The 72,089-nt window shown below is 41.3% G+C and overlaps 1 protein-coding gene, 2 long non-coding RNA genes, 1 other non-coding gene and 1 pseudogene across 4 annotated transcripts; 1 reads left to right on the plus strand and 4 right to left on the minus strand.

Moving 5' to 3' along the window:
- Positions 1-637: 637 nt before the first annotated feature.
- On the minus strand, positions 638-2,520 carry LOC121195365. Its single transcript, XR_005895460.1, has 3 exons — positions 2,460-2,520; positions 2,213-2,347; positions 638-677 (listed from the first exon to the last, which is right to left on the minus strand). It is a non-coding gene; the product is annotated as an uncharacterized LOC121195365 (long non-coding RNA).
- Positions 2,521-16,510: 13,990 nt separating this feature from the next.
- On the minus strand, positions 16,511-34,374 carry LOC121195760 (NLR family CARD domain-containing protein 3-like; the record flags this gene model as incomplete). Its single annotated transcript, XM_041059418.1, has 8 exons — positions 16,511-16,550; positions 26,349-26,856; positions 26,985-27,031; positions 28,358-28,531; positions 29,485-29,658; positions 31,970-33,743; positions 33,909-34,137; positions 34,300-34,374. Coding segments are annotated over 8 exons (3,021 nt in total), but the record flags the coding sequence as incomplete, so codon positions are not given.
- LOC121196425 lies at positions 18,541-18,704 on the minus strand. Its single transcript, XR_005895887.1, has one exon. It is a non-coding gene; the product is annotated as a U1 spliceosomal RNA (small nuclear RNA).
- LOC121196356 lies at positions 19,131-19,249 on the minus strand (annotated as a pseudogene).
- A 36,182-nt stretch (positions 34,375-70,556) lies between the features above and the next one.
- On the plus strand, positions 70,557-71,626 carry LOC121195366. Its single transcript, XR_005895461.1, has 3 exons — positions 70,557-70,613; positions 70,933-71,049; positions 71,589-71,626. It is a non-coding gene; the product is annotated as an uncharacterized LOC121195366 (long non-coding RNA).
- Positions 71,627-72,089: the final 463 nt, after the last annotated feature.

Below are 72,089 nucleotides of genomic sequence, written 5' to 3' on the forward strand. Positions count from 1 at the left end.
AGACCAGTTATACAGGACAGCTGTCTGATACATTTTAAACTCAGCTGCAGCTCACTTCTTTGCAGCAGAGGGAGGCTGTCCTTTGAAATTATTGAGGTCACGTTTTGACCTGTCACTCTTCATGGACACACAGCTGGGCTCAGGTATAGGGACGTCTTGTCTCTGATGGATCCTGGTGGACACAGAGATTAAGACCATCAGGAACATGGGGAAAGGGACAACATATCTATTATTCATACAGTGTTCTCATAGTAAAAAAGAAAACATGTAGTCAGTTGCAGCTCACTTCTTTGCAGCAGAGGGAGGCTGTCCTTTGAAATCAATGGAGTGACACTGTGACGTGTCACTCTTCATGGACACACAGCTGGGCTCAGGTCCATGTTCAGGTCCAGGTCCAGCAGAGTCTGGTGTGTGCTGCTGCTCTGGCCTTCAACACAACACACACAGAGCTTTGAGTGTGAATAATGATGGTGCAGTGATGTGAGTGCTGAGCTCTGACATGGAGAAGAGTCATTGACAGTTAGAGATCCTCATCTCACCTCTGAGCTTTGGTCTGGATCTCATGGTCCCCACACAGACTGCTTTTAGGGGGAGGGGCTCCCTCCTCTTTGTCCTCACACTGATTCATGATGCTGAATTCACATCCACATCAGCTCACACACACTTTCTACCTTCATCTGGAGAGAAAACACAAATCATTCACCTACACATCAACTGAAATCATCCTCTCCATCATTTGTCCTGTAGAAATATCAGCTGCTCCTCCACTGATTGGCTCTTCTTTCCTCTTTCATATCAGTGTCAGTTGAATGCGGTCAGACAGCAGTGTGAGTCAGAGGAAGCTGCCATCAGCTGCTGTACTTCCACTGTCAGTCCACTAGATGGGGTCATGAAGCTGCAGTGAAGTGCAGAGCAGCACACACAGGATCCAGGGACGAGCATTTCCATTCACTGACACACAGACAGACTGAGATCCACTGGTTTTATCTGACACTATCTAAAAATCCTGCTTTGTAATTTCACTTCAGTAAAAGTACACGAGTGTAATCAGTAAAATATACTTCAGCTGTCAAAAGTCAAAGTGCTGATCATGCAGAACAGACTCATTTGGTTTTTATTTCCAATCTTAATCTGAAAAGTAACTGTAGCTGTGAAATAAATGTAGTAAAACAGTGAAATATTTCCCTCTGAAAAGTTGTGAAGTAAAAGTATAAAGAAGCAGAAAATGGAAACACTGGAGTTTCAGTGCAGCACTGCAATAAAAGTACTGAGTTACTTTTCACTACAAAAGTATTAGATTCCATACAACTTGTACATGCTTTTCAAAATAAAAGACTGGCAATTTCAATAAAGCCTTTACAATAATATTAAAACTTTTTTTTATGTGTGTGTGTATGTGTGCCTGTACTACGAGGATTTGGCAGGATTTGGGTTTGGCACGGTAACGTCAGGTTTAACAACAACTCCAAGACAACCCCACAAAAACACAAATGTCAGAGAACTGATAAAAATGTTTTTATCTGCTTGGATCAAAAAGTGTAACAAAGCTTTTATTCAGTGAACATTCTGTATCTCCAACAGACTAAAACCTTTGGTCGTTTTTCATTCCATTTTGTTGCCTCTAGCAACTGGACTGAGTTACAAAAAACACAAAAGCTCTGTACCTTCCCTTTATCTACCTTCAATAACTCATTACAATCTATAATTTCCAATCAGTGCACCTGCTTCTAATTTGCTCGTGGGATCTCCTTGTTGTATGTTGTATACATTTGTGAACATGAACTTCATGTTTTTAATTGTTTATGTGAGTGTTCTTTATCGCAATTATTGTTTATTGTTTATCATATTTGCTGAATTATTGTATAACATGCCTCATGCTTCTGCCTCTTGGCCAGGTCGTCGTTGGAAATGAGAACTTGTTCTCAACTGACTTACCTGGTTAACTGAAGGTTAAATAAATAAATAAATATGAATGTCATGAATGTCCTCTTAAGTTTCAAAGTTGATATTTCAGTTTGAGATGACGATTGTTTCAAACCTCCTCCTGATTTAAACAAACTCCATCCAACTGTAAAACACTGGTAATAAACCAGTTTCTCCAGCTAAAATAACCAGAAGAACTAGAGACGTCACTGTCAACATTTTCCACAAACTAGAGAAAACCATGTCCCTTTAATGAAGATAAATCAAACTAATCAAGAGCTCCACTTACTCAATTTTTTCCCATGAACTTTCCCTCTGCAGCTCTCTCCTGTCAGTGTAGGAAAGACTCTTAGTTCTTCAGTTCAAGCTTCTTTTTCCTCTGGTTCTTGTGGGGGTGAACTGTAACTGACACCCAAAAAAAAGCCTGAAAAAAAACAAAACAAACAAAACACCATAAATCAATGGTCAGTAACCCCAGGTAACAACAGGGAGAGTTGTTGAGAGATGAGTAAAACATTAAAACTGCTGACATTTACCTTCAGATGGAGAAAATCATCTGCGCCACAAAGTTTGATCAAAATGAAAGTAAACTCCAAGGTTTTGCCCAGAGGTGTGTGTGTGTGTGTGTGTGTGTGTGTGTGTGTGTGTGGGTGTGCCGTCTCTTCATTATCCAAATATGCAGTGTGACTGGTTGGACTGGGTCTCAGTCAGACTGAAGTTCACATGCTGAAGTGTTATTAAGACATGAAACCTCCTCATGACTCCCAGTGTGAACACACACACACTCTGCTGCTGTTTGATGTTTTCATTATTATTGATTATTGATCAGTTGAATCAGCTGAGCTCCAATGGAACTAAATTCTCCATTTCAACAGTGATGTCTTCAACACAAACATTCAGGTTTCACATTAATGTGGATAAATATCAGTTTCCACCAGTTTCATATTTGTATCTTGAATGAAGGCAGATATGTGTGCAGATAGACCATAATGGTCTAACCCCTGTCATTGTGACTTCAGACGAGCTTCACAATGTAGAATAAGTATAAAACATCACAATTCTTGTTGCCAGTAAAACATGAACAGGAACTAAGTAGAAGCATGAGGAAACTCAGAGGAATGAAGGAAACACAGACTTAAATACACAAAGGAACTGTGTAACAAGTGAAACACATCAGGGCGGGCAGACAATCACAGAAGAAGGAAAAAGACATAAGGGCAGAACAAAGAATCACTCACGGGGAATGCAAAGTCAAGGGCTGCATTAAACAGCTGATTTCACCTGAGGATCACCTGATCACACAGCCTAAAACAAACACACACACCCCCGTACACACACATCTGAAAGTCAACATCTGTCTTTGGCTTTGATGAATAATTTTATTACAATCATTATTTCAATCACATCCAATCATAGTTTTCATCACTTCTCTCATCTGTGATACTGGTCAGTGTTTAGCATCAAAATCAAATATAGACCAACAGCTGTGGTCAGCTTGACTTGACATCAGAGGTTTGTTTGCCAACATGACTCTGTGGAATAAACTGTCAGCACAGAGATGACAACACTGATGTTTGTGATTCCTTTCAGACCTTCTGTGGCTTTCCAAAGAGAACCATCCTCCTGGATCACATCAAGGACATCATGGATGACGAGAACCTTCAGGACCATCTGGAGATCCACATCCAGAAGCCTGGTTACTGTGGAGGTGAGATAGAGAGCATCAAGTACATCTCTTGGGTAATGGCTCTGCAGGACTTTGTCTGTGAGGACATGGAGGAGAGAGACGACTGAGTTTAACCAACAGCAGCCAAACCTCCAACAGCTCCAACGTGTAAGGATGGTCCTCCTCTTCTGAGCTAATTTATGTCTCTCACTCTGTGACTGCAATTCGGAGCAGCTGTCAGAAAATTTTCCTCTGGACTAAATCATGAATCAGCCAAAATTTCATCAATTATTTTCATCTCAATGTAACAAAACATTTCTGAACAAAGATGGTAGATGGATTGGTGGTAGACAAAATGTCACCAGGAACGATGCACTGCATGCAGGCCTTTAATATCCAGACATATCAAGGAAAGCATCTCTTAAGCATTCTACCTCAGCTCACTGTTAACCTCTCATACGTCAGAGGATGTTTGGCTCCAAACCACATTGCAAGAAATACAAAAACCACAGAGAGAACGTGCCATGTCAAGCTACAGATAATGAAGCTAATCAGTGTGGCGAGCGAGAGGGAAGATGACATAGATATGATGATAGCGGATGGTGCAGGTCACCACAACACCCAACTAAGAGTAACGGGCAGAGACGTGGTTGCAAGGCAATAATCAATATGTGCTTTATTTCAAAATTGTATTAAAACATTATAAAACACCATTCATACACAGGGGACGTGAGGGAAAAGGGGGGTCTTATCAGGGCTGAGGCTTACCGGGAGGCCAGCTCGAGAAGGGGGGTGAGAGATCCCACATAATATACAAAAATGATCACCCCAGCCACACGTGACAGCCACACACACCCACGCACACGTAGTGAAAGGAACCCAGAACCAGGGGAGGCACATGACACAGGAAAGAGGGGGAAACCACCACCTGGCACCACGACCGCCACCACCTTCAGCTCTCAGCCACTGAAAAGGGGACAAGGAAATAAAATTAGTGGGGTCACTCCCAACACAGGAAAACAAATAACCAATATACAAATACTAACAAAAAAAACAATAAACCAATGCTTACAAATTAACCAAAGCAACTAAGAATATCAATAGCATAACATAAAATTGTTGTCACAGACAAAAGAAACAAACAGTCAGAAAACAAAATAAAACAATCCAACTGAATACCAGGGCTAATTGAATAACAGAATATGAAAATTACATAAGAAAAGAAAGAAAAAGAAAAAAACAACAAATAAATCAGCACAGAACCTAGTTAAACCGAATATTTAATAAACCAAATAACCTAATCTAATAGAAACAAAAGCTATAAAGAAAACAAAGTAATCAAAAGAATAACCCCAAACCCATACTAACTAAATACAACAGAGGAAATGGGGGCATTAAATAAGGAGCAACCCCACATTGCATTCATTCAATTTTTAAAAGTCCAGGCCCAAGGCAAACGAAACTGTCCATTCAATACTCGCGTAGGTAGGGGTGATTACGTTGTCCACCTGCGCAGCCCGACAGCAGCAACGCCAGAGCACCCGAGCGGCCAGCGGAACCACACCGGTGAAGCGCGGCAGAAACACCTTGTTGAGGCAAAACCAGGCAAAACAGGCAAATCAGGCAAAGCAGCAGTATTTCTTGCTCCGTGCTGGACAGAGCAGCCAGCAAATAGTCCTCTGTATTAACAAAAAGAAGGAAACAAAGTTAACCAAGCTACACATGAAAGGCACAAGCAGGTTAACTGCATCAAACGCACTGAGACGTACATACCTATCAGCTTCCTCAGGTGTGATCGCCTGAGGAAGAGAGAAGCGAGCGCGTGTCCACTCGGCAACAGTGGAGGCTAGCAGCAACCTGCAGCTAATTTGCAGCACTGGATATGAACCCACAAGCCACGCACGTTGGTGTAGGGCCTGCAGTTCGGCGTCTGCACCAGCAACGACAAGGCAGAAGGAAGCGGGCGACCAGGAAGTGAGCCCCGGAGCCAGGAGCAAGAGAGGGTCAAGATGGCCACAGCACCCTTTTATAGAGTGCCCTCATGTGGTGATATGCCAACCAAGACCAAGGTGAACAAAACGGCGCAAACTCGCACTGGGAGATGAAAGGTGAAACATCTCAGCCTGCTACAATCTACCCTGCCAAATGCATCGTCACCCCGACGATGGATAAGCCAAAGCCTAAGATACCACAGCTAGCTCCACGGCCTAAAGACGGCAGAAACAGCATTAGACACTGGCCCCGGAACATTTACAGCAACGTGACCAATGCCTCCGACTGATCTCGGGAGATGATGGACATTGGAGTGTTGACCAGCCATCGACCATGCCGTCCGGTGTACTGCCGTGTCACTGGTGCCAGGGTCAATGGCTGATGGAACAGCCAGCTGGGAAGGTACTGAGCCTGCTGCCACAGCAGCAGGGGTCACTGAAGGACCTGATGCAGTCTGGGCTGCATTTGTCCATAACGCTGGCAACAAAGAGGTGGTCTGAGTCGCTGCAGCTAATTGGCTAGGCGCTGCCACAGGACCAACAAGTCACCATCAAATGACAGGTTGTCCTCCAACTGTTGCTGGTCAGGAGGAGATGAACAGGGGGTGGCAGCATCACCTGGGGAACCAACTCCAACCAAGGCCTTCAACAGCGTCCAATGGACTCGTCTGGCTTTGGTGTGGTCACCTGTAGGTGCAATGGTGTACACAGAGCCTCCTTTTGGCGCTTTAAGAACTCTGTACACCACAGAGCTCCACAGATCCTGGATCTTATGGCGCCCTCTCACACTAAAATCTCGCAACAATACCAACTGGCCCACCTTCAGTGGAGCGCCTTGGACATGCTGGTCATGATTCCTCTTTCGGCATTCTGCTGTGACTCTCAACCTCTCTCGGGTGCCTTCAAACACTATCTGTAAATGAGCCTGATGCTCCTGAATCCACTCATGGACACCAACAGGGTCTGGGACTCGACTCAACAGAAAATCAACTGGGAGCCTTGGCTCTTGTCCAAACATTAGGAAGAATGGGGTCTCACCACTTACCTGATGGGGCGTAAGAATACAGCACCTGTGGCAGGCAAGAGTTCCAGTGCCGCTTCTGGGACACAGGGAGGGTACGCAGCAGGTTGTAAAGGGTACCATTAAACCGCTCACACTGACCATTGCCAGCTGGATGGTATGGAGTTGTGCTGGATTTCTCAATGCCATAAAGGCCACAAAGCTGCTGGATCAGGGAGCTCTCAAAGTTGCGGCCCTGGTCAGAATGTATACGGGCAGGGACCCCAAACTTTGAGAACCACTCCATCACTAACACCTGAGCCACAGTGGAGTCTCATTGGTCACGAGTAGGAACAGCCAGTGTATATTTACTGAAAACATAAGTAAGAACAAGGACATTTTCAATTCCATTTTGAGTGGGTTCCAACACGGTGTAGTTCATGGCCAGGATCTCAGAGAAGCCAGCAAATGCCCCATGAAACGGACAGCAGGTAGGTTGTCCTTAGCAACCTGGCACCTCTCACAACTTTGACACCAATGTGCCACATTGGAGGACATAGCTGGCCAGTAACACTGCTGTCGCAGCAGCTCCAGAGTTCGCTCAACACCCTGATGGCCATGCCTCTGATGGACCTCTGTCAAAACCTCTTGTTTTAGAGAAGCAGGCAACAACAACTGAAAAACAGACTCCATCCCTCTCTACCAAGCGGTCCCATTGCCGGAGCAATGCCAAAGCAGGCTGTGACAGCTGCTTTTGCTCCTCATAGTTCGGACGCCACTTCTGTTCCCAAAATGCCAAGATCTCCTGGATAACAGGATCATCTTGCTGGAACACACAGAGGTCAGAAGGCGTATGGTAGGGCAAGGCTATAACAGCCGCTTGTGTGGCTTCAGCATCAGCATTTTTATTACTCCTCCCTGAGCAATACTTGATCTCAAAATCAAATGAGGCAAGCTGTGCTGCCCAGCGCCGCTCGGCAGCACCAAGCTTAGCGGAGGACAGGTGGCTGAGTGGATTGTTGTCCGTGTAGACCAGACATTTATGGCCGAGCAGATACACCCTGAATTTTTAAGTCATGGCCCACTTATAACTCCAGCTTCATGGAGCTATAATTTGCCATGTTGCGCTCAGTGGGCCTCAAACCTCGGCTAGCATAATCGATGGGCCTCACCTTGCCACCCTGCTCCTGTGACAGCAAAGCTCCCAGGCCACCATAGCTTGCATCAACCTCCAAGATGAAAGGGAGGGAAAAATCAGCATAAGCAAGCACCAGTGCATCGGTTTTAAGCATCTCAAAGCTTTGGCGGCACTCCTCAGTCCAGTGCCCCCTGACAAGAGAGAAAAACAGCTTCACTGGATCTTTCCTCTGAGTGTGTGATAGATAATCTGACCGACCGTCTACAAGGTTTAGATGCTCAGAATAGTTGAGTCTTCCTGTTTAGGTGAAGATAAGACTCCAACGAGCTGAACAGGTTCAACTGTCTGTGGAAATTTCAGAGAAAAAGTGAGCACAGTGATGGATGAAAAAACAGAAGTGAATATTTCCACTAGACTCTGCTGAAGCTCTTTACCTCTGTTATGAAAGCCATTAGAACTGATCCTGCTGCTTCTCCTGCTGCTAAAGCTGCTGAAATACTGAAATATCACTACAATCAGTAGACCAACTGTTACCACTTATGTTTCTGTTGTCAAACTTTACTTTGACACTGTCTGCACTTTATTCACCCTGGTATTGTAAATATATGTATATATATTGTATGTTTCTTGTTGTGTCTTGTTTGAAATGTCTTTTTCACCTCATGCTGCTCAATGTGCCTTAAATTGCCCCCCGGGGACAAATAAAGTTCTCTGAATCTGAATCTGAAAACAACTGAACATGATTTAATTTTGCAGCTTAATATTTGGACATGGAAAATTCTAAATACACTATGTAAGACAAGATAGAAGGCAGAGTGGGTTAGCCCAGTAATAAAACCAAGCAAAGTACAGTAACAACGCTTCTGTTACCACATGAGCTACAAATGTGTATTTATGCTTATATGTTGTAATGAGTTTGCCTGTGTTGAGCAGTGTAACAGAAGGAAAAAGCTTTAGGAGGCTCTGGGCCTCCCTCACCCTGTGACAGTGTTCCATCCAAATACATGTCTCCTATTGTTCATTCTGCAATGTTTCTATCCAACTCTTCATAATTCAATATATTTAGACAGAATCAAATCATTCTGATATTACTTACAAACATTATGAGACTGTATGTTTGGACAATACTTTTCACATCTTCTGAAGTCAGTGATGTGTGCACTACAGCAAAAAAAGGATTTCAATGGAACAACGTCTACAGAGCCTCTTACAGCTCTTTCCTTCTTCTACACAGTCATTATGACAAGTTCACCACAGAAAGAGATAAAAATATGGACTCAATGTAGAAAAAGAAGCCAAAAATACATTTTAGAAATGAGCCTTCATTATTTTGGCTCATAAAAGGATTTAGTCAAATGAAATTAACTTAAAAAATACATAAAGTACAACTACTCCATCTATGAGGTGTTAACTTTATCACATCTGACACAGCAGCTGCTACTGTTAAAAATCCAAACTCTTTATAACTGTTGCAGGTTTTTAAGATATTTAATAGATGATTTATTTATTAATATGTTTTAATATTTAGCACTGCTGTTTCTTACACAACTACCAATGTATTATTAAAGCTGCTACAAATAAAGCTACTACTACTCCTACTGATAAATGAATGAATTGAGTTGTATTGTAACATGTTCACATCTGCTGAACACTAATATAACAGGTCTTTAGGAGGGTCTACCCCACCCTAACCAAAACCCTCTGACAATGTTCCATCTAAACTTGTGTTCCACTGGTTTCAGGCTCCAGAGCTCAGGAGATGTGAAAGTTTGGGTTGTAAATCACTCACATTAATTCAGACTGTGAGACTGACATAATCAGAGCCCTTTAAAACTGTGCACTCCTGACCTCTAGTGGCTGGAGACAGTGTGACATGCTCTCACGTTACACAATGCATGTTGTTAGACAATGCATGTCTAATGCATGTTTGGACTTATTCATCAGTTAATAAATGTACGTTATAATTTTAAACATTAACTTAAAGGAAAATTGAAAATTTATCAAAGAAAAAATTCTTTAGATAAACAAAAAATTAGGTCAGAAAAAAAATCATCCAAAAAAACTGTACCATTGTACTTTTGATTGGTGTTTACTGTTGTGTACTTTCTGTCATTATACTGACATATGAACCGTGGGAAGAACATGTTGGGATGGAATATTGTCTGTAGACCCTCCTAAAGCCTTTTACTTCTGTCATGGAAGTTATGCCAATTTGGTCTCAATGGACAGAATTATTATATTTAGAAATGTTTTAAATGGTTGAAACACTTAGCTAAATACTTTGGGACTTATGTACTAAGATGCACTAAATCTATATTCACAGTAAGGTTAATTTGTTTTTTCTGAGGTTTTTTTGACTGTAGAAAAAAATGAAAGTTTGAAGGAAGGAGTTGGAAAAAAGACTTACCAATACTTTTTTCTCTTTTAAAAAAGTGCTATTAAATACTACTGAGAGTTCAAACTTATCTAAATACTACAAACAGTTAAACTTATCTTACACACTAAAGAGAACAGAAACTTATCTATATACGAAAAAGAGTTGAAACTTACTACAACCATTTACTAGCATGCTTTTTTTTTTTTAGGAAAGTGTAGATAAAACTTTGAAAGGAGTTGGGGAAAAAACTACCGTTACTTTTAAATACTAAAAGAGTTACAACTTATCTAAATACTGAAGAGAGTAAAAACTGTGTGTGTGTGTGGTACTCTCTGGACTGTTTCGTGCTGGAGGCTCACATCTCTGGGTTGTATGGAGAGTCAGATATCCAGGACATGAAAAACTCCAGTGCATCAAAAGCAGAGGGACGGTGAGCACCAGGCTGGGGGACAGGCCAGAGGGACAAGTGCATGACGTCATCCTGCTGAACGTGGGCCACAGGCTGTGGGAGGACTCTGGACTGGATCATTTTACAGAGACAGAGAGTGGAGGAGAAGGAAGGTCAGACTGGATCAGCTACACCCTTTAGACTGCTGCAGTAGAGTGGGACAAATGTGTGTGGTGACCACTGAGCCAGGATAAAATGCTTCTGACCAACACAAAGACAGGAGGCAGGTGAAAACCAACACTTGTCTTTACATTTAGAGCACTGACCTCCTGCTGGACACTGGCCGGTATGGCCTGTGGAGCAGAGGTCTCACAGCGTCTTCTCGCCGAGGGCCCTGGAGCTGGTCTCCTGCTCCCTTGGTCTCCTCCTGCATACAGCAGCCTGTTACAGAAATGGACACAGAGAGAAAGTCAAGGACCAGGTCAAACTGGTTCACATAAAGTCCTCTCAGACTGCTGCTGTAACATCAGTGGATTCAACACGAAGCTCTGAGGAAACAGAGCAGAGGTGCTGTTACACGCAGCAAACGCCACGTATTTAACAAGTGTGGATGCTGCTCAGGACGACAAATACTGACTCGCTTGACTCACTCACCAGATGAGACAGAGTGAGGTTTACCACCTCGGCCAAACAATGACCTGCTACAGCCCACTCCACAAAGCCCCCATTCACAGCAACAGCCAAGGAAATCACACACGTAACACTCCAGCACACACCTCCACTCCACACTTCCACCATCCACAGCTTTCATCAACATACAACCACTCCCACTGGTCTCTGAACAGCAGCCACACATCAAACTTACTGATCACTTAGCATAAAGCACCGACCGAGGCCCAAACAAACGCATACTCAGCACAACTGTTCAGCATCATCCAGGCAGAGCATGAAGATCTGCAGGAGGACAAACAATCAGTGGGACGGCTGTCTGCAGGACAACCAGAGAAACTGAAGACAGGTGTTTCTGCTGCTCCCAGCAGAGGGACAGAGGCCCACATCAGGACTTTACAGGCAAAACCACATCTCAGCAACTTGGGGATATGATGTGACTGGCAGCCATGGCAACACTGGACAGGACCAAGTTAAACTGACAGGATGTCAATCCTGGAGGTGGGAGGCATTGCCAGTCTGTAACGTTTTACTATCTAATATCTCCACTGACTCCCTTCAAACTAAATGCAAATAAACTCTTTCATGTATAGTAATAAAGGAAAAATCACATTTTTTCCATGAATCCCTCACAGTTCACCTTCAGTAGTGACCATTTGTTCAGAATTCAAATCAAACTAGAAACAAATTTAAAATCAAAAGGAAAATAATGTACACCAGCAAAACAAGTCCATTGTCCACAACATCTTTGTCTTTTCTTGAGGGTCATAACAGTGTGATTGTATTTTGTATTTTTCAACTAATCATAAAACTATTTACAGTTTTATGCCACATGTGCTCGTGAGTGTTGGTTTCCCTTCAATCTTACATGAACATTTTATAATATGTAACCAGTGGAATCACTGAGGTTAATGACAAATTAGGCTCATCAAAACATTAGATATTAAAGCACTAAATCAAACTAAAGATAATCTTCATAATCATATTTCAAATCAGCACAAGCTCATAACAAATCTAACAGGATCCACATTTTTGCCCAGACAGTAAAAGAAAGGAGTCTCACCCTGTTGGTGCTGGTGCTCATCTGGCTCCTGGTGGACTCTCTCCTCCAGCAGCTGTGGTCACGGAGGTGAGAAGGCAGATCACACATCTGGAAGCATTAACACAGAGTTTAGGATGGAGCTCTGCTTAACTCAACACAACTATATTTGACTCAACACTCAACAATAAATGTGTTACTCCCTTCAACCTGCTGAGCTCACTGATGTTTCCCTTCATTAGAAAAACAGTTTTCTACTCTGTGTGGAAATGTCCCTTTTTTTCTCTTTCCTTTCCTAATTTATCTGCTTATTTCTTTATTCATTGCTGTAATATCACATTAAAACTTGACAGTACAGAAACAACAACAACATAAAAAGTCACTGGCCAATAAAATAATGAATGTAGGCTTCATCTACAGAAAAAAAATGTATCTTTAAAAGCAGCAATTTACTGAAGGTGAAGGATGAATGCAAACTAGTGGTGGGCGGATTGATCCAAATATCGATAGTATCGATACCAAGTTGGTATTGGTATTGGATTGATACTAGCCTGGTGAGGTCGATTCTACTTTACACTCCGCTCTTGTTTGCAATGCTGCGGTTTCAGCAAAGAGGAAACAGCCAGGTCGCCGGACTTGCCGCTCCTGTGTCAGCGCAGAGCAGGCACACTTTGCTCCCCCTCCCCCCTCTTGTGTTTAGATGTTGCGATGTCACGTGAGTCACGTGACGTAACTTAGACGCGCAAAGCAAACAAGCAAGTAGCAAGAATTTTAATTAAATTTTTGTATTATACTTTCTCAACAGTACTTGTTTTGATTTATTTACTGGTTTGCGTGCACTTTTTATTTAAGATTTTTCTGAAAAAATTTGATAATAAAGTATTTTCTATTTAATTATATACTGTCCTAATTCTGTCCTGGGTTTTAACTATTTAATAATAAAAAAGGAAACATCACACAAACAACACTAAAGATCATGAAAATTAATTGAGGTTTGAGCAATTCAATGACGCATCCACCTTATTTATTGAAAAGTATTGGTATCGGTATCAGTATCGGCAATACTGGCTCATATTTACTTGGTATCGGATCGATACCAAAATATGCAGTATCACACACCACTAATGCAAACCAGGGCAGTTGCTAGGAATTCTGGGCCCCCTGAAAGAATATCGGTGTGGGCCCCTCTACCCCATTCATTGCCACCTTCAATTTTCTTGTTTTTCAGTGTTCTTGACGGTTCCTGGTGTAATACACTCAATTTGTTTCCTTTTTTACGACGAACGACTTCACAAGTCAGAGTATCATTATGTAAATTATGTATTATTAGTTGTCTTATTCTCATTTCACTGATGAGCAACATCAAATGTTGTGTAGACTGTTTGGATGGGGATCTTAGGTGGCTGCAAACACCTCAGTGTGTCGGTCAGGACACGTGCAGGTCGGTGGAAAATGAGGAACGGGGTCCAGAATGAAGTTTGACTCTTTATATAAAGTTGTGAGTGATTACAGGATTGTGTGTGGTTTCTGTAATACAAACAGTAACAAAATACAATTAGAAATGAAATATAAATCACATAAAATATATACTGAGCCAATTATGTGAATCCAATAAGAGTAACTGAAATACAGCTCAATATTACGTACAACTCAAATTATAATGATCACCCAACGGATCAATCAAACGGCAAATGCAACGTAAACAACAGTGCTTAGCTACGCAGTGAGCTAGCATAAACGTTTAGCGGCAGCTAACTACCTGCCGCTAATTAGTAGCTAATTCTTTATAACCTAACGATTGCTACTGCCCAAAAACGACTGGCATGTTATTACTAACGAAAGATACACGTGTCATAACAACAAAAACTCACTGCTTTAAGACGCACACTGCGGAGTCACTCAACTGTTTTTCTCCGATTGATAGACACGTCTGCGGTGCATTCAAGGACCGCGGCAGTGTGGGAATTTACATGTGCGATCATTAACAGCACTCTTAAGGGAACAGTACTAACAGAGACGACCTTTTGTACATCAAACAACATGCATTTTTTTAAATATAATTTTCAGATCAATATCATCATAAAGACAGAATGCATTCTATTCCTGCAAATACATTTTCAGTTAACCACTCAACAAATAGGTAGTGGGTATTTTATTGTATTTAACAATCAAGCACTGATATGCAAAAAAACAAAGTGTCCTGGCTCAAGATAGTCCACAGGTAAATATGGAGCATTTAACTTAAATGTCTCAGTTTAAGTTTAAATTGGCTTGTTTGTTCAATGTAAGTCTCATCAGAAAGCCCAACGCCGGGCCTTTTTGTAAGCAAATTCGCTGATGAGGTCTTTGAAGTCCAACTGTCGGCTTAGCTGACTTTCAATTGAAAGTCTAGCAAGGCTATTTAGCCTCTCCTGGCTTGTTGTGGATCTGAGATAGTTCTTAACTAGTTTCAGTTTGCTAAACGCCCTTTCTCCACCTGCAACAGTCACAGGTAACGTACAGAAGATTCGGATGGCAACACATACTTCACCAAAAATGCTCTGAAGCTGAAGTTTCCAAATGGAATTCAGCAGTTCAAGGGGAGAGTGGCAGTCTGAAAATGTGGCACTATAAACAGACCTCAAATGTTGCACTTCACTTTCAAAATTAGCACTAAGATCCTGTTTGTATTTGCTTGTTAATGAATGGCAAACTGAGTGAATCTGATAATCTTTTAAATCCTTGATTTTCAGTATTGCAGCAAATTCCTCACAGATATTTGCAATGGATTGAAAGCGGGTGTCCAAGGCACAGATGATGTTATCTAAAGCCACATAGAAAACAGTGTTGCGAAACAGATTTGATTCCATCTCCTGTTAGTTTCCCTCTTCTTCTGACCTCTGACTCTCATCTGCAAAACGTTTTCTCTTTTGCTTGTGGCTGACTGGAAATCCAATGGGAACATCCATAGCTCATCCAAAGTCATCCCATGAGTCGCGAAAGACCTGCATTTCTTCCTTCAGTGCCTCTATATTGGCTGCTTCTACATCTAGTGTAATTTTTCCTGACTGCAGAATTATGTTTCTGTTTTCAATGGACTGCAGTATTTTTTTCCAAACAGTCAGGAGAACAATGGCTTTAAAAGATGTAAAATAACTCCTGAGACCAGTGACCTCTGATTTGACTTCATTAGTCAAGCTGCATCTAGCAAGGATGCTATCCAGGGCCTCAAGGAGTGATGGTAAGTGATTTGCCACTGGTTTAACAGCCGCTATGCGGGCACTCCAACGGGTATCAGACATGCGGTGAAGGGAGCAGCCAGTCTTTTCTTTGAGAATGGCCCATCTCTCTGGGCTGGCACTGAAGATATTGTACAAGCGATTCAAACACCCGAAAAATGTTGAAACATCTGCAGCATGTACTCCAACAAGATTTAGAGTATGTGAGGCACATGGTGAATATGTAGCAACTGGATTTATTTTCCTTATTTCAGCCTGGACCCCTTTAACTTTTCCTGACATGCTCGAGCCATTGTCAAAGCCCTGGCCTCTGCAATCTGCAATGTCAAGGTGCTCCTCTAATGTCTTCAGTATCATCTCTGATATTTCATGGCCAGTCTTGCCACGTAGAGCTACAAGCTCTACAGTGCCAAGGAAGTTACCATTCCGTACATCACCAAGCGTTTCTGTGCTCCCTCTGAATGGCAAAGTTCTTGAGGCCAGAAAAAGAGTAACATCTAATATTCTCTCAAGAATAGCTTTGTTTCTGTCAACTTCAAGTTGGATTTCTTGTTGCAGATGGCTGTCTATCCCTTTTGCTTCCATCAAAGAATATCTCAGATTTTTCCACTTGAGGTAGCAGGTTTTGTGCACCTTGCAACCTTCATGGTCAGGGAATTTGTTGTACATTTTCCGCCATTTGAGATCTGATATTTTGTACCCTTCTTTGGTGTTAAGTGCACTGGCTGATGGTTTTTTTTAAGCCATCACAGGAAAATAACATGCATGGCACACAGTATATTGCCCTTGCACTTTCACTGTACATTAACCAGTCTCTCTTCTGTTTTTCCCGTCCGTTTGTTGACTTTGTATACTCTAAATACTCTGGAAATTTCCTTCCATCTGAATCCTTTGGCATTATCAAGGTCAGATCTCTCTGAGTGGCTGTGGCTAGCTTTATGACAATTATCTCACGATCATGGTCTGTGAGCTTCTCTGGCCATAATCCTGGGTCACATTGTAAATATTCTTTCTCCTTGTTCTCTCTTTCTTGTCTTTCTGCACTTCCTGTGCTCTGACTTTCTTCAGCAACAGCTTTGATCTGCTTCACAATTCCCTTCACTATCTGAAGTAGCCTTGCTTTGGGAACTTGGGCCTGGCTCTGTCAACAGCAACAGTGACATAAATTGAGTTATTAAAAAATGTAGCCTATATTTTGCTATTATATAATTGAAATAGCCAAGGTGTTGATTAATGTCTTAGTCACCGCCAGTGGTACAGCTGTTCACTAATAAACCAAAACAGCCAACCAGTGTCTACATCACTCACTCACCATCAAAGGCATCATTGGACTGCTGTGAGTGAGCATCTGCTGTGGGGTCAAACTCAGATGAAGCAGCCACTGCTGATTCTGGAGCAGCAGAGCATAAAGGTTTATTGTTCCATTATATATATTGTAAACATTAAATGTTATGTTTCATGGAAAAACTAATGCAGAACTAACCTATTCTTGGACAAAATCTACATGGGCTTCTTAGTACCATAGCTCTAGGTGGACAGCTTCACTTTCTCAGGCAAAAAATATTTTTAAACAATTCAAAAGTCAGTGTAAACTGTCCAGAATTCTTTATAGTCTTTTTTACTTTGTTGTTGTCAGCTATTATGGTGTCTTTTATTTTATATTGTTATGAAAACAAACAACAACAACAAATCTTTGAATATTTAACTTCTTGGTATTTAGGCAATTCAAATGTCCCACTAATAACACATTTTACAAGACCACATTGAACACATCATGATAACGTAACTGACCTTCGTCAGATGCTCATAATTACTGAGTAGAACGTGAATGCGTCATAATACAATTCAATGCAGCCTCTGAGTGGGCGCATACTGGAGCACTGTCCGACAGTGATATGTGTGAAACACACAGTCACTGACTGTAGCCCCTGAATTAGTAACGTTCAGTTATAGCTACTCTAGGAACCGTTACTCTACAATGAACTGGCGACTTTTTAAAATTGTTTTAAATGAACTGGTGACTTGTCCAGAGTGTAACGCGGCCAGATGACAGTTAACGCAGGCTCCATCCTGCGCCCCGTCAAACGTAATGTTACAGACAGAAATGAATGAACAAGTAGCCTAATTGTTTCAGCCGCCCTTCACAGAAAAAAAGTTTTTAATGTCCTGGGCCCCTGCTCTGCTGCTCCTACTCCTGGCCTCCTTCTCAAGTCTTTTTTGATGTCCGGACGGTTTTTTCGGGGCCTTCCTAACCCTGCTGGAGTTCGCTCGCGCTCCGCTCACTTGAGGAAGAACGAACAGCGTTGTGGACCAAACATTTTTTAAAAAGGGGCCAAGGGGGTTATTGAAATTATTAAAATTACAATATTGTATGATTGTGGCTTTGTTTTAATTCGGAGTCATTCGTAAGAATATATATTAGTTCAGTGTATGCATAATCATTTTGTCATAGAGGCTACTGGGGGCTGTGTGTGGGCCCTAGCGGGCTGTGGGCCCTTATAATTGTCATCACCTTTCCCCCCTATACGACGGCGCTGTTGTGGACCAAACATTTTTTAAAAAGGGGCCAAGGGGGTTATTGAAATTATTAAAATTACAATATTGTATGATTGTGGCTTTGTTTTAATTCGGAGTCATTCGTAAGAATATATATTAGTTCAGTGTATGCATAATCATTTTGTCATAGAGGCTACTGGGGGCTGTGTGTGGGCCCTAGCGGGCTGTGGGCCCTTATAATTGTCATCACCTTTCCCCCCTATACGACGGCGCTGCTGATATACTGTCCTAACTCCTCATCTGTCATAACACCTATAACGTTGATGTCACACCTATCACTAGAAACGTTTCTTTTTTTTTCCCCATGTCACTTTAGGGGCTCTGTAGTGAAGTGAGACAGCTGATTCTCAGGAAATGTAAATGATTTCTGTAATCACAGTGAAAGCTTTCATACATTATTACTGTCCACATGATACCAGATGTGTGTGTGTTTGTTGTGACACAGATAACTGTGTCACAACAAAAGTTGACATATAACTCCAAATCAACAAAGCCACCTCACAAGATGGAGAGTCTTCAACAGGTTAGCACATGGGCATTCCTGACACATTGTGTTTTCTTCTACACACACATATCAGGGGAGAGCGCGAACGCAGTCCCCCACTACCAGAAATTATGCAGTCGAGATTCACACATTTGGGGAATTCGCAGGGGTCAGCACAGCCGGAGTGCAATGGCTGAGCCTCACCCTGGGTGAACCACCTTGTTGATCATGGTATCTCCCCTGCCAGGTAAGTATGAGCTGCAGCTGGAAGAGAGCGGGTGGTGGTCACCAGGCACAGCGCTCTGGCTGACGGTGCCTACAATGCATAATCCCACATTTCAGCGCCTTGAGCATCAGCTCCCCTTTGTCTGTTACATTTATGGCTGAAAAGACACAAACACTGCTGCAAATAGGCTGCGGCGTGCGGCAAACGCCTAGTTGAGCTGTCTCTTGGGAAAGAAAGCAAAGGCCCATGTGGGACACTTTTCTTGTCTCAAAGATGCCAGCATCCCCACCAACGCCAGAGAGCTTCTGCAGAGCAACACTGCTGTTTTGTGAACAGACTGCAAAAGCTGACATATAACTCCAAATCAACAAAGCCACCTCACAAGATGGAGATGAACCACACTAGTTTAGGGACGATGTTTTTTTGTTTATTCTGAATCAAAAATGGAGATAAAAGGCTTATAGCACCTTGTATTCCCAGGTGGTGTCCCATCCAAGTTCTAACCAGACCCTACTCTACTTATCTTCCGAGATCAGGTGAGATCGGGCGTGCCCAGGGTGGTATGGCATTAAGCAACACCAACCCATATAACAAGTCTCTTTATACATGCTAAAACGCCACTAACAAATCCAATGTTTAATAGAGACAATAATCATCTGGATTTCTCTACAAATCCAAGCACAAGAAGCAATCAAAAATCACCTTATCCACCTGACGAGAATTCTCTGACTATCCATCATCTGATAAAGGCTGTTACTGAGTCTGATCACTTATAGGTCCATTCCTGTCCAACATTGAGTAAGATGTAAGATGTAAGATGGAAATATTTCAAACAGCTACTTTTTGTGTGTGTGCCCAAACACTTTTGGGCTGAACATCATGTTCTTGTGTGCTTAAATATCACATCAAGTTAACAAACAAATCATCTGAACAAAACATTTCATTAAATGAACTAAACACTGACATGAACTACTAACATGTATTGACTTACTGAAAACCTTGGAGGTGATCTGGACTTTCCTGTAGTTTCCTCTTGTCCTTGTAACAGCAGTAGCTCCTCCCTTCCTTGTCAATAATTGTGCAGAAATATCTGAGTGCTTCTTTCTTCCTAAATCATGAGCAAGTCCTGTCCAGTCCAACTGTTTCTGCTCCTGTTTGACTTCTGAACTTGTCTCTGGCTGTGTGTCCACTTACTGCAGCCTGTGACATCAGACTGTAGAATGTTGATACATCAAAGGCATCAAAGGACAAACACACACTCACACACACACACACACACATACTGGTACTTATGTCTTTGTGAGGACACTCTCTGGCATCATGCATTCCCTCGCACTAACTCTCTCTCTCTTAGCATCTCAGACCTATGTCAGTACCTGTGCCTCTGTCAAAGACCTGTACACATATAAAGTCATGTATTCATGTAGTCATCTGTGAATGTGTGTTTGATGAGTGCAAAGTGAAAATGCAGCATGAACCTTGTTTTTGTAAAAGCTTCTCTTGTTTCCTTTGCTTCTTACAACTGTATATTTTTCAACTACTTTCAACAGTAGTTTTCAACATCAGTTCTAAAATCTGCAGACTAACACAGAGGCCACAGAGTTTTCTCCGAAAATAAAGTTGCTGTGAGCATCTTTTGTATTTTCAGAGAAGCTCACCAGGGAGTCCAGAACTGTACCAAGGCATCTGAAGTTTTCCTCAGCTTCAGCATGTTGGCTATCAAGTGAAACTGGCTCTGTGTTCAGATCTTGTTTTGTACTGATAAATAATTATTTATTGATTTATTGATTGTCTTTTCAGATCTCACCAATCACTGAACACATTTGTTTTTATTGTGACATTTATTCCTAATTGCAGCTTTGAACTGATGATCCATCACCTCAGAGGATGCTTTTTTTCTGATTTGTTGTTGTTGTTCCAGATGGTTGAACACTGACACCAACAGTCCCTACAAAGATCCCATTATTCTGTGTTGACTGGCTGTGGATCATCTTTCTTCCTCCTTTAACTCTTCTATGAACAGACACTGCAGCTGGTGTCTCTGTTCACAGCAGAGTGAACTCCTGTAAAGGAGAATAAGTGAAGTGGAAAGAGAAGATGGAGAGTCACTTCTCTCTCTGCCAGGATATTTAGGATTGTTTCCATTAATGATGAGATCCAGTTCTCTCTGTGGAGTAAAGGCCCAGTGACAGAGACCAACACACTTTAAACTGGATCTGAACCAGAAAGTGATGCTCTGCTCTACAGTCGCTTGGCTCTCAGTCAGAGGCAACGTGTTATTAAAACCAGGTAAATGAGGGAAACTTTCACAGGTTTTACATGATGAAACAATGAAAACCACTGGGATGGAGTCAGCAGAAATAGGCGGAGGAGCTCTTTATTCAGGACAGAGACCAACAGCAGAGGAAAGTAGAGCTCCAAGAGTCATTAGCATCAGAGAACAAGTATCACAGAGTGTCTGCAACTTTACTGTGAATCATCCACTGCTGGAGGTCACAGCTCAGAGTGGAGAGAGAGCTGTGTAATGTGCTGTCAGATTCAGAGCTTAAATCAATACACATCTTTTCTCAACTGTATCCTGATACTGGATGGATGGAAAGTCACGTTGGCACTTTCAGACTTTCTACTTGTTTTGTAACTGACAAGAGTCTGTGGAAAATCATGATGCAAAGAGGAAGAACCATAATAACTCTACAAACCCTCTGATCATCCCAACAGCAAATTCACTAATGGACCAGGGTTCACACATTTACAGTGTGAACCATGTGTGAATGCATTACACCATCACACTGAAGCTCCACTCTGGCAGGTGAAAAGTAGCAGCTGACCTGCAGCATGTGGACAGAAGGAGGAATATATCTGTCTACACCCTGCAACAGTAGAGTCAGTGGAGAACTGGACTTGGGATCTGGGAAAAAAGGATAGGATGGAAATAAGAGATGATAAAGAGATGACTGTACAACTGTGATTTCATCAATTTGAGGTAACACTGAAAAAATGGGACCATATGAGAAAAATAAAGAGTGTAAACAGTGATAATTGTTTTGTACTGTAGAGAGAACAGCAGTCGTCTCTGCCTCTTTCCATGGTGCTGACTGAGAGCTTGTTAATGCTTCACTTCACAGTCCACATTGTTTGGAGTTGAGGAAAATCTACAGCAACAGGATTAAAAATAAAGTAGCAACTCTCATAAACATTCAAATGATTATTTTTTAAACTAATTGTCTTCATCCTGTGTTGCAAATAATAATATGTGTGAACTTCATTATAGAGGCTAATGGGCTCATTATTGGCTAATTGCAGCAGGTTACTGCCATCAGCCTGGAGGCCACTTTATGCTACTTCCAACAGGATTTCAGCAGATACATTAACATGAATGTTGTACACACTGTGTACAGTTCAGCTGCTGCTGTCCTTGGTGCTGAATTCACCAACCCAGCTGAATGGTCCTGAGTGAACAGTGAACACATGAATATCTCTTTGACCAAAAGCAGCTTCAGTTCCTGCAGACAGTCCCTATGAGGAGTAGTAGTTAGTTGAGTGGAGAAGCACTTTTATTTGTGGAGCATCTATCAAATCAGTCCAGAGTGAGTCCTCAGGGTCTAAAAGATCTCACAGCTTCTTCTCTCAGTCAACACAGCCTCAGATTCATCAACATCAGCTTGACACACTGACATCCAAAGGTTTGCTGGAGGACAGAAACACTGTGGGCTGGAAATGAATTATGAAACAAGGCTCTTAGAGGTCAGGAGCTTTGAACTCAGCAGTGGACATGAGTGGACTGAACTCTGTAAAATGAATCTGAATTTTTCTCTCTAATGAGAAAATGCAATGTGGAGGACATGTTCTGACAGAGGAGGTTTCTCAGGTTAAAGTCTGTTTCTAGACTTTGAAGAAACCTAAAAATATAAAGATAACACATGGGGCACGGGCATTATGTATTTAAAATCTTTTAAAATGTTCTTGTTTATAATCCTATAGAAAGATTAAAATCACCCTTTAAAAATAAAAGTTGTTACAGATACAAATTTAAATATATTTTTTTCCTAAAAAATATGGTTTAAAAGGGGACCACAGACACAATCGAAGCTTCACTTACTGCAGACTGTGGCAGTGAATGTAGACTTTGCAGGGGAGCAGTAGTAGTGGGTGTTCAGCGGTAGTCAGTGGTAGACTTCAAAGTCTTTTCTATACTTTGTAAAGTCTGCTGCAGTCAGCGGTGCAGCGTAATGGGCTCCCCTGCAGTAGTAGTGGCCGGTCTGCAGTAGTGGAGCACAGGGGAGCTGCAAAGTCTTTTCTATACTTTGTAAAGTTTACTGCAGCTGTGGGTGAGATCTGATCCTCAAAGACCACAGGTCTTATTTATAAACAGCTTGGCGTCTCTGTCATGTCACCATGATGTCATCAGTTGACCTGCCTTTGATGTTAAAAGTATTAAAATTATGGAGCTTCATCTAAGCTCTCTATATTACACACAATAAAAAACTATGGTAACATTTTAGAATAATGATCATTCATATGACATGCATAAGCTATTACTAGATATTAGTAGCTAGTTAACTAATCATGAACAATACACTTATATACATTTGTAAATGATTTTAAAAACATTTATAACTAAAGCTGTGCAACATTTATATATGATTTAGACATTATTAATAATGCTGTGCCAACATTGTTTGTACATGTTTTATTTATCATCAACTAATTTTTAATATGATCAATCTTATTAGTAAATTATTGGTGAAATAGTGTAGATGTGTTAAAAAACCTACTGTACCATTATTTGTTTATTCATGTTTAACAGATGATTTGTTAGGTATTCAATAAAAAATCTTAATCAAATCAATCCACACAGTCTCTCCACAGCTTCAGCTTCATTTTATGCTGACATGAATTGCATTTAACCTTCCTTTGTAGTATATTTTTCTTTTGCAGCCATTTAATCGGTTTGTGGTGTTTCTTGGTAGTTTTTTCCCTTCTGTCAGCTCTCTCAATTTACTGGCCAAACCAGGCATTTTAACATTTCACAAAAATTAAACCTCCAAGTTCACTGCCTACATTTGAATGCATATCCTGTATTTATGAATGAATGGATGGGCCCGCCAGAAAACTTCAATGTCCCACAAGGCAGTTCGACATGTTTATATGTCTGTGTGTTTAGAGAGCTGTTAGCAACGTTGCCAGGTGTATGACAATTACCATATTTTGTGGAATAATTGTGCCCTTTGTACTATATACGATCGGTGATGTCAAAAGTCCCATAATGCACTTTAACCCTGTAAAACCTGACACATCAAAAAATTACCAGAAATTTCAAATTTTTGGAACTGAGATGTTTATTAAACCTTTTAATAAAATAAAATAAAAAAAATTGCCCTTTCATTTTGTTTCTGAGATTGGGCGATTATGGCAACTTTTTGCTCATGACAATGTTAACTTTAGATATTAAACCAAATTTTGCCCATAACATTTAGACAATATAGAACATTTTTCACACTGCTTTGTTGTCATACCATCTTACAATATCGTGGTTCACTCTGATGGCAGAAAAAGTCACATCTACAGCTCAGAGGAACGATGCAACAAATTTACAACACCTAAACATCACACTGTCTAAATAGTTTCTAACATGCATATTTTCTTTCTTTGATAGTATATTTTACATTAGTGCTTTAGAAATGTTCATTGTGTCCCTGAACGCAACACCGCTTTTAGGCAGCACAGGCAGCGACAGCAGAGATTACTCATTTCTGCTGTTGTTTATGACTCATATACACTTTCCCTCAATATTTTAACATTTCCCATCTGGCAACGCGGTCCGTTAGACATTCTGAGGCTGGAACAAGAGCTAAGCGTTCCAAGCGACCTTCGACTATTGAAGACGGGGAAGGAGCTGGCAGCAGCAGGGCAGGTAACGTTAAGCTGTTACAGTAACGTTACAAGTCCACAGTTCTACATTCATGTTTGCTGGTTAACTTATTTGTTTACTTATTTTACCAATCTGCTAAACTGTCTAATCTGCTAAATCAAGCAAGCACTAACACTAATCGGTTTTTAGCTAGTTAGCTCTCTTAGCTATATCGGCTAGTCTAGCTAACTTTATCAACAGGTCAGTGTGGTTTGGATAGTTTTGCTAATCCCACATGGTGAATGCAGATGCAAGGGGATAAGCTATCGTAACATGAAACACTGAAGAACTTGTGCTTGTTATTAAGCATAGTAGTAATTGTTTTAGCTGGTGTGATAACTAGAGACGGGAATCAGTTCAGGTTGAGAATCGGTAGTAAACCGCTCTGGCGAGCTAGCTACTACATTTTCTATCAATAACCCCGTTTTCATGGACAACTTTTTTTAAAATTAGAACGATTAAAATTGTTTTGAAAAAAGATGTCCATGTAAACGCAGTTATATGAATTGAGAAACTGCAACCTGTTGACCTATAAGGTCAGCAAGCATCCTCCTGTCTGATTCTAACTGGCTGATTTATGGAGGTTTTTCTCACATAAATCAGGAATCAATAAGGGAGTCATTAAAGAATCAGATCAATAAGCAGAACTGATAATAGCTTTGATATCCATAACATTTTACCAATTCCCATCCCAAGTTATAACACAATGTTATAGTAACAATCACTTTTGGTTAACTAGCTGCCACTGGTCCTTTCTGTGTGGTTTCAGGTAACCTAACGCCACCGTCTCCCACAGCTGTGCACACAGGCCAAGGAAAAAGATGATGCACAATCCCCCCCAAAAAATAGAGGAGTTGACCAAAGTGAAGGAGGCCCTGTTGGCAGAGCAAACTATTTTTAATCTGTATTAACAGTTTTGAATGTGAGGGCTGTTGAAAAGCACTTCATTGTTATTGCTATATGTTGTTTCATAGCACATTGGTTGCTGTGCTTATTTTAATAAAATGTTTTATACTCTTATACTCTGTACTCCTAATTCTAAGTCACTGTTTGATGTCACAAAGAAGGATGGATCCCAAAGTTGTCTACAACATTTATTACATGTGATGAGAACCTCTACAAATCTTTAGCAAACATTATTAGATATTTGTTAATGATGAATATGGTTCACTTTAGATTAAGGGACATAAGAACATCTGCAAATGATTTATAGATGTTTTATGAATGTCTAACAAATCATTTGTTTCAACATGAAAGGACAAGTTAGTAACTGCTTCGTATCTGTATTTATTAAAGCCAGATCATTCACAAGAGGTGAGTAAAAGGTCCACAAATGATTAATAAACATTAACAGACATTTGTAAATAATGAAAAGTCTTCACTTTAGATTAGGGGACATAATAACATCTGCAAATGATTTATAGATTTTTTTTATGAATGCCTAACAAATCATCTGTTAAACATGAATTAACAAATGGTGGTACAGTGGGTTTTTTAATACATCTACACTATTTCACCAATAATTTACTAATAAGGTTGATCATATTGAAAATTAGTTGATGAATAAATCATGTTCAAACAATGTTGACACCACATTTTTAATAATATCTAAATCATATATAAATGTTGCACAACTTTGGTTGTACAGATGTACAGACTGAACTATCTGTTCAACAGTGAGAGAGTTTCTCTAACAGGAGGAGACTCTCTCTGCTACACTCTACACAGAGACACTGAGGAATCAGACCACCAGAGGTCAAACCCAAACCCAGGATACAGAGGTTCAGTGAATGTGGTGTTGAAGGTGTAGAGGTGGATCAGTGAGTCAGAGGAGACTCTGTAGAAGGACAGAGAGCCAGCAGGACAGTCCACATACACTGCTACTCTGTGAGAGACAGAGGAAGATGATGAAGAGGAGGAAGAGGAGGAGACAGGTGTTGCTCTGTTATTGTGCCAAACAGAGTAACCACCATTAGAGCAGTAAAGGCACCAGGACTTATCGTTCCATCCAAACAAACAGTTTTCTCTGCCTCCTTTCCTACTGATTCCCCTGTAACTCACTGATATATAAACTCCTCCTCTCCACTCGACCTCCCAGTAACAGCGACCAGTCAGACCATTACTACACAGCAGCTGAGGCCACTGGTCAAATCTGTCTGGATGATCAGGATATGACTGATCCTCCTCCACATGTGTCACCTTCCTGTTGTTGTCAGACAGTTTGATCTTTCTGTTTACTGTGTTTGTGTCGATGGTGAGTTCACAGAAATCTGATGGAGAGAAGAAGACACAACACAGCTGCAGTTATTGATCTATCACCTGATCATTGATTGACACTTTGAAGATGGTTGAATGTGAGCTGCTTTGTTTTCAGGAATCAAATGAAAACCACACTTACACTTCCTCAGACCTGGTCTCAACCATTGGACTCCACCAGGCTCCACCCTGAAAGGAGGAGTGGGGTCAGACCAGCACATTCTCTTTCAGCATGCAAACATGGACATTACATGGCTCTCATACACACATGGTTTGATTATTCTGTTCATTCAGCAAAGAGACAAAGGACCTGGAGTCCTTATCTTGGAATTATACAGAGCAGGGAGGTGACATGGAGGAAAGATTTCATCATTTGTCTTCTCCATTTGATATCACTTTTGGTGTCAGACACAACAAAAGATCTCAGAATGACATGATCAGGATCTCAGAGAGGTTCAGATGATTATTGATCATGGATATTTTAGAAGACAGAGACATGATCAGAGACCTGATTTCATTTCCTCTTTGGTTTGAGACACTGGCAGACGAATGTCTCTGAGATGGTCTTATTATTGTTGGGATGTTATTATTAGTGTGTCAGCACTGAACAGGTATCTAAAGTCTTTGGGGTTGTTGTGGTGAAAGCACTCTGAGTGCTCAAAGTGGCTCTGTTGGTTCAGGTGCAGTTCAACCAGCTCCAGATCAAATGTTTCCACGCTGGCTTTGTGCTGATGCAGCATGAAATCCAGTCTGAGAAAGTCCTGCTCAGGTCACAGAAAACAGCTGACCACACCTGATTTAATGATTGTCACATATTTTCTCTTAAATATGACACAGTGAGTCATGATGAGATACTGAAGTCAGAATTAAAGAAAACCCCTCTTTGTGTTGTTGTTGAATTCAAAGCACTTCTGTAGAGATCTGTCATCAGCTGTGACACACTAAATGTTTCCAGCTCTTCCTCCTCTATCACACACTGTCTGTGGCTGCAGCAGGCCTCTCCATACCTGAGGGTGTCCAGTCTCCAGTGTGGATCCTCCAGTCCAGCAGACAGCAGCTTCACTCCTGAATCTCCTGGATGATTGTAGCTCAGGTCCAGCTCTCTCAGATGGGAGGGGTTGGAGCTCAGAGCTGAGGCCAGAGAAGCACAGCCTTCCTCTGTGATCAGACATCCTGACAGCCTGCAGACACACACAACATCACACAGGAACCCTCTGTCAACACCTGCTGGTCTGTTCTGTTGTTCTTTTTTGTTCATATTTTTGTTTTTGGTTCTGATCCATTTTGGTCCAGGTTCAATAATTTTAAGGCAAATTCCTTAAACATCATCTGTAGGATTAAAAAAATCAACAACTGAAACAAAAACAAGAGAAATTATGAATAATTGAGTCTAGAAAGTTCTGCTGAACTTTAATAAAATTTACTTTGAACAATCCTACACAAGTTGGCTGTTTATCCACTGATGTAAATCAGATATGAGCAAATCATCAGGTAAACAGGTTGATGGATCCTGACCTGAGAGTCTCCAGGGTACAGTGTGGACTCTTCAGTCCAGCAGACAGAAGCTTCACCCCTGAACCTTGCAGGTCATTGTTACTCAGGTCCAGGTGTCTCAGACTAGAGGACTGGGAGCTGAGAGCTGAGGACAGAGCTTCACAGCTTCTCTCTGAGAGGTTACAGCTGCTCAGTCTGAAGAGGAAACAATGAAGAAAAAGTCAAATAACATCTGTGTTGAAAGGACAATCAAAGGAACAAAACTCTCAGTTTGCTCTGCAGCTCACAGCAAACTAACAGACCTGCATTTGAAAACTGGGCCAAACATGGACATGTTTTGTTCTTCAGGCTCTCAGTACATTCACTTTAAAATATAATAATGGATACTACAGTCAATGACTGCAAAGGATTTTACACTAAATATTAAATCTGATGAGTTCGTTTCACTTCATGTGTATTTGTCCAGTTACTTTTGAACCACTAAAAGGGCTGAATCTCCCACACAGTTCTTTCTATACTGATGTCAACCTGCTCAAATTAAAGCTGAGACCTGGCTCTTTAATGTAGGATCCATTATTTTAATTCAGATTCAATGTGATGAAGCTCAGAGTCTGAAGAACAATAACTGTCCAAATAGTTCAGCTCTTGACTGTAGCTGTGTTAATGTTGGTACCTGATTTTACTTAGTTTGAATCCTCTGATAAAATAGTTTATTAGTTGTAAGTACAGGGCAGCTGTGTCTCAGCAGGTAGAGAGGTCTGTCCATTAATCACAGCTCTCCCTCCTGTCAACATCAAGTGTCCTTAGGCTAAAAACCTCAACCTCAAACCAGCCCTGGTGGCCAGACCAGTACCTTGTATGGTAGCTGGCTGCCATCAGTGTGTGTGAATGTAAAGAGCTGTGGGTCTCGTTTAAACCACTTTATAACAAAGCATAGATGAGCTTGTGTATCTCAGTCAGAGTTTATATATGTGAATCTGGATAAAAACAAAATAGACAGAAAAACTCAAAGAATGTAGAAACTGTGAAAATCATGAGATATGGGCCGCTCTAAAGTCAGCATTGATGGATTCAAGAAATATCATTGCAATCATTTCAAACAAACTGGAACATGCAGTCATTTCAAACAAACTGGAACTTGATCTGACCTGAGAGTCTCCAGGGTACAGTGTGGACTCTTCAGTCCAGCAGACAGAAGCTTCACCCCTGAACCTTGCAGGTCATTGTTACTCAGGTCCAGGTGTCTCAGACTAGAGGACTGGGAGCTGAGAACTGAGGACAGAGCTTCACAGCTTCTCTCTGAGAGGTTACAGCTGCTCAGTCTGAAGAGGAAACAATGAAGAAAAAGTCAAATAACATTTGCGTTGAAAGGACAAGCAAAGGAACAAAACTCTCAGTTTGCTCTGCAGCTCACACCATCTACTAGTTAAGCTGCTATAGCAGGGGTGGGCAAACTGTTCCACAAAGGGCCGGTGTGGCTGCAGGTTTTTGTTCCAACCAAGCAGCAGCACACCAGACTTGACTCATTTAATCAACTGATCTCAGTCTTCAGACAGTTGATTGGTCACACTGTGTGCTCTTCATTGGTTGGAACAAAAACCTGCAGCCACACCGGCCCTTTGTGGAGCAGTTTGCCCACCCCTGTGCTATAGGCTTAGACTGCCAGGGGACTTCCCATCATGCACAGAGCTCTCTCTCTATCTGTACTCATTCATAATTACTAATTAAACTTCTTCCCGTTCCTGTAGTTTTGTTCTTTCTCTCCTCTCTTCTGCTGTTGCTCTCTGCAGGTTCATCTGCTCTCGGAGTTGTAGAGTCTGGATCTGCAGCTGTCTTAGCAATTTCAAGAGTGTTGCATCCCTCTGAAAGACTTTTTACAACTTTTGACTTTTCAGAGTCAGTTAAAGCTCTTTTGTAGTCCATTTTGCCCGAGGAAAAGAAGCAGCCTAATAAGTATGCACACCTTGATATAAGGTGTTGATCTGCTTAGGCCACACCCTCCCTCATTACACAAATACACATCAGCTGATATGCTTGAATCCAGTAATAATTCAAGTTTATATAGCTTGGAGTTGGAACATAAGTATAAAAATGATGATTTGGTCAAAAAACTTACTTCCCTAATAATTGTGCACACAGTGTAGTTCTTCTGTTGTTGTTGCTTGTATTGACCCCTTCCTGTATATATTGTATTTCTTTTCCAAATTTATTTTTCCTTTATAGAGTGTATTTATTGTCTCCTTCTGACTGCTGCTACAAACGAATTTCCCCATGGGGATTAATAAAGTATCTCTATCTCTATCTATTGCTATTGGTTCTATTACTAATCATGCTATTGTTCTCTTATTACTTTTAATATTGCTGTCTTCATGAAACCTGCATTGTCCTATGTTCTCTTTCCTCCCCTCCCATCCTTCTTTCTCTCTCTCTCTCTCTCGACCCAACCTGTTCCTTTAATCCCAATGACATGTTCCAATCTTTGTAATAGAATATTGTGATCAATAGTGTCAAATGTAGCACTGAGATCAAGTAGATCTTACACTAAATATTAAATCTGATGAGTTTGTTTCACTTCATGTGTATCTGTCCAGTTACTTTTGAACCACTAAAAGGGCTGAATCTCCCACACAGTTCTTTCTATACTGATGTCAACCTGCTCAAATTAAAGCTGAGACCTGGCTCTTTAATGTAGGATCCATTATTTTAATTCAGATTCAATGTGCTGAAGCTCAGAGTCTGAAGAACAATAACTGTCCAAATACTTCAGGTCTTGACTGTAGCTGTGTTAATGTTGGTACCTGATTTTACTTAGTTTGAATCCTCTGATAAAATAGTTTATTAGTTGTAAGTACAGGGCAGCTGTGTCTCAGCAGGTAGAGAGGTCTGTCCATTAATCACTGCTCTCCCTCCCGTCAACATCAAGTGTCCTTAGGCTAAAAACCTCAACCTCAAACCAGCCCTGGTGGCCAGACCATCACCTTGTATGGTAGCTGGCTGCCATCAGTGTGTGTGAATGTAAAGAGCTGTGGGTCTCGTTTAAACCACTTTATAACAAAGCATAGATGAGCTTGTGTATCTCAGTCAGAGTTCATATATGTGAATCTGGATAAAAACAAAATAGACAGAAAAACTCAAAGAATGTAGAAACTGTGAAAATCATGAGATATGGGCCGCTCTAAAGTCAGCATTGATGGATTCAAGAAATATCATTGCAATCATTTCAAACAAACTGGAACATGCAGTCATTTCAAACAAACTGGAACTTGATCTGACCTGAGAGTCTCCAGGGTACAGTGTGGACTCTTCAGTCCAGCAGACAGAAGCTTCACCCCTGAACCTTGCAGGTCATTGTTACTAAGGTCCAGGTGTCTCAGACTAGAGGACTGGGAGCTGAGAACTGAGGACAGAGCTTCACAGCTTTCTATACTGATGTCAACCTGCTCAAATTAAAGCTGAGACTTGGCTCTTTAATGTAGGATCCATTATTTTAATTCAGATTCAGTGTGATGAAGCTCAGAGCTCAGAGATGATGATAAGGAATTAAAGAAGAGAGGAATTTATTTTCCGTCCTGCTGAATAAAATAGCAGAGTCTTTATATAATGATGAATAAATCCAACTATCTATACACTTACAGAGCTTTGTTAGAGGCTTTGACAACTGGCAGCAGCTTCAGAAGAGCCTCCTCTGAAGCAGAGTATTTCTTCAGGTCAAACACGTCCAGATCTTTTTCTGATGACAGTAAGATGAAGACCAGAGCTGACCATTGAGCAGGAGACAGTTTTTCTGTGGAGAGACGTCCTGAACTCAGGGACTGTTGGATCTGCTCCACTAGAGAACGATCATTCAGTTCATTCAGACAGTGGAACAGGTTGATGCTTTGCTCTGCAGAGGGAGTCTCTTCAATCTTCTTCTTGATGTACTGGACTGTTTGCTGATTGGTCTGTGAGCCACTTCCTGTCTGTGTCAGCAGACCTTGTAGGAGAGTCTGATTGGTGTGCAGTGAAAGACCCAGGAGGAAGCGGAGGAACAAGTCCAGGTGTCCATTTGGACTCTGTAAGGCCTTGTCCACAGCCGTCCACAACAGTTCGGACTTTTTGGAGGCTGATTGTTCTTCTGACAGCAGATTGACTCCAGACTTTATGAAGGTCTGATGGACATGAAGAGCAGCCAGAAACTCTTGAAGACTCAGATGGACGAAGCAGAACACCTTGTCCTGGTACAGTCCTCTCTCCTCTTTAAAGACCTGTGTGAACACTCCTGAGTACACTGAGGCTGCTCTGATATCGATGCCACACTCTGTCAGGTCTGATTCATAGAAGATCAGGTTTCCTTTCTGCAGCTGCTCAAAAGCCAGTTTTCCCAGAGACTCAATCATCTTCCTGGTCTCTGGACTCCAGTGTGGATCTGTCTCAGCTCCTCCGTCATACTTAACGTTCTTCAGTTTGGACTGAACCACCAGGAAGTGGATGTACATCTCAGTCAGGGTCTTGGGCAGCCCTCCTCCCTCTCTGGTTTTCAACACATCCTCCAGAACTGTAGCAGTGATCCAGCAGAAGACCGGGATGTGGCACATGATGTGGAGGCTTCGTGAAGTCTTGATGTGGGAAATGATCCTTCTGGCCTGTTCCTCCTCTCTGAACCTCTTCCTGAAGTACTCTTCCTTCTGTGGGTCAGTGAACCCTCTGACCTCTGTCACCATGTCAACACACTGAGGAGGGATCTGATTGGCTGCTGCAGGTCGTGTGGTTATCCAGAGTCGAGCAGAGGGAAGCAGTTTCCCCCTGATGAGGTTTGTCAGCAGCACATCCACTGAGGTGGACTCTGTAACATCAGTCAGGATCTCAGTGTTGTGGAAGTCCAGAGGAAGTCGACACTCATCCAGACCATCAAAGATGAACAGAACCTGGAGCTCTTCAAACCTGCAGAGTCCTGCTTCTTTGGTTTCAGTAAAGAAGTGATGAACAAGTTCCACCAAGCTGAACTTTTTCTCTTTCAGCACATTCAGCTCTCTGAACGTGAATGGAAATGTGAAGTGTATGTCCTGGTTGGCTTTGTCTTCAGCCCAGTCCAGAGTCAACTTCTGTGTTAAGACTGTTTTCCCAATGCCAGTCACTCCCTTTGTCATGACTGTTCTGATTGGTCCATCTCTTCCAGGTGAGGCTTTAAAGATGTCTTCTTGTCTGATGCTTGTTTCTGGTCTGGCTGGTTTCCTGGATGCTGTTTCAATCTGTCTGACCTCATGTTCATCATTGACCTCTCCAGTCCCTCCCTCTGTGATGTAGAGCTCTGTGTAGATCTGATTCAGAAGGGTTGGGTTTCCTGCTTTAGAGATCCCCTCAAACACACACTGGAACTTCTTCTTCAGAGCAGATTTAAGTTTACGTTTACAAACTGGAGCAACATGTCCTGAATGAACAAACAAGAAACAACATCAATGACAGATTTATGAAGAAAGCATGACATGTTCATCCCCCTAAAGAACACACATGAACATATGTCTCTCCATGTCTTGAGACGTTAGTAAATGTCCCATTTGTCCATCATGTTGAATCTTTAGAGAAATCCTCTTACTGCTGTGCAGACAGTCAGCCAGCTCCTCCTGCTTCATTCTCCTCAGGAAGTTCACTGTGATCTTCACAAAAGCCTCTCTGCTGCTCCTCCTCTGCTCTTCGTCCTCACCATCCAACACCTCCTCATCCTCCCTCTGACTCTCTGAGCATTCTGGGTAATCCGGACTCACAACCTTCTGGATCTTCTTCAACTCCTTCTTCACAAAAGTGACAATGTTCTCCTCCAGCAGCTGGAACAGAAAACTATATGAATGACACAATCAAAGTAAAACCATGGAGCCAAACATCAGATCCATGTTGGACACACTGACAATCCACTGCTCTAAAAAGTGCAGCATGGAGATTATTGTCAACACAGCAGATGTCAAAGTAGTTGTTGTCCATGTACAGACCATAAATATGGAGTCCAGGTGTGTTTGATGCTGCTGGGCAGACTGAGCACTGGGAACCTCTGAGCTCTCCTGGTCCACTCTGTGGAGGAATCATGAAGAATTAGCTCACATTATTTTTGCAGCATCTGTGAGCGTTTTATGCTTTGTACACAAACAACAGCTGCTTTTATGTTCTGTGGTGACTGTCCTGATTAAAGCAAACACTACTGTGCTGTGACATTTTCAATGAGAGGAAACAAGCAATCAGTTCTGTACCTCATGACCTAGAGTCATCACAACAAGTCCACCTTTTAAATGACGAGTTTTAAGGACTCACACTGGGTTTGACAGAAGTCTCACCTCTGCTACAGGACACTAACACAAACACTGGAACTGGATAGGTGCTGAGTTACAGGGAGTTTTAGTTCTGATCTGAATGACACATATAAGAACATAAGAAGTGCTTTTCTTGAAAAGAGAAACATCAACTTTGCCACTAAAGCCTGTGTTTCAGCCTGATCATGTTCATATACTGTGTCATTCATGAAGCCTGGAGACAAAACACAATCATTTCATCTTTCATAGAAGATCAGTTATACAGGACAGCTGTCTGATACATTTTAAACTCAGCTGCAGCTCACTTCTTTGCAGCAGAGGGAGGCTGTCCTTTGAAATCAATGAGGCGACCCTTTGACCTGTCACTCTTCATGGACACACAGCTGGGCTCAGGTCCATGTTCAGGTCCAGGTCCAGCAGAGTTTGGTGTGTGCTGCTGCTCTGGCCTTCAACACAACACACACAGAGCTTTGAGTGTGAATAATGATGGTGCAGTGATGTGAGTGCTGAGCTCTGACATGGAGAAGAGTCATGGACAGTTAGAGATCCTCATCTCACCTCTGAGCTTTGGTCTGGATCTCATGGTCCCCACACAGACTGCTTTTAGGGGGAGGGGCTCCCTCCTCTCTGTCCTCACACTGATTCATGATGCTGAATTCACATCCACATCAGCTCACACACACTTTCTACCTTCATCTGGAGAGAAACACAAATCATTCATCTACATATCAACTGAAATCATCCTCTCCATCATTTGTCCTGTAGAAATATCAGCTGCTCCTCCACTGATTGGCTCTTCTTCAGTCTTTCATATCTTTCTCACACGATTCAGAGACGACCATTTCCATTCACTGACACACACATGGACTGAGATACACTGATTTTATCTGACAATCTGTTTGTCTGCAGTGTTTCTGTAGAAAATGACTTGATGAAACAAGCTGCAGGTGATTATTCCACACAAAACAACTGAGACTCAGTTCATTTCTCCTCAATATTATTCCAGGGGCCCTTTTAGTTGGGGCCCCTGACACTTTCCTGCCTTTTCTAATAGTAAAGTCTGAACTATATGAAGCAGCAACAACAAATCCAAACCAAACCAAACAGCAGAGACACAGATAGACATCAATAAAAACAGTAAATATGTCCTGACAGACAGTTTTTCTGTTTGTACTGTGACCAGCCACAGAGATATAATCACCTATCAGAGCCACTGAGATGCTTTATTGTGAGAGTATTTATGGATTTGGGTCTTTATCATCTAATTCATCAGGTAGAGTTTGTCCTGATAGGACCAGGAGGCCTCTGACTCTGTGGATGGAGTGTTAACTGTCTCTCTGAAAATCACATAGAGCCTGAAAAACCCTGTCAGCCCCTCTGAGCTCAGTCCCGTAGAGTTCATCTAATGACAGAGAAAGTCAGAGCTGTTCTCCAGCCGCTGTCCGGCCGAGCTCAGACCGCATTTAGCGGCTCAGACTGCGGGAGAGCAGCGGCTCAGGTCCGCCTCCTCCACAGGCTGATTCAGGCAGGAAAAGCTGCCTTCAGTCAGCAGTAAGTGGAGCCACAGACTAACAAAGGCTCCGTGTTCAGCTACTGACCATCAGCTCACTCTGCTTCTACTCTGACTCCACCGCTTCTACTGCAAATATCCACACAACATGGCGGATAATGAACACGGACCTCTTCCTGCCTCACCTCGACTTTAGATTGACAACTCCATACAACTAAACACCACAACGTAGTATAAAAAAACACTACAACATCCAAATCCGTACATCAGATAATCCAGGTAACTACAGGAAGTGTTGACGAGTGAAACATTAAAAGTGCGGACATTTACCTTCAGACAGAGAAAATCATCTGCGCCTCAAACTTCGGTGAAAGTGAAAGTAAACTTTCAGTAACCGTCGTGTCATGGTGCGCTCCTGTCTATGCGTCATTGGAGCAACACAGTCACGTGTCAACGTCCGCTGACCAGGAGCGACTCCAAACCACCAACTCCCTCTTGTGGTGAAACTACAACATTACAATGCCTGTACTATTTATATTGGGCCACACTACTTAGTTATAAATAAATGGATAGCTGAGAAAACTAAACTATTAATAAGCAGTAAATATGAAGACAAGGGTTCCACTCTGCTACAGATACATGTTGGATTAATATTCTATACAGACTGTAATGTAAATAATTACCAATCATGACAGCTTCTTGCTTCTGTGCTCTGTTTCCTATCATAACTGTAATCTGCTGAGCACACAGTATCCACTAACTGTTCTGTAATCTGAATGCTGTTCCTCTAACATTGTTCACTGCCAACCCTGTTTGTATCATGTTTTATATGCTGCATGTCATGACTTTGTTAATCCAGCACCACTGTAGTAGACACAGGAGTGGAGGTTAGAGTGTGACACAACATCCAGTTCAGTTTTCCCTGACTGATTTTACCACGTTGTCACACACATCACAGTAATGTTTGAGTCTGCTGAAGAGCTAATGAATGAGGAAAATCCTCTCACAATCAACTTTAGAGCCAGGACAGTGTGGGACAAGATGCCACGCCTCCCCCAGTTTTACAACTCTTGGTCTAATGTCACTGTTGATGAGCAGCTATACTGTATGGTGTGTATACATACAGCTGCCACTTCCTCATATGCTTGGAACTTACAAGTCATGTCATGTCATCATCTGCCTGGGTCCAGGCCCAGGTTGCTGGGTCGACTGCTACAATGGCCGCTCGGAGTGGGGTTCAAACCCACCACCCTGAGAGATTGAGTCTCGTGCTCTACCACTGAGCTAACCAGCTGAACTTACAAGTCTACACAGGGAAACCTGATGGAGGAGCCCCTGAGAAAAATCAAGAGTTGTTCTGAAAAACCTTGTTTCATTTGTAAATATGTTGAATGTTTTCCACTGATATCTTGGTTGTAATTGATTTTCTTTTTTTTATTACATTTTATTAAAAAACAAACAACAGCGAGAAGCACTTTAATTCATAAATGTGATCTAACAAAGGTAAAGGGTAAATATTAACCATATATGCTGTTTATATTGCTTGTAATTGAGATGAAATAAACATCTGTTGAGTATTTTAACATGAAATTGTTTGATTGTGTTGAATTAAAAACCCAAAAATGCAGCGGGTCCACAAGACCCACGAACACTGGCTGTGTAACACCACACAAGGGTTAATTGAAGGAACTATGACAACTTGTGTCCTCTGTCCTACACTGACACTGACACAGTCCTCATCTGCTTTGACATCAGCAGAAAAGAGACATGAGACAGTGCTCTTAAGAAGGTGAGTGTTAGGAAGCAGTGATGTGTCGATGGTGTAGAAACGGCTCTTAGAGCAGGATCTTTGACGTGAACGATAGGAGCCGACTCCTGCCTGGAAGCCAGAGCTGCCAGGAGATGGGGATTTGTTTTTGTACTTAAAATGTATTTTTTATTGCACTCTGTTCCATGTTGAGTATAATAAGCCATAAAAAATAATAAACTTTTGATATAATGCATGTATTGTACATTAGTAATTAATTTTACACATAATAGTTATTTTAGTAATAAATTAATTTAAGCAACAACAACAACAAAAAAAAAACTAAGGTGCCATTTGGGAGCCGAAAGAGTCGGCTCTTTTTAATGAGCTGTGCCATAAGAACTGTCTCTCTTAAAAGACCCGTAATTCCCATTACTGTCCATGTCCAAATATTAAGCTGCAAAATTCAATCATGTTCAGTTGTTTGACAACAGAAACATAAAAATGTGTAAGTGGTAACAGTTGGTCTAATGATTGTAGTGATATTTCAGTATTTCAGCAGCAGAAGAAGCAGCAGGATCAGTTCTAATGGCTTCATAACAGAGATAAAGAGCTTCAGCAGAGTCTAGTGGAAATATTCACTTCTGTTTTTTCATCCATCACTGTGCTCACTTTTTCTCTGAAGTTTCCACAGACAGTTGAACCTGTTCAGCTCGTTGGAGTCTTATCTTCACCTAAACAGGGAGACTCAACTATTCTGAGCATCTAAACCTCGTAGACGGTCGGTCAGATTATCTATCACACACTCAGAGGAAAGATCCAGTGAAGCTGTTTAATTCTCTCTTGTCTCTCTTCTCAGATACACCATCACACACCAGCCTGATTCAGCATCACATGGATGTGGGGGATGCTCAGTATATTAACCACGTTCCTACTGGCTGCTGGTAGGAAAGAGTCAACAGATGGAAGAGTAGAAAGACTACATGTTAGAACATGGGATAGCTGAACCAGTGCTCTGCTGCGTCTGTCCATATTATTATATTTAGATTTATAGATAGATAGACATCAGCTGGCTGCAGTGTCATGTACTAATAACCTCTTCATTTGTTTTCATTTCCAGGTACAGAAAGGTCCCATTTTCTTCTTCTGTATCTTGAACAGGTGAGGAATCCCCTGAAGATGAGTTCATGCAGCTCCCACTCTGTCTGTGAGAAGCAGTGTTGGAGCTGGCCTGAGGATGAATGAATGAATGAACGAACTCGCTCAGCTCCAACACTGCTTCTCACAGACAGAGTGGGAGCTCCTCAAACACGAGGACCTGGCTGAACACACAGAAGCTGTACTGAACTACATCAGGTTCTCTGTGGAACATGTGACAACAAAAAGACTCATCCAGGACTTCTCCAATCAGAAAGCCAGGATGAACAGCCACATCCGGTCACTCCTCAGAGTCCCTGACTCCGCCTTCAGGTCAGGTGATAGGTACATGGTACAGCGCTGCTAGAGCTGACCTGAAGAGGGGGATTGATGCACCACACCTTACTCTTTTACTCTTCATTCTCTAAGTCTTTTTCTTCCAAGTATTCAAGTCTTCTGCTGAGAAGAAATTCACAAAGTCAATCAAATACAGGAGATCAGAGAAGTTGAATCCAGAAAGCTTTATTCCTCAAAGACAGAGTTCAGAAGAGTGAGTTTCTCCTGCAGAAAAAACTGATGTTTACCATCTGTGCATCACTTATTATATTGTAAATTGTAGGTCTGTTTCAGACCAAGGGGCATGACTGACCTTGCCCCTTTTTCCATTTCATTCAGAGTGTAATAGTATCTGTGACTTTACTGTAAACATTACATACAAACATTACGGCACATAACTTCATGCGCCACTCAAGAAAGCCTTTGTTGCTTTGAATATCATAGAAGTTTTCCTGAAAGAAAAAAAGAACAAATACTGTATGTTGCTTATTTGCAAAAGAGGGAGTTAAACCTACATATCATTTTTGGAGTATGGGTCTTTCAAAGATGGGAAAAGTGAAACAATCCCAAGGGCATGGAACTCTTTTGTTGCTTTACTAACAGCTCTCCTGCAAGTGGGATTTTTTTTATGTACATATTTTTTTATAAAAGGATATAGGATTAAGTTGAAGCCTCTTACCCTTCTTTTCCATGCATGTGAGCGACAATAATATTAACCAGTAACCGTGTGGTGGAACATTTCAAACTTCCAGTCTCTTCATACTCTTTAATCACAGTCATCTCTGCTGGTTTTGAAGTAAGAATTTGCTCCACATTCTAAAAAAGAAAACATTATAAACATATTTACAACTACACTTAGATCTATGTTGTAAGCAAATACATTCATCTAATACCTGTACATATTACTAGAATTATGTCTAATAAATAATGATTAAAATCTAGTTGTATATAAGTTGGAAAACAATTACATTTTCTGCAAGCACACTGTCCATCAAAGGCTGGCATCCAGAATCACTTGTGTCTCTGCTTAAAGTGCTTGAGACTGACAGTGTATCTGTCAGACTTGGAGAGGAGGAGCCTTCACACCTTTGCTGCAGGACACTTAGATCTGAAGATCACACACACACAAGTATAAGGCAAATAAAATCTAAAGTCCAACACATTAAAACTATATCACATACCTGGCTGGATATCACCTGTCTCAAGACAAAACATTACCATTACCTATAACTCTGCTTACCACAAGTAGTGAGGGTCACATATTCTGTCAGGTCTGAACGATCAGCCAGGTTCATAGATGCTTCAGTAGATGGGAGGTCTGAGATGCAGACAACACATACAGCTTAATATGAACTGATTAAATACTGTACTTTGGAATTCTTATCATCCACTTCTCACAATCACATATTTTTGTCTGTGTCAAGATACAAATCTCTCAAAATATAAGTGCAGCAAAATATGAATTTTTAAACACATCCTCATCCACCTCTGCTCCCTGTTGATCTGTGACTTTCAGTGTTGTAGTCTCTGGGATAAGAAACTTCTGCTGGACTATACCATAACAACTCCACGTTACAACATGTTTACATCTTTATTCATTTAATACTAAACATCTGACTGACCTGCACTGAGAAAATCTGAGAAGCAAGCCTCTTCCAGTTTAATGTCCTTCTTCTTCCCTCCATGTTGTACTTTGATCAACATGTTGGTTTGACATAAAGGAAGAAAATGTCATATGTCTGAGAATAACATGTTCAAGTTAAAGTTTATCCCAACTACACACTGTTAAAATACACGTTTCTCACCGCTGTTCAAACCAGCAAGGCTACAGTTTATAAGCTCAACTGTTAGCATGCTAGCCAAAACTGACTTTTCAGCTGCGTCTGCGCCGTTGAGCCGGAAATTATTCTCTTAAAACACCGACATGCGGTTGCATTGTTGGATGGTTATTTCCAAAACAGTATTAATTACCTTCAAGATGCGCGTCGTCATTAATTTGTGAAGCTTATCAAACAGTTTGTCATTACCATCATACAGACACATCACACGCCACAGACAGTATGGCCGACATTAACGTTTGAGTGAAAGCTAACAGCTCCACAATGGCAGCTAAGGACAGTTAGCTAACTAATGCTGCGGGAGCTACTTGCTCTAAATAATGGAGTAAAAGCAATGGGGTTACGTTCAACATCAAGTTCGCAGTCATTAGCGGTACTATGTAAGTAGATAAAGTGAGAACAATGACAAAATATCACGCATTTAAAGTACTTTCTGATAAAAACCATGCTCTTACCAGCCTTGTGACGACGTTCCTTGTGCTGCTCATGCCGCGATAAAATACGTCGTGAACTCCAGGGACAGAGTTAAAACCAGATCCTGAACACCAGGGAATAAACTCCAAAATTCAACTCGGCCTGGGTGTACACCTTAACACAAACTGTAGTCAGAGTTATAAAATAAACTCCAGAAATGTAACTCTTTCACACTTTTTTTTTTTTTGCCTGACTCCAGATTTTAGTACTTTGTGAATTTGCTGTGTGTTAGTACATGTAGTTGTGTACAGTTCAGCTGCTGCTGCCCTTCGTGCTGAATTCACCAACCCAGCTGAATGGTCCTGAGTGCTTATTGTTGTAATTCATTTGGTATTTTTGAGAAGATTGAATATCATTAGTATGAGTTATGTTTTGGTTAATGTTAGGCTTTCAGTTATGATGGTTAAGGTTAGGTTAAGGGGCAAGGGAATGCATTATGGCAACATGTATCCTCACAACTATATTAAGACGAGAATGTGTGTGTGTGTGTGTGTGTGTGTGAGAGAGAGAGAGAGAGAGAGTGTTTGTCCTTTGATGCCTTTGATGTATCAACATTCTACAGCCTGATGTCAGAGGCTGCAGTAAGTGGACACACAGCCAGAGACAAGTTCAGAAGTCAAACAGGAGCAGAAACAGTTGGACTGGACAGGACTTGCTCATGATTTAGGAAGAAAGAAGCACTCAGATATTTCTGCACAATTATTGACAAGGAAGGGAGGAGCTACTGCTGTTACAAGGACAAGAGGAAACCACAGGAAAGTCCAGATCACCTCCAAGGTTTTCAGTAAGTCAAAACCTTTTTTAGTTGATGTCAGTGTTTCAGTTCAGTGGGATGTGTTTGTTAAATTGGCATGATGTCTAATCACACAAGAACTTCAGCCCAAAGGTTTCAGTACATGTTCAGTTTATTTATGCTAATTGTATCTGTGAGATTTTCCTATTGTCAACTTAGGTTTCCATTTTTGGTTCAAAACATTATGGTTTGTGTTAAAGGAAAGGTGCCTATTTTTTAAGTTTGTCTTTTAAATTTCAAATGTTCAAAAACATTCACATGCTTTAATGTAAATTGAAATCATTTGTGGTTGTTGCTTTGGATCCTCCTAAATGATGGAGCATAAAATCCACAGTCCATGTCCTGTGTAAAAGGGACTTCAAAGTTCAAAAGAAGCAAACATGAGGCTTCAGCAGTCTGACTTATATAGTTGAAACAGGCGTCCTCCAAGTCTTTTTATCATTTATGTTGAAGATCAACCACCAGTGCTTTGCATGTGGAACAGTAGTTTGCCTCCAGCCACAGATCCAGACTCTGCAGCTCTGGAGGTGGAAGTAACTGCAGAGACGAGAAAGCACAACACCATGGGAGAGAGAAGAAGCCAAGTTAGTAACATACATTAATGGGATATGAATGTGTACAGATGGAGAGGGAGAGGAGGAGAGAGGAAATCAGTGCATCATGTGAAGTCTTCCAGCAGTGTAGACCTATAGCAGCATAACTAGTGGCTCATTCAGGAAAGCCTTACTCAGCTCTGACTATAAGGTTCATCAAAAGGGAAAGTTTGAAGCCTCCTCTTAAACATGGAGAGGGCGTCTGCCTCCAAGACCCAAACTAGTAGATGGTTCCACAGTAGAGGAGCCTGATATCTGAGGGCTCTGTCTCCCATTCTCTCTATTGGAGACTTTAGGAACCACAAGTAAACCTGCATTCTGGGAACACAATGTTCCAGGGTAGTAGGGGATGGCTGCACTGCTGCTGTGACCCGGCTTGGTAACACAGCCGGCCATTGCCAACTCTTAACATTCTCCTCTCCTTAGCTGTGTCTTCAGTAGCTAAACTTGTGTATCTATGCTGAAGATTAGAGAGAAAGCTCTGTTCTAAAACGTCTCTCTGTTTTCAGCTCTCAGGACTTTTGCAGCTTCTACCTCAGTCTCTACAGTTTGGAGTTTAGTCTCACTCCTGTGCTCTTGTTTGTACTTTGGGATATCAGCCTTATGTCACTGTTTACTGATCAGTTACAGCCATATCAGAGCTGTGTTATGTTACTGATAATGCAAACCAAACTTTTCCTGCTTAACTGGGGAAAAGTTGTAGGAATATTGATTGTAGTTATCAGTGCTTGCCTCGGTCCTCGTTAGCCTATCACCACATGAGGGCACTCTATAAAAGGGTGCTGTGGCCATCTTGACCCTCTCTTGCTCCTGGCTCCGAGGCCCACTTCCTGGTCGCCCGCTTCCCTCCGCCTTGTCGTCGCTGGCACAGACGCCGAACTGCCGATCCTCCACCGACGTGCGCGGCTCGTGGGTTCATTCCCAGTGCTGCAAATTAGCCGCAGGTTGCTGCTAGCCTCCACTGTTGCTGAGTGGACACGCTCAGCTTCTCTCTCCCTCAGGTGATCACACGTAGCCTGATCGAGAATTATTTGCCAGCTGCTTTGTCCTGCACGGAGAAGAAATACTGCTGCTTTGCCTTGTTCTACCTTACCGGGGTGTTTCTGCCGCGATTCTGCCGGTCGCTCCGGTGTTGCTGCTGTCGGGCTGCGCAGGTGGCCAACGCAATCACCCCCTACCTACACGAGTATTGAATGGGCAGTTTCGTTTGCCTTGGGCCTGGACTTTTAAAAACTGAATGAATGCACGGTGGGGTTGCTCTTTATTTAATGCCCCCATTTCCTTTGTTGCATTTAGTTAAAATGGGTTTTGGGTTATTGTTTTGATTATTTTCTTTTTTGTGCCTCCTCTAGTCCTGGGTTCCTTTGACTACGTGTGCGTGGGTGTGTGTGGCTGTCACGTGTGGCTGGGGTGATAATTTTTGTATTTTATTTGGGATCCCTCACCCATCTCCTCGAGCTGGCTCCCTGGTAAGCCTCAGCCCTGATAGGGTCTCCCCCCTTTCCCCTCACGTCCCCTGTGTGTGAATGGTGTTTTATAGTATTTTAATACTCTGTGTGTGAATGGTGTTTTATAATGTTTAAAGACATACTGAAGTTATTTTGAAATAAAGTATATTGATTATTGCTCTGGAACTACGTCTCTGCCCGTTGTAAAATGAACCTGGGTACCTTGGAGTTGGTACAGTTGACTAAAACTATTTCCTAGGGTGAAATTCCCAAGGTGGTGTTGTCTGGCTTCATAGGTTGCTCTTAGTTGGGTGTTGTAGTGATCAACACCATCCGCTATCTGCTATCACCCCTATAATTATATATTTCATCGCCCTCACTCGCCACATTAAGAAGACACTGATCTTGGGAAGAGTTTTGTTTTCATATTAAGTCACATATAATCCATATTAAATACAGAGTCCAAACCTCACTGCATCACTAAACAATAACCTAAAGACAAACTTCTGTCCATGTGAAGGTGAGACTGTGAGCTCATTACCTGAGTTTGAATTAAAGATGGAAAGAGGAGAAGCATCACCTCAGTGAAAAAGTCAAGAGTAGAATCCAGATAAGACACAGAGAGATGCAGCTCTTCTCCACCAGCTTCAACAGGGTGTGAAATTTATACACAGCACAAACACATTTCATTTCAGTTCCATAGACAATCAGCAGTGGGTGAAATGTTTATACATTTAGCTCCATATAGAAAACACAATATTCATTGCTTCTCACAGACAAACTGTTTTAAGTGCTGTGAACAGGAAACAGTTTGGTGTGTTGGTAAAATCTTCTTATTTCCAATGTGTGAATCACTTTCATCATCTCTCAAGATTTGGCCCAAAAACAAAGAAGCAGAGTTTAAGACTCAGGAGAAATAATCTCCCAGTCCAATGCAAACTAACCAGCACACACTGTTTCCACTTCTACAATCATCTACTTATTATTGTGCTTTAAAGTTTCAGCCTTCTTACATTTACCTATCATTGAGTCCACTTGTGTCTTATACTGAACACTAGGTTCAAATCTCCTTTTGGCTTTGAGCCTTGATTTTTAGTTCATTTCCAGTTCAATACAATTATGTCCTGTAGTAAATCTCCAGAATGAGTCGTAGGACTTAAAGCTGGATCAGCTGTTGCATGAAGCGTTTCAGGCTGTGTTCATGTTCACCCTCTTTGGTTAAGGGACAGTAAAACAATCAGTGATTTCCTCACTGTGGAGGAAATTTAGGCTGCTGAGAATTCTTCCTGCCTTGAAAACCTTAGTCCTGAAACTGGAATCTGTTGATGAAATATGTTGATGTGTTTGAAGTGGCATGTGATGCATTTGGATGAGTGTTCATTTGCTGTGTTTTGAGTGTAGGAGGAAAACTGTTGATGAGTGTGAGGACAGAATAAGTTTGGAAGTTTAACTCTGCCACTTTAGACTCTCAGCTCTGATTCTTGTTTTCTGCTCCATGCAGCTCATCTACAGGACTGTATTAAATCCTAGTTGTTGAAGGATCTTAATTATTAAGCAGTGAAACTATTTCATATGAGGAAATGGTGCATTCATTCTTTGAAATCTTTTCTTTCTTCTGTTTCTTTGTCTTTTGATGATGGTCACTAAGCTCCAAATCTTGTAGCTGTTCAGAATTCAGCCCCCTATATTTTCCATGATGGTGTGTGTGTGTGTGTGTGTGTGATGGGAAAAGAAGGATGAAGGAAAAGTTCTCACTGCAGCAGCTGTAGAATTTTATTATTGACCACAATTACACCACAAGAGCCAGTTTGACTCTGTCATTTCCAGGCTCTGTGTTTCCAGTTCACTATTAAACACAATGATGTACTTTATTTCTTCATGATGACTCTTGAGAGTTTTTGAAGAGAGAGGAGAAAATTTCTTCTGTAATTTTTCCCTTTTTTTTCTCACAAAACTCGTTTTAAAGATTTTCATGATTCGAAGAAAAACACATTTTCTTGGTGGTCGGAGAAAATGATGAACTGTTCCATCATTTATCCAGAAGTTTCTATAGTAATGTGATCATTATTCAGTGACTGTGACAGGAGGAGTTCAGTGAATTGATGTGACTCGTCTGTGCTCTTTCACTGCTCATTTTAATGAAGTATATATTCCCTCTCTGTATTATGATATTGGATTGTAACTCAGCTTTACCACAACACTGTCATTGTACACCTGTATGTTTTGTTCACCGTGTTGATCCATCTGTCTTCCTGTATTCATTCTCTCACTCCCTCGCTCACTACAACCACATACACTAAATACACTAAACTGTAGTAAAGTGTGGAAAAGCAAATCCATTATGTGTGAAACATAATGTGGCTGGATGATGTTCAGAGGAAACACATTTTCTGAATGAATGAGGTAATGAAGTTTATTAACAGCAGTGGAGGTGGGAGACTGGGGTTTGTATCCAGAGTCCACTCTGTGGTTAGGTTTGGTATTTACAGCTATTTAACAATACACACAAGCTAACTTGCATACGGCCTAATACAAATGTCACACACACACATTTCATCAGAGAGAGCAGCTCTCAGAAATAAGTCCAGCAGTGGAGACAGTCCAACAGGCTCCACATGTTTCTGTGCTGAGAGGAGACTGTACTGAAGCTGTCAGCTGTACCATCAGCCTCTGTGTCACACACTGCTACTGTACATGAAGACTGCTGTCAGCTCGGCTCAGCTCCACTCATCACTAACTTCATTTAGAGCAAACAGAGCTCTGCTGTAACAGGAAGCAGCAGAAAGTCAGAGGCTTCGCCGTGAGGAGCGCAGACCTCTCTGTCATGTCAGGTGTTTTCAGGAAGGGACGTCACTTCACATACCTTCACAACTCGAGTCAGCATCAGACGGACACACGCACAATAAACATCCACGGTAGCTGGAATTTCCCTCTCAGCTCCGGTGTTTCCTAGTGGAAAACGCCAGGACATGAAATGAAAAGAGTGAAACGATCCTTTGCCTTGAAATCCAAAGAGGAAAGCGACGGCGGGGATCCACACGGTGTGTATCCAGAAGTAAAGCATGGTGTCCTTTAATCAGCTGCAAAAGCTCCGCGCTCTTCCCGACGAAGCTCCGTGTCCAGCGGTTCATTTCCAGAAGAGAAAGCGCTGCAGATGAAGCCGAGCGGAGGAAGAAATCCCAGTGTGAACGCTGCTGATGAACACAAGAGCTGGAGACTCTGTCGCTGCTTCTTCTGCTGCTTTCACACGGACATTAGCGACCCCTACCGGAACTGTTATCCAGAGAGGAAGAGACTGTGTCTGTGTGTGAGTCCTCTGTCTCTGCAGCGTTTCATGGTTCAGGACTGACAGCAGGACTAATCTGGACAAGTCCAACTCATTTCATTCAGCACCACAACCATGATTTGTCACATGGAGAGAAGTGAAGCCAGTGAAGAGGAGGGGAATGGGAGGAGGAAGCAACACAAAGTGTTTGCTGGTCTCTGATGGGATCTTAGCCAGCAGTTTGTCTCTGTGTTATTCTGTCTCTGCACCGTTAAACATTCATACTCAGGTGGACAGTCACAGTGGACACTGTCTAATGTCCAGAGGAAAAAAAAAAAGTTCTTTTATCACATATTAAAGCTGTGTGATGTTCACTGACACTGACCATGTGTAGTTTAAACACATGCGTGCAAGTTTATTTTCCTTAAGACAGAAGATGAGCTGATTAATGCAGGAAACAACATGAGTCAGACTCAAGTATCTGACTTTATAATTCTAAATGAGCTGACGACAAAAGGTGAAGACGACAGCTCATATGGAAAATTGGCACATTAAGAAAACATATATTATTTGTGTGAATATTATATTATTATATTATATCTGTCTTTTCAGTCTAAAATCCTTCTAGTGTATCTACAGGAGCTGATTAGTCCCATATATACAGTGGTGTTCCAGTATATGTCAGAGGTCAAAGTGAAGACAGTCTAGTTGGTCTCATTGGATAAAGCCAGTTATCTGTGTGCAAACAAGCGTGACAGCAGATTTATTCCACTTAGTTCTGTCAGAGCCACTCAAGCTGTTTCTTTACTTTTTATTCTTCCCTCCAGCTGCAGTGAGAACATCTACAGAAGAAACATTATTATTATTATTTACTGTCCAACACAGTAAAGTGTAAATGATGGACATTTACTCAACACAACTTTTTATTTCCACTGTCACAGGATAGAAAGAACAAAGAACTTCACTAAGAGCCTTGTTTCATAATTCATTTCCAGCCCACAGTGTTTCTGTCCTCCAGCAAACCTTTGGATGTCAGTGTGTCAAGCTGATGTTGGTGAATCTGAGGCTGTGTTGACTGAGAGAAGAAGCTGTGAGATCTTTTAGACCCTGAGGACTCACTCTGGACTGATTTGATAGATGCTCCACAAATAAAAGTGCTTCTCCACTCAACTAACTACTACTCCTCATAGGGACTGTCTGCAGGAACTGAAGCTGCTTTTGGTCAAAGAGATATTCATGTGTTCACTGTTCACTCAGGACCATTCAGCTGGGTTGGTGAATTCAGCACCAAGGACAGCAGCAGCTGAACTGTACACAACTACTAACATATAGATGGAGTGTGTACAACATTCATGTTAATGTATCTGCTGAAATCCTGTTGGAAGTAGCATAAAGTGTCCTCCAGGCTGATGGCAGTAACCTGCTGCAATTAGCCAATAATGAGCCCATTAGCCTCTATAATGAAGTTCACATATTATTATTTGCAACACAGGATGAAGACAATTAGTTTAAAAAAGAATCATTTGAATGTTTATGAGAGTTGCGACTTTATTTTTAATCCTGTTGCTGTAGATTTTCCTCAACTCCAAACAATGTGGACTGTGAAGTGAAGCATTAACAAGCTCTCAGTCAGCACCATGGAAAGAGGCAGAGACGACTGCAGTTCTCTCTACAGTACAAAACAATTCTCACTGTTTACACTCTTTATTTTTCTCATATGGTTCCATTTTTTTCAGTGTTACTTCAAATTGATGAAATCACAGTTGTACAGTCATCTCTCTATCATTTCTTATTTCCATCCTATCCTTTTTTTCCCCAGATCCCAAGTCCAGTTCTCCTGCACTGCAGCCTCGTCTCCACTGACTCTACTGTTGCAGGGTGTAGACAGATATATTCCTCCTTTTGTCCACATGCTGCAGGTCAGCTGCTACTTTTCACCTGCTAGAGTGGAGCTTCAGTGTGATGGTGTAATGCATTCACACATGGTTCACACTGTAAATGTGTGAACCCTGGTCCATTAGTGAATTTGCTGTTGGGATGATCAGAGGGTTTGTAGAGTTATTATGGTTCTTCCTCTTTGCATCATGATTTTCCACAGACTCTTGTCAGTTATAAAACAAATAGAAAGTCTGAAAGTGCCAACGTGACTTTCCATCCATCCAGTATCAGGATACAGTTGAGAAAAGATGTGTATTGATTTAAGCTCTGACTGTGACAGCACATTACACAGCTCTCTCTCCACTCTGAGCTGTGACCTCCAGCAGTGGATGATTCACAGTAAAGTTGCAGACACTCTGTGATACTTGTTCTCTGATGCTAATGACTCTTGGAGCTCTACTTTCCTCTGCTGTTGGTCTCTGTCCTGAATAAAGAGCTCCTCCACCTATTTCTGCTGACTCCATCCCAGTGGTTTTCATTGTTTCATCATGTAAAACCTGTGAAAGTTTCCCTCATTTACCTGTTTTTAATAACACGTTGCCTCTGACCGAGAGCCAAGCGACTGTTGAGCAGAGCATCACTTTCTGGTTCAGATCCACTTTAAAGTGTGTTGGTCTCTGTCACTGGGCCTTTACTCCACAGAGAGAACTGGATCTCATCATTAATGGAAACAATCCTAAATATCCTGGCAGAGAGAGAAGTGAGTCTCCATCTTCTCTTTCCACTTCACTTATTCTCCTTTACAGGAGTTCACTCTGCTGTGGACAGAGACACCAGCTGCAGTGTCTGTTCATAGAAGAGTTAAAGGAGGAAGAAAGATGATCCACAGCCAGTCAACACAGAATAATGGGATCTTTGTAGGGACTGTTGGTGTCAGTGTTCAACCATCTGGAACAACAACAACAAATCAGAAAAAAAACATCCTCTGAGGTGATGGATCATCAGTTCAAAGCTGCAATTAGGAATAAATGTCACAATAAAAACAAATGTGTTCAGTGATTGGTGAGATCTGAAAAGACAAAATGAATATCACTGTACTGTCAACTTTCAAACATGCTGTTTCATTAGCCAGCTGGAAATCAATAAATAATTATTTATCAGTACAAAACAAGATGTGAACACAGAGCCAGTTTCACTTGATAGCCAACATGCTGAAGCTGAGGAAAACTTCAGATGCCTTGGTACAGTTCTGGACTCCCTGGTGAGCTTCTCTGAAAATACAGAAGATGCTCACAGCAACTTTATTTTCAGAGAAAACTCTGTGGCCTCTGTGTTAGTCTGCAGATTTTAGAACTGATGTTGAAAACTACTGTTGAAAGCGTTTTAACTTTTCAACACTGAAAATTATTCACAACCTCACTGACAAGAAAAACTATATACTGAAACACTGACATTGATACAATTGACAGTTTTATTGTTTTATGATGCATCTGCTTCATTGATCTGATGTATTTCTCTGTGAGTCACATTGTACTATAATCTGTGCAGATGTTCCAACTAACATTCAGTATCTTCATCCACAGAAACTCCTCCACTGGCTCACAGAAGACACAGAGACAAAGACACTGGACACTGGACACTGAGACACTGATTCACTTCTTCTCCTCAGAGCTGCTGAACTGTACATGGTGTTTAAATCAACTGTCAAACAGCTTTATTTAGCAGACAAATCAGAGCAATGAGGAGCCGTCTGTAGCAGTGAAGTGACCCTTCAACATCAGTTTGTTAAATCATCAGACAGGTGAAAAAAAGGTGGTGAAATGCTTCAAGGTAACTCAGCCTTCCCACAAAATTGGTTTCACATTGCAGAGAGATTCTTATTAAACCAATGTTTAGAAAAATCAACACATAACATTGACACCAGCAGCTCTTTGATAAACAGCTATTATGTCCAATGGAGCTTCCATATTCAATCTGTTCTTCACCAGAAAGAAAATAATTCTTCATCATTCTTTCATCCTCCTTTGTCCCAGCAACATAGGTGCAAAGTAGATGTCATTCATTTATCATTCTGCTCTCAGGTGTATAACCACAGATGGTTATTATACAAACAATCAGTTGACCTCATTCATTGATCCTCTCTGAGGGAGCTACTGCTTTGTTTTTCCTCCACACACCCTCCACAGTGTATTCCTCTCAAATCAGGAAATGTAAACTGTGTAACAAGAAGCAGCTGTGAGCGAGGTTACCAGTCCACTGTACATGATGACAATAAAAAAGAAATAACTACTGAATGAACTTATTTCTTCAATATGACAGATGATGGTTGAAAAATATACAGTTGTAAGAAGCAAAGGAAACAAGAGAAGCTTTTACAAAAACAAGGTTCATGCAGCATTTTCACTTTGCACTCATCAAACACACATTCACAGATGACTACATGAATACATGACTTTATGTGTGTACAGGTCTAGTGTTTTTTTTTTTTTGTATTCTTTGACAGAGGCACAGGTACTGACATAGGTCTGAGATGCTAAGAGAGAGAGAGGTTAGGGCGAGGGAATGCATTATGCCAGAGAGTGTCCTCACAAAGATATAAGTACCGGTATGTGTGAGTGTGTGTGTGTGTTTGTCCTTTGATGCCTTTGATGTATCAACATTCTACACTCTGATGTCACAGGCTGCAGTAAGTGGACACACAGCCAGAGACAAGTTCAGAAGTCAAACAGGAGCAGAAACAGTTGGACTGGACAGGACTTGCTCATGATTTAGGAAGAAAGAAGCACTCAGATATTTCTGCACAATTATTGACAAGGAAGGGAGGAGCTACTGCTGTTACAAGGACAAGAGGAAACTACAGGAAAGTCCAGATCAGCTCCAAGGTTTTCAGTAAGTCAATACATGTTTGTAGTTCATGTCAATGTTTAGTTCATTTAGTCAAATGTTTTGAAAAGTGTCCCACGTGGGCCTTTGCTTTCTTTCCCAAGAGACAGCTTGACTAGTGGCTTTGTGGACAGACTGTAAAAGCTGACATATACAACTGCAGCTCACACTTACCTGGCTGTGTTGCTGTGCTGACCCCTGCGAATTTGAATGCGAATGTGAATGTGGCCTGTTAAAAGCTCCAGCTTCAGTAAATAGATTTTTAACCTCCAACACTTTGCTCTGAAGAGTCAGTGACAGGCAGCTGAGTGGAACCAAGCAGAGAGGAGAAGTCAGTCATTGTGACGTTCGCCTCCACACTTCACACACTCCTCACACAACCACAAAGCAGGTGGAGAATGTGTAACAGTGTGTGTATATGTGTCCTTTCACAGACACAAATATTATCACTGTTATATTTGGAGGAACAAAGTGGTAACGAGTGATCTCACAGACACAGAGAGCAGCAGTGTGGACAGTCTGTAGGAGGGTGTGCATGTGTTTTCCTGAGAAACAACAAGAGAATTTTGGTGTTTGAATGTGTTTCTGACTTTAGGAGCATGTAGAAAGTTTGTGTTTTATCTTTGATGTGTTCGTCTTTGCTAAATGACCCATTTGCTTCTATAGTCTCTGTATGTGGATGATACTGACATGAAAAGTAAAGCTGAAGGTGAAATGAAGAAGATGCAGCGAGACAGTACAGGAAGGAGTGAGTCTACATAGAGACAGATGAAAGGAGGGAGAGAAACAGGTGGAGGAAGGAGAAGCTTGAAGTGGTGAGTTTTCAACAGTTTTCCCTCGTACTTTATATTTTTAAATGCACATCAAAACATTTGAGATTTTTAAATCAGCTCATGAGTCATTTTAAAATTCATTCCTGATGTCAGGAGTACTTGCTTTTTCTGGGGCTTTTATTTTCCATGGTCCAGAATAAACTTTAAAGATTAAACTAAGATGCATGAATGAAACTTCACTCCATCTCTGTGTTTCTCTGTTAGTGTTGATGAAATCAGTACAGCAGGTGTCTCTGCCTTTTTCTCGTTCTGCTTCCTTCATTGGAGCAGAGCTGTTTTCATCCTTCATGTCTCCACCTGTCTGATCCTATTAGATCACAACACGCCTGCTGAGCTGATCAGCTCTGTAGCCCAGCAGATAGTGAGCTGAGAAAATGAACATTTAATCAGCTGATAATAGAAATGAGATTGGTTTTTACTTCTGTCAAGGGAATTTATAGAATCTGTTTTGTTTGTGATCAAACTGAGATTTTATTTATTTTAAAATTCCAGTAACTGTAAACAGCTTCTGAACAAATGAAGCTTATACTTTTCCTGTAGTCCTCAGTTTAAATGAAGGACACAACCTCACCTGATATGAAGTCAAGGTTTGTTCTATGGGACAGCCAGAGGGATGGTGTGTGTCCCGTCAGTGTCCAGTAGCTGATCCACAGCTGGACAGCTGTCCTCCCTCCCAGCCTGTCTTCTGTCAGAGGGCTGGAGCTGCTCTCTTGTGTCCTGTCAGAGTTTGGACCTCAGTCTCTTCTCCACCAGTCTCCCCAGACAGAGCAGCAACACACAGACTGTCCTCCGTCTTCTGTCCTTCAAACCAGGACAAAGCTCCATGTCTCCTTTAGTCTTCTCACTGTCATTGTCCTGCTGTCTGCTGTGACAGAGTAACAGAGCTTTAAATAAGATCTGTGATATTTTACTGAAACCATTCTGAACCTTCACTGATTTATTACTTTTATTTCATGCATCCAGGTAAAGAGATATGTTTTCTTCATCTTGAGTCAAATCATGAATGATTTATTTTCATCTGGTTTATTTTACTTTTCAAAAACTGTGTGAGCATCTGGAACATGAAGATGAGGCTAGTTGCTTTAATCTCTGCCTTTCTTGATAAGAATCATTTCTTTGGCACTGACAGGCGTCTGTTGATGTTGCAGCTTCAGTAATTATTCATCTTTTTCTCACCCTCCTCCGTTTCCTCCTCTCATCAGTTTTTCTTCTACCACCTGCTTCTTCTTTGCTCTTCTAACTGAACAGTGACAGACGTTATTCTCTCAGGTGTGAACCAGTGTGCAGCTGCTTGTGCAGTGAATAATGTAGTGATGAGTCTGATTATGCAGCAGGTAGTCGTTCATTCATCAGCCCAAAGGTTAAATTAGCTGAAACCAGACATTTACTGGTTTGAGTCACAGGAACAGAGTTTTGCTTTGGGAAATTTCCAAAAGTCACAAGTTTGTAGTCGATAAAGATTCTCTCCATATTCTGACACATCCACTGATTCATTTTATCTGTTTTTCAAAAACCTCTGAAAAGAAGAAAAAGGAAAATGTTCTTCACAGCTGATTTTAGTCTTCAAATATACAAACATTGTTTCTCCTCTTTCAAACAGTAAAACAACAGAAACATTAAACTTCATAAATCATGATGAATTATCATTGATGTTTATTCCTCGGTGCTTGTGCAGATGTTTGAGAAAATGATTTACATTCTGCATCTACATGCTGCATGACTGTGTTTGAACTGGTTTGAAGTCCAGACTTAACTGGCTGTGTCATAAACCACAGTGTTTGAAGAAGGATGTGTGCAGAGCTACAAAGCTAAATGACTTAGATTTGTTGGGTATTTGGTTGATTGTCGACTGTTGGACATGACACAAACCTAACATTTCCTTCAGCATATGAAATGTATTCATTTTTTTTCTGAAGCTTATGTGTTAGACTGTGTGATCAGTGCCTTCATTTCTATAAGTATAGTTGTTTTGAACACACTGCAGTGACTCAGTAACTCAAAGAACTTACTGCTTTTCTCAGATGAATAATCAAGTGACCCAAAAAAAGTCCCTTAGTCATTCATGATAAATGTAAAATGAAGAATCAGCTTTGTTTTCATGGTTTCTTTCACTGACTGAACACTCAGGACAAGTATCAGGTAGTTTTCACAAACTATGATGAATCACTGTTGGACTTTAAAGTTTCTCTCCTCCATCACTCTCTCAGCTCCTTCTTTTCTCTTTGTCCACCCACTTTCTCTTCCTCTCGTTCCTCTCTTTGTTATTCAGGGACACTTGTATTTTCTGTGTGAAGTTTTCAGCTCCTGTCTGTTAGAAGTGTCAGGTAATATTCTGCATTTTTCCACCTTGGAGTAGAACTGCAGTGGAAACAGTTTTCAGCAGCTGGACTGAAGTAGAACCATCATCTCTGTCTCTTCCTCCACATTCAATCGTGCTCTCACATGTTTGACTTTCTGTCTTTTTGTAATCGTTGCTGCTTTGCTCTGATTTTAACATGATGCAGTTCATGTCTGGTGTCTGATTGTTTGTTGTCTCGTGTTTTGCACCATCCTGAACCAACTCGTTGATCTTGAATTGCAGGTAGAATGTGATGCTAATGAGCTGTGACAGTGTTTAACAGTGTGTGAGCACATATCTGTCCATGTCCATTAATGCTGTCAGGTGGTCCTCTGTCTCTTATTGCTGTTATATTATTTAATCCACTTTCAGCATCAGAACAACTTGTTATCACATTAAACAGCAACAACTTGACATTATGTCCAGTTCTCACTGAGGCTCATGGTGTCACACAGGCTGTTTTTACAGTGAAAGCACTGAGGGACAATCATTTATGATGGTTGGATTATTGACAAGCAGAAAGTCTTACAGGATGTGGATGAGACAGACAGGATGGATCAGGGAAGATGATTCCACTGTCCTCTGCTGCTGAGTGTGTCTGAATCCGTCCTGTTACACGACTGAATAATGAGACTCTATACTGATGGAGTAACTGCTGCTTGGAGGTAAATGTTCTGTTAGTCTCTGAGAGTCAGTCACATTAATTACAAGAAAAAAAGTGAAGTAATTAGTTCATACAAGTGTGAGAACAATTAGTGTGTAAGCAGCATGGAACAAATCTGTGGCTGCTGCGTCTCCTTTAGCTGCTTCTCTGCTGCCATAGTGAGGTGAGAAGGACTCTGAAGCTGCTGCACTTCACACTGTAACAGCTGCTGCTGTCCTTGGTGCAGAATTCACCAACCCAGCTGAATGGTCCTGAGTGAACAGTGAACACATGAATATCTCTTTGTCCAAAAGCAGCTTCAGTTCCTGCAGACAGTCCCTATGAGGAGTAGTAGTTAGTTGAGTGGAGAAGCACTTTTATTTGTGGAGCATCTATCAAATCAGTCCAGAGTGAGTCCTCAGGGTCTAAAAGATCTCACAGCTTCTTCTCTCAGTCAACACAGCCTCAGATTCAGCAACATTAGCTTGACACACTGACATCCAAAGGTTTGCTGGAGGACAGAAACACTGTGGGCTGGAAATGAATTATGAAACAAGGCTCTTAGTGAAGTTCTTTGTTCTTTCTATCCTGTGACAGTGGAAATAAAAAGTTGTGTTGAGTAAATATCCATCATTTACACTTTACTGTGTTGGACAGTAAATAATAATAATAATGTTTCTTCTGTAGATGTTCTCACTGCAGCTGGAGGGAAGAATAAAAAGTAAAGAAACAGCTTCAGTGGCTCTGACAGAACTAAGTGGAATAAATCTGCTGTCACGCTTGTTTGCACACAGATAACTGGCTTTATCCAATGAGACCAACTAGACTGTCTTCACTTTGAACTTTTTTTTTTCCTCTGGACATTAGACAGTGTCCACTGTGACTGTCCACCTGAGTATGAATGTTTAACGGTGCAGAGACAGAATAACACAGAGACAAACTGCTGGCTAAGATCCCATCAGAGACCAGCAAACACTTTGTGTTGCTTCCTCCTCCCATTCCCCTCCTCTTCACTGGCTTCACTTCACTCCATGTGACAAATCATGGTTGTGGAGCTGAATGAAATGAGTTGGACTTGTCCACATTAGTCCTGCTGTCAGTCCTGAACCATGAAACGCTGCTTTAGTAGCAACATACTGAGCACACACACACACACACACACACACTTTCTCTTCTGGAAATGAACCGCTGGACACGGAGCTTCGTCGGGAAGAGCGCGGAGCTTTTGCAGCTGATTAAAGGACACCATGCTTTACTTCTGGATACACACCGTGTGGATCCCCGCCGTCGCTTTCCTCTTTGGATTTCAAGGCAAAGGATCGTTTCATTTCATGTCCTGGCGTTTTCCACTAGGAAACACCGGAGCTGAGAGGGAAATTCCAGCTACCGTGGATGTTTATTGTGCGTGTGTCCGTCTGATGCTGACTCGAGTTGTGAAGGTCTGTGAAGTGACGTCCCTTCCTGAAAACACCTGACATGACAGAGAGGTCTGCGCTCCTCACGGCGAAGCCTCTGACTTTCTGCTGCTTCCTGTTACAGCAGAGCTCTGTTTGCTCTAAATGAAGTTAGTGATGAGTGGAGCTGAGCCGAGCTGACAGCAGTCTTCATGTACAGTAGCAGTGTGTGACACAGAGGCTGATGGTACAGCTGACAGCTTCAGTACAGTCTCCTCTCAGCACAGTAGTAGAGTAGTGCAGAAACATGTGGAGCCTGTTGGACTGTCTCCACTGCTGGACTTATTTCTGAGAGCTGCTCTCTCTGATGAAATGTGTGTGTGGGACATTTGTATTAGGCCGTATGCAAGTTAGCTTGTGTGCATTGTTAAATAGCTGTAAATACCAAACCTAACCACAGAGTGGACTCTGGATACAAACCCCAGTCTCCCACCTCCACTGCTGTTAATAAACTTCATTACCTCATTCATTCAGAAAATCTGTTTCCTCTGAACATCATCCAGTCACATTATGTTTCACACATAATGGATTTACTACAGTTTAGTGTATTTAGTGTATGTGGTTGTAGTGAGCGAGGGAGTGAGAGAATGAATACAGGAAGACAGATGGATCAACACGGTGAACAAAACATACAGGTGTACAATGACAGTGTTGTGGTAAAGCTGAGTTACAATCCAATATCATAATACAGAGAGGGAATATATACTTCATTAAAATGAGCAGTGAAAGAGCACAGACGAGTCACATCAATTCACTGAACTCCTCCTGTCACAGTCACAGAATAATGATCACATTACTATAGAAACTTCTGGATAAATGATGGAACAGTTCATCATTTTCTCCGACCACCAAGAAAATGTGTTTTTCTTCGAATCATGAAAAAGTTTTGTGAGAAAAAAAGGCAAAAATGACAGAAGAAATTTTCTCCTCTCTCTTCAAAAACTTTCAAGAGTCATCATGAAGAAATAAAGTACATCATTGTGTTTAATAGTGAACTGGAAACACAGAGCCTGTAAATGACAGAGTCAAACTGGCTCTTGTGGTGTAATTGTGCTCATAATAATAAAATTCTACAGCTGCTGCAGTGAGAACTTTTCCTTCATCCTTCTTTTCCCATCACACACACACACACACACACACACCATCATGGAGAATATAGGACTTACAACAAATCAGGATCTGTATTGATCATTCTTCATTGTTTTACCTGATGCTGCTCTGACATAAACTATAACTACTTGCACAAAGTGTGTGTGTGAACCTTAAAATAAGGGTTAGTAGACACATTAAGGTCTCATCTATCTGCACAAACAAATCTCTCTTGTGTTCTATTCATCCAGTCAGCTAATAATATTCACAGTCTCATAGAAAACAAACAGAAACATAATGTATCACACAAGCTGCTCCACATAGACCTAGCATAGCATTTGGAGCAGGCACACAATTAAATTCCTCAAAGGCCAAATGTATTTTCTGATTGTGTCATTCTTCAGTGTGTGTGTGTGTCCCACTTTACTCCAACACACCAATCAAATATTTCATTAGTGCTTCAGTTCATAGAACCTTTTCAGTCTATGAAGCTTTAAACATATCAGCTCTCTCACACTGACTGAGGCTGAATTCTGAACAGCTACAAGATTTGGAGCTTAGTGACCATCATCAAAAGACAAGGAAACAGAAGAAAGGAAACATTTCTGAATGAATGTACCATTTCCTCATATGAAATAGTTTCACTGCTTAATAATTAAGATCCTTCAACAACTAGGACTTAATACAGTCCTGTAGATGAGCTGCATGGAGCAGAAAACAAGAATCAGAGCTGAGAGTCTAAAGTGGCAGAGTTAAACTTCCAAACTTATTCTGTCCTCACACTCATCAACAGTTTTCCTCCTACACTCAAAACACTGCAAATGAACACTCATCCAAATGCATCACATGCCACCTCAAACACATCAACATATTTTAGATTCCAGTTTCAGGACTAAGGTTTTCAAGGCAGGAAGAATTCTCAGCAGCCTAAATTTCCTCCACAGTGAGGAAATCACTGATTGTTTTACTGTCCCTTGACCAAAGAGGGTGAACATGAACACAGCTGTGTATAAATTTCACACCCCGTTGAAGCTGGTGGAGAAGAGCTGCATCTCTCTGTGTCTTATCTGGATTCTACTCTTGACTTTTTCACTGAGGTGATGCTTCTCCTCTATCCATCTTTAATTCAAACTCAGGTAATGAGCTCACAGTCTCACCTTCACATGGACAAAAGTTTGTCTTTAGGTTATTGTTTAGTGATGCAGTGAGGTTTGGACTCTGTATTTAATATGGATTATATGTGACTTATTATGAAAACAAAACTCTTGCCAAGATCAGTGTCTTCTTAACAGGCCTGAGTCTGACAGCTGAACAATGAGGTCTATGGGAAACCCTATGGGAGAAAACCCACAAAAAAAAGGAAAAGAAAAAGGAGAAAAAGAAAACTTCACAAAGCAAGGACCAAATCTCAATCCTCTAACCTTACTCCTGTGAGAAATAATGCTTCATCTTTAAGGAACTGGAGCCCTGCCTCAGTGCCACAGTTGGCACACACACAACTGGCCTAAGTGTAAGGCCCCTTGAGCGATTAGATCATTTTGTGTTAATAGATTGAAAAAGAAATGAAATAAATCTTAATGGTTAAAGTGACAAATAGCAAAACTTCATCTAAATTAGACAGGAAGGGTAACAGACATCTATCCATGGTAGAAAATTCAAACAGGGCCTAAAATTCTGCTTAGACATGAACCAAGTTTATGTATCAAGTTCATTTACCTATAGTGTCGCTACTGACTTCCTTCACTGACACTTGCAGTCAGTTTGAATATCTTTATTGAAACCTGAGGCCTGATTTCTTGTTGTTCTCTGGTTCTTTGTTAATAATTGAACAGGTTCCAGTGTTCTAACAAGTGCAGCCAATTGATTTTTACTCTTCAGATTCTCCTCTTTTTTTCTCATTTCCAGTTTAGTGTTCAGAGAAATAGCTAATGTTTTCAGTTATTTTGATCACAGAGAGTCAAAACAACTGTCAGTTACTATCTGAGGTTCATACGCTGCTATTTAATATAGGATACATATATTCAAAAACAGATACATGGAGGGAAGGTGAAATCACTTTTCAGTAATATTTTACAGATAAGTCCATTTTGTCTTCCATTTCCTCTCTACATTCTAGTTTTTTCATGGGCCATTGAACCTCTGTAATAGCCAACAGTGGAGGGTTCACAACTACTGAGATGACATGAAATTTTTGTTCAGACTTCTATGATCCTCGGGTGATGACTCCCAGTGACTTTGGTGATCCACAGGCTTTTCCTCCAGTGCCACCATGAGGCTGATGTTTGTGTTTGTGAGTGAAATGTTGTGTCAACTGGATGGATGGATTGATTCATTTGATCCAGATGTTCTCAGTGAATTTACTGATCCCTTGAGACACTTGGTGCCACCAGCAGCATCTCCACATCTACTGCCACATACAGAAAAATTTCCAAATAAGTTACAATGATTGGTAATAACTTCAAAATTTTCAATGTATATATCCCCATGAACGCAAAACTTTCATTTTGGTTTCAAAAGGAAACATATTGTTTGGGATGTAGTGAACTTGACTAGGGGCAAAAGAGTCAAGGAGGCGTGGCTTCCAAAACCACAAACAAATATGCCAGCTTCCTTATACTAAACTGGGAAGGTGAGTGGCCTGGAAATGTGACATCTAAAATCAATATACTCCTCGTTCTAACAAATAGTGTTTTCCATTGTGGAGGTGTACTCACATTAAGCCATACTGTGAACAGCCACTATCACTAAAGCTGTGCTGGAATGCTGCAAGTGTTTCTTCCACTTTACTGCACAGCAAACTGATTTGTTCATCTGAACCACTAATAAAGTGATGCTAACTCACTGAGAAACACATTTCATTTTCTTACAACCTTTTCCTAGTTTCAAAGAAACAGCAAAAAGTTTGCTTTGCATTAGTAGTAACATAACAGCTGTGATGTGGCTGAAAATGATCAGTAAAGAGTGAAATAAGACTGAAATCTGAAAGTCCAAACTGGAACAGAGGAGTGAAAGTAAACCCCAGATCACAGAGGTTCAGGTAGAAGCTGCAAAAGTCTTGAGAGCTGAAAACAGAGAGAATTAAAATAGAGCTTTCTCTCTAGTCTACAGCATAGACACACAGGAGTGTAGCGACTACAGACACAGCTAAAGGGAGGAGAATGTCATAGGTTGGCAATGGTCAGCTCTGCTACCAAGCAGGACCAACACAGTGCAATTTGGCACAGCTACCCTGCTAACTCCTGTGAGGCTGTAATGGAAATGCATGCCATCACAGCTTATGTGCTAATGGAAAAAGCCCATAATATGCTACTTTTCAGGGAACCTCTGTAACAACCTTAAGCTTCTGAACATCTACCACAACATCCCTAATTCAGTTTCCACTGGAAACATTGATGCCTCTGCCTCCACCTGATTTCCTGTCATCTCTCTACTGTCCATAATAAAGACATAAAAAACCCAAATCACTTCAAGATATACTCACATTCCCATTTCCACATTCAAAGCACTGGTGTTTGATCGAATTCTTCCTGCTGTCCATACTGGCTGCCAGGAGATCCCTTCTTTAAACAATTTCTGTGGAAATGATAGGCCACAAAATCCACAGTCCTATTTCTGTGCAAATAGTAATTCCAAAATTCACCACCAAGAAAATCAAGTGGGAATCTTCAAATGTTTGTCTTTTAGTGCAGAGTTTCCTCTCTGTGTTTCCATCTCTCCACCACAGCTTTGAAAGGAAACATTAGGTGTAGAAACACAAAGAGGGGAATTTTGGACTAAAAATACCTGGAAGATAGAAACTTGATCTACTCAGACTGTTGAAGCCTCATGTTTGCTTCTTTTCAACTCTGGAAGTCAACTTTTCCACAGGACAGGGACTGTGGATTTTATGCTCCATTATTTACATTAGAATTTCTTTAGAAAGGATCTTGTTGCAGACAGTACAGACTTCCTAGAAATCATTTCCTTTAACACAAACTACAGTGCATCACACCAAAACAAAGTTAAGAAGTTGAGCAACCATGAGAATATCTCACAGTCATGATCAGCATTAAAAAAAAAACTCTATATTGTCCATGAATGATAAGCACACAATCAAACCACTGGGCTAATGAGTATGATTACTTGTCGTCCCAGTTTCACAAACATATCATTTGGACAAAACATTTCAAAAAATTAACTTTTAAACACTGACATGAACTACTAACATGTACTGACTTACTGAAAACCTTGGAGGTGATCTGGACTTTCCTGTAGTTTCCTCTTGTCCTTGTAACAGCAGTAGCTCCTCCCTTCCTTGTCAATAATTGTGCAGAAATATCTGAGTGCTTCTTTCTTCCTAAATCATGAGCAAGTCCTGTCCAGTCCAACTGTTTCTGCTCCTGTTTGACTTCTGAACTTGTCTCTGGCTGTGTGTCCACTTACTGCAGCCTGTGACATCAGACTGTAGAATGTTGATACATCAAAGGCATCAAAGGACAAATTCTCTCTCTCTCTCTCTCTCACACACACATTGTTGTCTTAATATAGTTATGAGGACACATCATAACTGAAAGCCTAACATTAACCAAAACATAACCCATACTAATGATATTCAATCTTCTCAAAAATACCAAATGAATTACAACAATAAGCACTCAGGACCATTCAGCTGGGTTGGTGAATTCAGCACCAAGGACAGCAGCAGCTGAACTGTACACAACTACATGTACTAACACACAGCAAATTCACAAAGTACTAAAATCTGGAGTCAGACAAAAAAGTGTGAAAGAGTTACATTTCTGGAGTTTATTTTATAACTCTGACTACAGTTTGTGTTAAGGTGTACACCCAGGCCGAGTTGAATTTTGGAGTTTATTCCCTGGTGTTCAGGATCTGGTTTTAACTCTGTCCCTGGAGTTCACGACGCATTTTATCGCGGCATGAGCAGCACAAGGAACGTCGTCACAAGGCTGGTAAGAGCATGATTTTTATCAGAAAGTACTTTAAATGTGTGATATTTTGTCATTGTTCTCACTTTATCTACTTACATAGTACCGCTAATGACTGCGAACTTGATGTTGAACGTAACCCCATTGCTTTTACTCCATTATTTAGAGCAAGTAGCTCCCGCAGCATTAGTTAGCTAACTGTCCTTCGCTGCCATTGTGGAGCTGTTAGCTTTCACTCAAACGTTAATGTCGGCCATACTGTCTGTGGCGTGTGATGTGTCTGTATGACGGTAATGACAAACTGTTTGATAAGCTTCACAAATTAATGACGACGCGCATCTTGAAGGTAATTAATACTGTTTTGGAAATAACCATCCAACAATGCAACCGCATGTTGGTGTTTTAAGAGAATAATTTCCGGCTCAACGGCGCAGACGTAGCTGACAAGTCAGTTTTGGCTAGCATGCTAACAGTTGAGCTTATAAACTGTAGCCTTGCTGTTTTGAACAGCGGTGAGAAACGTGTATTTTAACAGTGTGTAGTTGGGATAAACTTTAACTTGAACATGTTATTCTCAGACATATGACATTTTCTTCCTTTATGTCAAACCAACATGTTGATCAAAGTACAACATGGAGGGAAGAAGAAGTACATTAAACTGGAAGAGGCTTGCTTCTCAGATTTTCTCAGTGCAGGTCAGTCAGATGTTTAGTATTAAATGAATAAAGATGTAAACATGTTGTAACGTGGAGTTGTTATGGTATAGTCCAGCAGAAGTTTCTTATCCCAGAGACTACAACACTGAAAGTCACAGATCAACAGGGAGCAGAGGTGGATGAGGATGTTTCAAAGATCTGTGTTTTTTCATCTACAGTGATGATGGTAGGACATTTAAACATTCATATTTTGCTGCACTTATATTTTGAGAGATTTGTATCTTGACACAGACAAAAATATGTGATTGTGAGAAGTGGATGATAAGAATTCCAAAGTACAGTATTTAATCAGTTCATATTAAGCTGTATGTGTTGTCTGCATTTCAGACCTCCCATCTACTGAAGCATCTATGAACCTGGCTGATCGTTCAGACCTGACAGAATATGTGACCCTCACTACTTGTGGTAAGCAGAGTTATAGGTAATGGTAATGTTTTGTCTTGAGACAGGTAATATCCAGCCAGGTATGTGATATAGTTTTAATGTGCTGGACTTTAGATTTTATTTGCCTTATACTTGTGTGTGTGTGATCTTCAGATCTAAGTGTCCTGCAGCAAAGGTGTGAAGGCTCCTCCTCTCCAAGTCTGACAGATACACTGTCAGTCTCAAGCACTTTAAGCAGAGACACAAGTGATTCTGGATGCCAGCCTTTGATGGACAGTGTGCTTGCAGAATATGTAATTGTTTTCCAACTTATATACAACTAGATTTTAATCATTATTTATTAGACATAATTCTAGTAATATGTACAGGTATTAGATGAATGTATTTGCTTACAACATAGATCTAAGTGTAGTTGTAAATATGTTTATAATGTTTTCTTTTTTAGAATGTGGAGCAGATTCTTACTTCAAAACCAGCAGAGATGACTGTGATTAAAGAGTATGAAGAGACTGGAAGTTTGAAATATTCCACCACACGGTTACTGGTTAATATTATTGTTGCTCACATGCATGGAAAAGAAGGGTAAGAGGCTTCAACTTAATCCTGTATCCTTTTATTAAAAAAATATGTACATAAAAAAAATCCTGCTTGCAGGAGAGCTGTTAGTAAAGCAACAAAAGAGTTCCATGCCCTTGGGATTGTTTCACTTTTCCCATCTTTGAAAGACCCATACTCCAAAAATGATATGTAGGTTTAACTCCCTCTTTTGCATATAAGCAACATACAGTATTTGTTCTTTTTTTCTTTCAGGAACTTCTATGATATGCGAAGCAACAAAGGCTTTCTTGAGTGGCGCATGAAGTCATGTGCCGTAATGTTTGTATGTAATGTTTACAGTAAAGTCACAGATACTATTACACTCTGAATGAAATGGAAAAAGGGGCAAGGTCAGACATGCCCCTTGGTCTGAAACAGACCTACAATTTACAATATAATAAGTGATGCACAGATGGTAAACATCAGTTTTTTCTGCAGGAGAAACTCACTCTTCTGATCTCTGTTTTTGAGGAATAAAGCTTTCTGGATTCAACTTCTCTGATCTCCTGTATTTGATTCACTTTGTGAATTTCTTCTCAGCAGAAGACTTGAACACTTAGAAGTTTTTAGAAGAAAAAGACTTAGAGAATGAAGAGTAAAAGAGTAAGGTGTGGTGCATCAATCCCCCTCTTCAGGTCAGCTCTAGCAGTGCTGTACCATGCCCTATCACCTGACCTGAAGGCGGAGTCGGGGACTCTGAGGAGTGACCGGATGTGGCTGTTCATCCAGGCTTTCTGATTGGAGAAGTCCTGGATGAGTCTTTTTGTTGCCACATGTTCCACAGAGAACCTGATGTAGTTCAGTACAGCTTCTGTGTGTTCAGCCAGGTCCTCGTGTTTGAGGAGCTCCCACTCTGTCTGTGAGAAGCAGTCTGGGAGCTGAGCGAGTTCATTCATTCATTCATCCTCAGGCCAGCTCCAACACTGCTTCTCACAGACAGCGTGGGAGCTGCAAGAACTCATCTTCAGGGGATTCCTCACCTGTTCAAGATACCAGAGAAGAAAATGGGACCTTTCTGTACCTGGAAATGAAAACAAATGAAGAGGTTATTAGTACATGACACTGCAGCCAGCTGATGTCTCTCTATAAATCTAAATATAATAATATGGACAGACGCAGCAGAGCACTGGTTCAGCTATCCCATGTTCTAACATGAAGTCTCTCTACTCTTCCATCTGTTGACTCTTTCCTACCAGCAGCCAGTAGGAACATGGTTAATATACTGAGCATCCCCCACATCCATGTGATGCTGAATCAGGCTGGTGTGTGATGGTGTATCTGAGAGAAGAGACAAGAGAGAATTAAACAGCTTCACTGGATCTTTCCTCTGAGTGTGTGATAGATAATCTGACTGACTGTCTACGAGGTTTAGATGCTCAGAATAGTTGAGTCTCCCTGTTTAGGTGAAGATAAGACTCCAACGAGCTGAACAGGTTCAACTGTCTGTGGAAACTTCAGAGAAAAAGTGAGCACAGTGATGGATGAAAAAACAGAAGTGAATATTTCCACTAGACTCTGCTGAAGTTCTTTACCTCTGTTATGAAGCCATTAGAACTGATCCTGCTGCTTCTTCTGCTGCTAAAGCTGCTGAAATACTGAAATATCACTACAATCATTAGACCAACTGTTACCACTTACACATTTTTATGTTTCTGTTGTCAAACATCTGAACATTATTGAATTTTGCAGCTTAATATTTGGACATGGACAACAGTAATGGGAATTACGGGTCTTTTAAAAGAGCCGGTTCTTATGGCTCAGCTCATTAAAAAGAGCCGACTCTTTCGGCTCCCAAATGGCACCTTAGTTTTTTTTTTTTGTTGTTGCTTAAATTAATTTATTACTAAAATAACGTAAAATTATGTGTAAAATGAATTACTAATGTACAAAACATGCATTATATCAAAAGTCTATTATTTTTTGTGGCTAATTATACTCAACATTGAACAGAGTGCAATAAAAAATAAATTTTAAGTACAAAAACAAATCCCCATCTCGTGGCAGCTCTGGCTTCCAGGAAGGAGTCGGCTCCGATCGTTCACGTCATAGATCCTGTTCTAAGAGCCGTTTCTTTCACCACCAACACATCACTGCTTCCTAACACTCACCTTCTTAAGAGCACTGTCTCATGTCTCTTTTCTGCTGATGTCAAAGCAGATGAGGACTGTATCAGTGTCAGTGTAGGACAGAGGACACAAGTTGTCATAGTTCCTTCAATTAACCCTTGTGTGGTGTTACACAGCCAGTGTTCGTGGGTCTTGTGGACCCGCTGGATTTTTGGGTTTTTAATTCAACACAATCAAACAGTTTCATGTTAAAATACTCAACAGATGTTTATTTCATCTCAATTATAAGCAATATAAACAGCATATATGGTTAATATTTACCCTTTACCTTTGTTAGATCACATTTATGAATTAAAGTGCTTCTCGCTGTTGTTTGTTTTTTAATAAAATGTAATAAAAAAAAAGAAAATCAATTACAACCAAGATATCAGTGGAAAACATTCAACATATTTACAAATGAAACAAGGTTTTTCAGAACAACTCTTGATTTTTCTCAGGGGCTCCTCCATCAGGTTTCCCTGTGTAGACTTGTAAGTTCAGCTGGTTAGCTCAGTGGTAGAGCACAAGACTCAATCTCTCAGGGTGGTGGGTTTGAACCCCACTCCGAGCGGCCATTGTAGCAGTCGACCCAGCAACCTGGGCCTGGACCCAGGCAGATGATGACATGACATGACTTGTAAGTTCCAAGCATGTATGTATACACACCATACAGTATAGCTGCTCATCAACAGTGACATTAGACCAAGAGTTGTAAAACTGGGGGAGGCGTGGCATCTTGTCCCACACTGTCCTGGCTCTAAAGTTGATTGTGAGAGGATTTTCCTCATTCATTAGCACTTCAGCAGACTCAAACATTACTGTGATGTGTGTGACAACGTGGTAAAATCAGTCAGGGCAAACTGAACTGGATGTTGTGTCACACTCTAACCTCCACTCCTGTGTCTACTACAGTGGTGCTGGATTAACAAAGTCCTTCACCACTATGAGCACAGCTCATAGTGAAGGACATGCAGCATATAAAACATGATACAAACAGGGTTGGCAGTGAACAATGTTAGAGGAACAGCATTCAGATTACAGAACAGTTAGTGGATACTGTTTGCTCAGCAGATTGCAGTTATGATAGAGCACAGAAGCAAGAAGCTGTCATGACTGGTAATTATTTACATTACAGTCTGTATAGAATATTAATCCAACATGTATCTGTAGCAGAGTGGAACCTTTATCTTCATATTTACTGCTTATTAATTGTTTAGTTTTCTCAGCTGTCCATTTATTTATAACTAAGTAGTGTGGCCCAATATAAATAGTACAGGCATTGTAATGTTGTAGTTTCACCACAAGAGGGAGTTGGTGGTTTGGAGTCGCTCCTGGTCAGCGGACGTCGATACGTGATTGTGTTGCTCCAATGACGCATAGACAGGAGCGCGTCATGACACGACGGTTGCTGAAAGTTTACTTTCACTTTCACCGAAGTTTGTGGCGCAGATGATTTTCTCTGTCTGAAGGTAAATGTCCGCACTTTTAATGTTTCACTCGTCAACACTTCCTGTAGTTACCTGGATTATCTGATGTACGGATTTGGATGTTGTAGTGTTTTTTATACTACGTTGTGGTGTTTAGTTGTATAGACTCTGAGTTGTCAATCTAAAGTCGAGGTGAGTCAGGAAGAGGTCCGTGTTCATTATCCGCCATGTTGTGTGAATATTCGCAGTAGAAGCGGTGGAGTCAGAGTAGAAGCAGAGTGAGCTGATGGTCAGTAGCTGAACACGGAGCCTTTGTTAGTCTGTGGCTCCACTTACTGCTGACTGAAGGCAGCTTTTCCTGCCTGAATCAGCCTGTGGAGGAGGCGGACCTGAGCCGCTGCTCTCCCGCAGTCTGAGCCGCTAAATGCGGTCTGAGCTCGGCCGGACAGCGGCTGGAGAACAGCTCTTACTTTCTCTGTCATTAGATGAACTCTACGGGACTGAGCTCAGAGGGGCTGACAGGGTTTTTCAGACTCTATGTGATTTTCAGAGAGACAGTTAACACTCCATCCACAGAGTCAGAGGCCTCCTGGTCCTATCAGGACAAACTCTACCTGATGAATTAGATGATAAAGCCCCAAATCCATAAATATTCTCACAATAAAGCATCTCAGCAGCTCTGATAGGTGATTATATCTCTGTGGCTGGTCACAGTACAAACAGAAAAACTGTCTGTCAGGACATATTTACTGTTTTTATTGATGTCTATCTGTGTCTCTGCTGTTTGGTTTGGTTTTGGTTTGTTGTTGCTGCTTCATATAGTTCAGACTTTACTATTAGAAAAGGCAGGAAAGTGCCAGGGGCCCCAACTAAAAGGGCCCCTGGAATAATATTGAGGAGAAATGAACTGAGTCTCAGTTGTTTTGTGTGGAATAATCACCTGCAGCTTGTTTCATCAAGTCATTTTCTACAGAAACACTGCAGACAAACAGATTGTCAGATAAAATCAGTGGATCTCAGTCCATCTGTGTGTCAGTGAATGGAAATGGTCGTCTCTGAATCGTCTGTGAAAGATATGAAAGAGGAAAGAAGAGCCAATCAGTGGAGGAGCAGCTGATATTTCTACAGGACAAATGATGGAGAGGATGATTTCAGTTGATGTGCAGATGAATGATTTGTGTTTTCTCTCCACATGAAGGTAGAAAGTGTGTGTGAGCTGATGTGGATGTGAATTCAGCATCATGAATCAGTGTGAGGACAGAGAGGAGGGAGCCCCTCCCCCTAAAAAAGTCTGTGTGAGGACCATGAGATCCAGACCAAAGGCTCAGAGGTGAGATGAGGATCTCTAACTGTCCATGACTCTTCTCCATGTCAGAGCTCAGCACTCACATCACTGCACCATCATTATTCACACTCAAAGCTCTGTGTGTGTTGTGTTGAAGGCCAGAGCAGCAGCACACACCAGACTCTGCTGGACCTGGACCTGAACATGGACCTGAGCCCAGCTGTGTGTCCATGAAGAGTGACAGGTCAATGGGTCGCCTCATTGATTTCAAAGGACAGCCTCCCTCTGCTGCAAAGAAGTGAGCAGCAGCTGACTACGTTTTATTCTTTGCTATGAGAACACTGTATGAATGTTGTCCCTGTCCCCATGTTCCTGATGGTCTTAATCTCTGTGTCAACCAGGATCCATCAGAGACCAAACTTCCCTGAGCCCAGCTGTGTGTCCATGAAGAGTGACAGGTCAATGGGTCGCCTCACTGATTTCAAAGGACAGCCTCCCTCTGCTGCAAAGAAGTGAGCTGCAGCTGACTACATGTTTTCTTCTTTACTATGAGAACACTGTATGAATAATATGTTGTCCCTGTCCCCATGTCCCTGATTAATCTCTGTATCCACAAGGATCCATCAGAAACCAGACTTCCCTGGACCTGAGCCCAGCTGTGTGTCCATGAGGAGTGACATGTCAAAGCGTGGCCTCATTGATTTCAAAGGACAGCCTCCCTCTGCTGCAAAGAAGTGAGCTGCAGCTGAGTTTAAAATGTATCAGACAGCTGTCCTGTATAACTGGTCTTCTATGAAAGATGAAGTGATTGTGTTTTGTCTCCAGGCTTCATGAATGACACAGTATATGAACATGATCAGGCTGAAACACAGGCTTTAGTGGCAAAGTTGATGTTTCTCTTTTCAAGAAAAGCACTTCTTATGTTCTTATATGTCATTCAGATCAGAACTAAAACTCCCTGTAACTCAGCACCTATCCAGTTCCAGTGTTTGTGTTAGTGTCCTGTAGCAGAGGTGAGACTTCTGTCAAACCCAGTGTGAGTCCTTAAAACTCATCATTTAAAAGGTGGACTTGTTGTGATGACTCTAGGTCATGAGGTACAGAATTGATTGCTTGTTTCCTCTCATTGAGAATGTCACAGCACAGTAGTGTTTGCTTTAATCAGGACAGTCACCACAGAACATAAAAGCAGCTGTTGTTTGTGTACAAAGCATAAAACACTCACAGATGCTGCAAACATAATGTGAGCTAATTCTTCATGATTCCTCCACAGAGTGGACCAGGAGAGCTCAGAGGTTCCCAGTGCTCAGTCTGCCCAGCAGCATCAAACACACCTGGACTCCATATTTATGGTCTGTACATGGACAACAACTACTTTGACATCTGTTGTGTTGACAATAATCTCCATGCTGCACTTTTTAGAGCAGTGGATTGTCAGTGTGTCCAACATGGATCTGATGTTTGGCTCCATGGTTTTACTTTGATTGTGTCATTCATATAGTTTTCTGTTCCAGCTGCTGGAGGAGAACATTGTGACTTTTGTAAAGAAGGAGCTGAAGAAGATCCAGAAGGTTGTGAGTCCAGATTACCCAGAATGCTCAGAGAGTCAGAGGGAGGATGAGGACGTGTTGGACAGTGAGGATGAAGAACAGAGGAGGAGCAGCAGAGAGGCTTTTGTGAAGATCACAGTGAACTTCCTGAGGAGAATGAAGCAGGAGGAGCTGGCTGACTGTCTGCACAGCAGTAAGAGGATTTCTCTAAAGATTCAACATGA

Source organism: Toxotes jaculatrix, chromosome 16, assembly GCF_017976425.1.
Source record: "Toxotes jaculatrix isolate fToxJac2 chromosome 16, fToxJac2.pri, whole genome shotgun sequence".
Lineage (NCBI taxonomy): Eukaryota > Metazoa > Chordata > Actinopteri > Toxotidae > Toxotes > Toxotes jaculatrix.